The 64179-nt window shown below is 39.3% G+C and overlaps 3 protein-coding genes across 4 annotated transcripts; all 3 read left to right on the top strand.

Moving 5' to 3' along the window:
* The first annotated feature begins 3605 nt into the window (after window positions 1-3605).
* On the top strand, window positions 3606-7100 carry LOC143862410 (adenosylhomocysteinase 1). Its single transcript, XM_077373455.1, has 3 exons — window positions 3606-4412; window positions 5624-6160; window positions 6578-7100. The coding sequence occupies exons 1-3, from the start codon at window positions 3702-3704 to the stop codon at window positions 6785-6787; spliced, it is 1458 nt and encodes a 485-aa protein (XP_077229570.1). The 5' UTR covers window positions 3606-3701; the 3' UTR covers window positions 6788-7100.
* Window positions 7101-11304: 4204 nt separating this feature from the next.
* On the top strand, window positions 11305-22911 carry LOC143862390 (UV-B-induced protein At3g17800, chloroplastic-like). Its single transcript, XM_077373432.1, has 3 exons — window positions 11305-11552; window positions 15798-16099; window positions 21884-22911. Exons 1-3 carry the CDS (start codon window positions 11427-11429, stop codon window positions 22701-22703), a joined length of 1248 nt encoding a protein of 415 aa, XP_077229547.1. The 5' UTR covers window positions 11305-11426; the 3' UTR covers window positions 22704-22911.
* Window positions 22912-24103: 1192 nt separating this feature from the next.
* MHK (Protein kinase superfamily protein) lies at window positions 24104-39127 on the top strand. 2 transcript variants are annotated; one of them, XM_077373431.1, is made up of 18 exons: window positions 24104-24304; window positions 28648-29098; window positions 29202-29280; window positions 29517-29585; window positions 29733-29822; window positions 32712-32850; window positions 33076-33178; window positions 33314-33366; window positions 34052-34118; window positions 35254-35362; window positions 35662-35727; window positions 35847-35915; window positions 36007-36067; window positions 36184-36288; window positions 36712-36746; window positions 38239-38287; window positions 38450-38561; window positions 38808-39127. In XM_077373431.1, exons 2-18 carry the CDS (start codon window positions 29091-29093, stop codon window positions 38950-38952), a joined length of 1359 nt encoding a protein of 452 aa, XP_077229546.1. In that variant the 5' UTR covers window positions 24104-24304; window positions 28648-29090; the 3' UTR covers window positions 38953-39127. The 2 variants fall into 2 exon arrangements, with proteins under 2 accessions (XP_077229546.1, XP_077229545.1); XM_077373430.1 differs by having other exon boundaries at window positions 36181-36288.
* The last annotated feature ends 25052 nt before the right edge of the window (window positions 39128-64179 follow it).

Raw genomic sequence — 64179 nt, 5'->3', positions numbered from 1 at the left:
AAAAAGATATTAGTCAATGAAAAATATGTCTCATTTAACTGTCCAAAGGACATGCATCTTACAAAAGTGAATAATAATTACAAAATATGTCTCATTTGGATGGATGCACGGCATAGACTCGGAGAATAGTTGAAAAAGCAATCAAAAGGGATGGGACAAGCATTCGATTTGCCTGGAATTACCTCGGAGAATATTGGTAAGCAGTGTTTGGTTGCTGGCGATTGTCTCTGAGAGTAGGAGGGTGTCATTACCGGTAGAAAGAGAGAGAATTCCACCTTTCTAGGGGAATTCAATTAAAATTAAGATTATTCAATTAAAATTCCACCTTTCCGGGGGAATTTGGTTTGAAACCTATCAGGTGGGGACAAGAATTCCACCTTAGCAGACTTAGAATAATTACCTATACATGATTCTCTCGGTTAGGCAACTTGTATTCCTTTTTTTTTTTTTTTTGGAAATGGTGAGATTTCACTAATAAAAAAAAACACCTGTATTCCGAGCAACACTCTAATTAAAATGAACTTTTACTTATAGATCCCTAATTTATAAATTATATTCCAAATAATCACATAGAACTATGAAAATGTATCTTTCTAAAAATATTTTCAACAAGTCGCTAAATATTGCTTACGTAATCTGCATTAGACAGTAAACTTTTTTGAATATAAATGAACTTCATGTAAATTTTAAGCCATGATGTTATGTACATGGTTTTAAATTTCGACTGAAATCTAAAATTTCGTATTTCGGTGGAGACCGACACCGAAACCACCAAAAACCGAAACGGTCAAAACCGGTACCGAAACCGAAATTTTAAACCTTGGTTATGTACATAATTTTTTATATTATAAATTAATTAAATTTACAATTGTTTTTAATATGAAAAGTACCAAGCCTTACAATCTTTGAAGGCCTTTAATATGGTCCCGAGGGAAATGAAATACTCGCCATCTTTTCTTCTCAATACCACCCGCTTGAAGTGTAAAAGTAGTCAGATATATTAAATACACTCAAGCGGGGTGGCCCGAGGAAGAAAAAGGGACGAATATATCACTTCCCTTCTATTAGTCCTATTAGTCTCAATCACTAATTGAAAAGTAATTAGCAAATTAGGGGATTTAGAAGACAAAAATCCATTTTTAAAATAATTTATATGATTCCACCTCTGATCGATCCAAATCGTCCACTTACTAAGCCTTACTCTGGATCTCATATGGCCCAAAAATCATGATCAAAGGTTGATTCATCACAAGGACCAGATCAGTTGTATGATCAAACAATCCGAACCATCCACGTGTTCTTTCATCTATCAGTTTCTTTATTTGGAAACATACCCCAAATATCTTATTTGATTTCTCATATTGTAGAAAAGTGAACAATATATACCCTCCCTTTCTCCTATAATGACACTCCTCTCTTTATTATTAATTTAATAAGACGTAAACCTCGACTATAATACGGAAGAGATATTAGCAGCTAATTAAAAAAAGTGTTTAGTGGAGTGTCATTATCAAAACAAGGAGTGTGGATTTCACTTCCTTTTAAACATTGCAACCCAATTACCAATGAGTGTGTCGGTTGCCCCGTGGAGAAAGCGATTGATTGGCATTCAATAACAACTATGGCGCCTTCAATCAAAAGACGAAGGTGCTAGGCCCTATCTATATCGGACATTTATTTGGTGCGAAATGATATTTCCACCCGTTTTAGGATAGTTTATGAGTATATAGAGGTTAGGAAATAAGAGCTGGGTTTCAGAATGAATCATGGATGATTTCTTAGTAGAAAATGTTGTGACACCCCTATTTATGAATCTTACGGCACCTTCAATCAAAAGATATAGGTTCTCACAATCATGGTTGATTTCTTACTGAGTAGAAAATGTTGTGACACCCCCTAGGCCCCTACCAATGTTGTTTAGGGATATGGGGGATTTTGGATTATACCTTTCTCAAGATGAATATGATATATAGCAAAACTTAATCTGAAAATGGTGCAACGAATTTGATCTGTACAATAAAATTGTAATCAAAAGATGGTTAGAGGAACTTATCAGTGAGTTGAAGTACGAATTTTAATTCGATGTCCTTGAGACAAGTATCGCCCCCGCATACGACGAATCGCGATGCATATTGGGTCTTTTGGCGTATGTCTCCATGATACAATAACTTCACTACAGAGAGTGTGCACTCACGCTACCAGATGCGAAACGAATATGCTTATGCAGCCTTGATCTCTTACCAGATGTTGTCTTATTTCATTTAATTCATCTGATGGGGTTGTTCTCTCTTGCAAAAGTGAGACACAGAGTCTAATAAATCCATTTCTCACGATATTGGAAACTAATTAGGTTTTGATCATAGTTAATGATAATTCCACCTCTTTTTAGTGTTTTATGACTAATATTTAGCTAGAAGGTGGCGTGCCTAGTAAATAAGGAGGCAGATTTTTTTATGTTTCCATTTTATTTTAATTAAGGAAATGATATATTTGCCACTTTTCTTCATTCGGACAGCCCCCTTTTAGTGTAAAAGGGTAGTCATAAATATATTAGAGAGGGGACGTTGCCAAGAAAAGGAGGCAAATATATCACTTCGTTTTAATGAAGGTTTTAAATTTCGGTTTGGAAGGTAGTTTCGGGAACGAAATTTTAGCCGAAATCCCAAAATTTCCACCGAGATTCGGTAGAAGCGCTCAAAATGTCGTTTTCTTGGGCCGAAATTTTGTGAAGGAATAACAAATTAATATTTTATCAAGAAATTTGGTAAATTTCGGCAATCTCAGTTTCCGTCCTCACTGAAATCTTAAATTTTCGGCCGAAATTTAGAACCTTTGTTTTAATTAACATAATCAGCCGATCCCAACTGGTTTCGGACAAAGGCTTAGTTGAGTTGAGAGTAATTAACATAATCAATTAATGGGACTGAAAGCAACAATACCATATCGCTTAACATTTTTACACTCAACAAGAAGGGCAATTGTTTAATTTGGCTGAAAAAATAGGGACGTACCTAAAACTAGAGAGGGATTTGCTCAGCAATTTTCAGGAAAGCCATTTCTCGACCTTGAGGTCGCAGGTCTGATCCCAACTCACCAACCAAAAAATTGGCAACGGCACACCCATATTTGATACTGACACTCCTCTCTTCGTTTTGTAATTATTCGGTAAATGCTGGTACAAATTTACAATTACAAAAATAATAACGAGCGGCCAATCAGAAACCGAGGATAAAGAGTGTGGATATCATTCCCTCTGTGTTGTTCCGATTATGGGAAATGTTTTCAATGAAAACTTATTTTCATGAAAAAAAATTCAAAATAAAAAAAATCCATTTTTTTCCTAGGAAAATTGCAAACCTACAAGACCCTGGAATTATTTTTACAATGGAATCTTACTTTCCATGGAAAAACATTTCTTCATTTTTTTTCCCTAGATCCAAACACTCTCCATCGGCCATCCTATATTTTAGTATCATCCCAAAAAAAAATCTGAATGGATTCACCAAATCCAACTCCAATCGAACGGGCAGCAACCAACCTTAAAACAAGATCCCAACCGTCCATTACGCTTTTAACCTATATAAAACCTCATCCCTCCCCAACGAAACCCTCGCATTCGCATTGCAGAGGCTTCATCTGCAGGCACAAAAGAGAAGAAAATAGGTGATTTTTTTTCCGATTTTCTTCTGTAATCTTTCGTCATGGCTCTGCTCGTAGAGAAAACCTCTTCAGGGAGAGAATACAAGGTGAAAGACATGTCTCAGGCCGATTTTGGCCGACTCGAGATCGAACTCGCTGAGGTCGAGATGCCTGGACTCATGTCTTGTAGATCTGAGTTCGGACCTTCTCAACCTTTTAAAGGAGCTCGGATCTCAGGCTCTCTCCACATGACGATCCAAACCGCAGTCCTAATCGAAACCCTAACCGCTCTCGGAGCTGAAGTCCGATGGTGTTCCTGCAACATTTTCTCTACTCAAGATCACGCGGCCTCAGCCATAGCACGTGACAGTGCTGCAGTATTTGCTTGGAAAGGTGAAACCTTACAAGAGTACTGGTGGTGTACTGAGAGATGTCTCGATTGGGGGGCAGGCGGAGGGCCAGATCTGATTGTTGATGATGGTGGAGATGCTACGTTGCTTATTCATGAAGGTGTTAAGGCCGAGATCGAGTTTGAGAAGTCTGGAAAGGTGCCTGATCCGGCTTCTACTGATAATGCTGAGTTTCAGATCGTTCTCGGTTTGATTCGTGATGGATTGAAGTCAGATCCGAAAAGGTTTCATAAGATGAAGGATAGATTGGTTGGAGTTTCGGAGGAGACTACTACTGGTGTTAAGAGGCTTTATCAGATGCAGATTAATGGATCTTTGCTCTTCCCTGCTATTAATGTTAATGATTCCGTCACTAAGAGCAAGGTAATACTCTGATCTGTGTGGTTTTTACTCCAGATCTAAGCTTTTTGTACGATTATTTGCTTTTTTCCTCGGTTTTTATCCTTTTAATTGCTTGGATTCGGTGTTTGTATACTGTTTGTGATGTAGATCTAGGTTTTTTGTTTTCAATCCAGATCTAAGCCCTTTGTACGGTTGTTTGTTATTTTTTTGGTCTATATCTTATTAATTACTTAGATTCGGTGTTTGTATACTGTTTGTGATGCAGATCTAGGTTTTTTGTTTTCAATCCAGATCTAAGCCCTTTGTACGGTTGTTTGTTATTTTTTCGGTCTATATCTTATTAATTACTTAGATTCAGTGTTTGTATACTGTTTGTGATGCAGATCTAGGTTTTCTAATATTTTACCTCAGATCTTGTGTTTTGAAGGCTCTGTTTTGGTTCAAACACCTCTTTTTTTATTCAGATCTATTTCTTCCGCTCTTAAGCTCCGGTTAATCATTTATTCTCTAGTCGGATCTCATTATTCATTTCATTTTAACGTAATATCTGCATCTCGTTGTTGGATCTCTGCCGCTAAAGCTTAGTTAGGGTTTTAAATGAGAAGTAACTATTTAATTTAAGTGGTTTAGGTTTCAAATCGCCTAATCGTACACTCAATCGCCAGTATTTTAGTCTAATCGCTTGATCCGATTTCCAGGATCTGGACCTTGTTTACTACCTTTTTATATAAGCAGACCTGGATCTGGACGTTGTTTTCTTCTTATTTGTTGTATGAGCAATATCTATGTCATGGACGCGATCTTGATGGATCGGACCTTGTTTACTACCTTTTTATATAAGCAGACCTGGATCTGGACGTTGTTTTCTTCTTATTTGTATGAGCAATATTTATGTCATGGAGCGCGATCTTGATGGATCGGATCGAAACCGGTACAGGGTTCTTATGATCAGATCCTTGAATTCCCCAGCAGGTTTTTACTTTTACAGCATCTCACTGCTATTACCTTCTCTACCACCCTAGTAACCCTAGAACCCTGAGCACTTTGTTTTTTTCTTTTTAGCACCCTAAATCCCAATCCTTACTCATCCCTTCTATGCTTTTATGTTTTCAAACTAATTCAATCCTTCTCTTATTTTCTCAAATTCATTCAATCCTAGAACATTCAAAAAAGGTTTTCTTTATACCTGTGGCATTTACAATATCTGATCCATTTTTTCGTGCTTCAAACAGTTTGACAACCTGTACGGCTGCCGTCACTCTCTCCCCGATGGTCTGATGAGGGCCACCGATGTCATGATTGCCGGAAAGGTCGCTGTTGTGTGCGGCTACGGAGATGTCGGCAAGGGTTGCGCTGCTGCCCTTAAACAGGCTGGGGCTCGCGTGATTGTTACTGAAATTGACCCAATCTGTGCCCTCCAAGCCCTAATGGAAGGCCTCCAGGTCCTAACCCTAGAGGACGTGGTCTCTGAGGCGGACATCTTCGTGACGACCACTGGAAACAAGGACATCATCATGGTGGACCACATGAAGAAGATGAAGAACAATGCCATAGTTTGCAACATTGGACACTTCGACAATGAGATTGACATGATCGGCCTGGAAACATTGCCGGGAGTAAAGCGTATCACCATCAAGCCTCAGACAGATCGCTGGGTCTTCCCCGACACCAAAGTGGGCATCATTATCCTCGCCGAGGGCCGCCTAATGAACCTCGGGTGTGCCACTGGGCACCCCAGCTTTGTCATGTCTTGCTCCTTCACCAACCAGGTAAAAATGAACGACACTTTGTGCACTCTTCTGGGTTTAACCTCGTAGTTCATTGCTGCACTCTTCTGGGTTCATCTGAGTCCTTTTGCTTGCATACTTGAATGTAATAACTTTCATTTCAACTTCTTTTTCATGATCATGGGGAAGAATTTGAAGATTTTATTGAATTGGGAGATGAAATCTTAACTGGGTTTGACCTATCAATTCAAGAAAATCTGCAACTGGGTTTTACCATTCAACTGGGTTTGACCAGTTCACAACCTGGGAGGTGAAATCTTAACTGGGTTTGACGTCCTGATTCGATAAAATCTGCAACTGGGTTTTGCCTCCCAATTCAATCTTAACTGGGTTTTACCATTAAAAATAAAAAATAAAAAAATCTTAACTGGGTTTGTTGAATTGCTTGGTAATTTGCAGGTCATTGCTCAGTTGGAATTGTGGAAGGAGAAGGGGAGTGGCAAGTATGAGAAGAAGGTGTACGTTTTGCCCAAGCATTTGGACGAGAAGGTGGCTGCTCTTCACTTGGGAAAGCTCGGAGCCAGGCTAACCAAACTCTCGCCGGAACAGGCGGAGTACATCAGTGTTTCGGTCGAGGGTCCTTACAAGCCGGCTCAATACAGGTACTGAGGAGAGAGATACTGGGGAAGAGAGGGAACCCCGATCATTAATTTTTTGCTTTTTGCTTCTTGTTTTCTTGAGTTTTTCATGTGTGGGTAGACTGGTAGTAGGTTTTGAATTTGATAAAGAGGGAGTGGGAAAAAGATCGGGCTCTCTTTGAATAAGATATGCTATTGAGGGAGAAGAGAGGAGGGGTCGATATATTGCAAGTCGATGCTTTAGAACTCCGAGCTGCAATCATATTGTATCATCAAATGTAGTATCTTATGATTGGGATATTTAAATCTCTCTCTCCATATTTGAATTTGCACTTATTTCTTTATTTGATGAAACTTTATTAAATTTAATACTACACAGTTTTATAGATTAAAACTTAGGTTTGATTAATCTGTCCAACATTTGAATTTACGACTGTGCATTGGCTTTCAGCAATTTGAAAAAAATTCAATTGATTTGAAGGGAATTGACTTGCGCCATCATGCTCACTGTTCATGTTATTGGTTTCAATTGAGATTAGTGATAGCCCAAAAATTGCAGATTTCCCTCGATCTGGAATGTCTGCATAGTGGAAGAAAAGATCAATCGGTCTAAATCCAACTTGCTGAAATCCTAGAATCACAACATCATGAGTCAACTCTTTATTATTGAATATTGGAGGTGGTTGCATTTTATGTAAGGTATTATTTGAGAGTATTAGCCATCTGTTAGGGCTCCCTCTCTTTCAACTCTTTGCCTTGGCCTTGCCTATATTTGTAGTGCATCAGGTTTTATACCTACCTCTCTGTCAAGAGAAGACCCCGATAACCTCCTATTGATACTGTTAGTTAGAATCTGGTGGTATCAATTAGGGCTAGGCTGGACCGGCCCTAATTGACCCTAGTGCAAATACCTGTTGAGAATGCCAAAAATAAAGCAACCACTTATCATATAGAACAAAATGATCAATAAACAGAGAGATGGAACAAAATAAGACAATATGAATTCAACAACATGACGGGCAAGAGAGACAATTAATAATAATAATCTAAAGAAATACCAATCCAAGATAATAGAAAATATTAGCAAAAAAAACATGCATAGATGGTTCAATTCTATAATAGAAAACTTAGGGTCGGGCCGGTTCAGGGTACCCAAGGCATTAGCTTAGAACCCGACTCGACCTGAGTCAGGGTCTAAAAAAATGAACCTTGACCCGCTCTCAGGGTTTGAAAATCCAGCCCTGACCCTGTTCAGGCTCAGGGCTGACAGGGCCAAACTTGCACTCCTAATTGATACACTGGCGTTGGGTGTCCCTAGTAATCAAAAGGAGTGCAAATATCACTTCTGTAATGACCCTTTTCTTCAACCTCTATAAAGAACATTAAACACTCAAGAAAAAGACTGCATTGCATTCATATAGCACTAATGGCAGCACTCCATTTAATATACCATATGCAAAAACACAATATAAAGATAGGTGGAAGATGGACAATCTGAAGTTAATCTCTTCATGTATCAATTCAGTCACATACAAAAGATTGTGGGGAATATGTAGGGAAGGAGAAGAGTAGATGGGGAAGGATAGATGGTTGTCGCATCCAAGGGCGCACTGCTCATGGATGGGGTGTTCTCTAGAATGATTGTGGAAGATGGGCGATCTCCAAGTGCACACTGCTGCGAGGAGGAAGGAGGATGGAGGATAGATGGGGTGCTCACTGCACCGTCCAATTAGAAAACCTACTGCCTTCTAAGTTGGTTGCTTCACTAGCATAGGAGATGAGTTCTTTGAATGTCTTGATTGCATGCCCTTTTATCCTTCACCATTTGTTACTTATAGCCTAATTACTCCTACCCCAAACCATATGGGTGTCTTTATCAATTCAGCACCTTTCTTTTGAGCACAACCAAGAGAGTGTTGCCCATGAATGGAAACACATGGGGGGTGCCACTATCATTTCAGCACCATGAAGAGATTGCCCAAAGGGGCCCTTGCATAATCGTGTATTTCTTGGCCCAAACCCACCAAAAGTTCCACTCACCCGTACATGGGTGCCAATATCATTTAATCCCCCAGGCAGAAATAGTGCAAAATAGTACAAAATATAGCCACCTCTCATACCCTTTGGACTCTAGATGGCTCTCCGACCAATGCTCCAAAGACTCCCACTCCAATGGCCTCACAAGTGGACCATCTCCACCCGATCTAGCCCCACAGATGATGCCAAAACACACAGAAAGCGGTCACACACGGCCCAATCCTTGCACTTCCATCCGATCCGTAATACTCGTTCAATGTTCCTAAAAAGGAATATTACAACTTCCCATTTGAAAAATGTTTCTTAAAAAGGGTAATGATATCAGCACAACCATGGTTTGATAATTGCACTGACATATCCTGTTTTTTATCATTTAAGGAGCTGTCAAGGGTTATTGCAGTTCCCAAAAAGCTAAAGGGAAATGATATATCCACCCCTTTTGATTACTAGGAACACCCCCTGTCAGTGTATCAGTGCCTAAAGAGGGGCTGTTGTACTTATGTCAGAAGAATTCAATGCCTCTGATTGCCCCAAACACTGACATGGGGTGTTCCTAGTGATCAAAAGGGGCAGTTATATCACTTCCCAAAGCTAAAACCAACCAATTAAAAAAAGAAGGAAAAGACAAGCTGCATTTGTGCAATTATTAATGCGTGGTTGTGGTGATATCATTTCCCTTCTTAAAAAGGACTCTTACACTACGGATTTTTATATTACATATTATAAATGAGAAAATGGTTTTTACACACAAGTGTAGATAAGTTATCTACAGACTAGCTTAAAATACAGTGGAGGTCTATATTGTTTGGGTGATCCAAACCATTGATTTGATTGGCCCTCACATAGATAGGGTGTCCACTAAAAATCAGTTCCATAGGATCATCCTAACCCTTCGAACCGTGGAGTCAAAAAATGGACAGACTTGTGAAGGTTTATACACGTTTTTTTTGCCTCCACGGTCCGAAGGGTTAGGATGATCCTATGGAGTTGATTTTTTGTGGACACCCTATCTATGTGAGGGACAATCAAATAAATGGTTTGGATCACCTAAACAATGTGGGCCTCCACTGTATTTTAAGCTAGTGTGTAGATAACTTTTCTACACTTGTGTGTAGAAACCGTTTTCTCATTATAAATAGGGATTTGCTAGGGAATATTGCATAAGGCATTTTGTGGTTGAGTTTTTGAATGTGAGAGTTGCCACCTCCTATGAATTAAATGAAGAAGACAAAATCTGAGCCTGTGTGGCTGCTCTCACATGCTACAACCCAACCGCGAAATGCCTACTACAATGTTCCCTAGCAAATCCCTTGTAAATAAGAGAGTACAAATTATGGGCATTGGAACATTAGAGCAATAAGATATAAGATTATAAAATTATGAAGCATTAATTGTTAGATCCTCACAGTATATATATCACACCGCGTTGTGATAGGAAATTGGGCTCCACATCCTCCGTGTTTAGATCCATCTATATGAACGTCAACCATAGGTGAGAACACTTTGATCAGATGAGCTTAGGCCCTCAATCTATTAACACTTAATTTGGCCTTGTTCAGGTTAGACCGATGTTTTATGTAGTCCTTTATCTAATGCCTGTTCGGGATGGGACCAAGACCATGTCATTTGTCTTATGATGTTCGAAGCGATCAACAGAGTTGATCTAGCTTAATGGTTGAAGCTTTGTATCTCAATCTTGAAGTCACAGGTTTGATCCCCAGCTTACCTACCAAAATAAACACGGATGGGTGTATATTCGAGATTGGACCAAAACCATGTCAGTTGGCTTATGATGTTTGGTCTGGATGCCGTGTTCCTCCCTATTTTTGTTGCCACGAGAAGGATACTGTAAAGGGAAAACACTGAAAAACTAGCTTGCAACTATAGAGAAAGAGAATGTGAAGATGGTAAAGAGAGTGAAGAATTTGGGTTACTTCGAGGGAACCCACCCTCCAGATAACACAATGTTTAATGAGAAAACAGTTTCTACACACAAGTGTAGATACGTTATCTACACACTAGCTTAAAATACAGTCGAGGGCATATTGTTTAGGTAATCCAAACCATTCATTTGATCGGCTCTACTAAAAACCAGCTCCATAGGATCATACCAACCCTATGATTTGTGGAGATAAAATTGACGTGTATAAACCTTCACAAATTCGTGACTTCTGAGGCTCAAGTTATCAAGATATTTTATAGTTGAGTGAGGCATGAAGTCTAGTATTTTTCAGAAAGTACACTGGGTCCACTTCACAGGATGATCTATACCGTTCATTTCTTAGGCCACAACGTAAATACCCTGTGCTCCATAGGATGATCCCAAGCTTCTGATCCGTAGAGGGACTTCACAATATAGAAACCTCCACAGAACGGAAGGTCAGGATCTCTCGGATCATTGAATCTGGTTACATACACGTGGCATAAACGGTCCAAAAGTGTCTTTCAGGAAAAAAGAGTCCTAATCCTTTTTAATAGTGAATATTTCGTTTGACCGACTCTGGGATCCCTATCCCACACGTTTCTCCCCCCCTCTTTTTTATAAATACACCCCATATCTTTGTGTTCTCCATCTGAGTTCTTGGTTTTTTGTCTGTTTCTTCTTCTTCTTACTTGTGAGCGTTTGGGTGTTAATGGAAAGTCGTGGTTGCTTTAGAACAGCCCAACCTTTGCCGGGTTCGGTGAAGTGTAAAGGGGGTGGTGGTGTTTTCTCTAAGCTCGGATCTCACAAGCCCAATAATCTTCCCCTCTCTTCTCAGGTTTGTAAGTTTCTCTTGTTTTTTTTTGGCTTTACTGGTATCGGATTCGTGTTTATTTTTTCTTTTTCTGTTTTATAAATTTGGAAGGGAGAATGTTTTGATTGGTTCGAATAATTAGTACCCTGTTCATGCTACTTGCCTAGATGAGTCCCACTTAGGATCGAATAAATTAATTTGTATTTTTTTTTAATAAATTGTGGAATTTTGTCTCTAATTGTTTTTTATATATAAGGGTTATCTTGTGTTAAATCCCTTGATTTTTGGGATTTCTTTAATCGGATATTGCTGGTAGCTACGTTAGATTAGGGATGTCAATAACCAACGTAGCTAGTTAGTTTTAGCTATCTTTTATATTTATCTTTAAGTTTTCTTTTATTTATCCTTTATTCTGATTGGTTGTGTTGAGAGAAGAAGAGATTAGAGAGAAAATGAAGAAGTTAGGGTTTACTCCCCCTTACTTTAGTATTTAGAACATACAAAGACCACTATGCCCTTAGGCTATGCAATACACCTTCTAACACTCCCCCTCAAGCTGGAATGTATATATTGTACATTCCAAGCTTGTTACATATGTCACTCAATTTTGTATAGCTTAAGGGCTTTATGAACACATCTGCTAACTGATCAGCAGATCTCGTGAAAGAAACATGAATCTCGCCTCTTTGTATCCTTTGGTGAATGAAGTGGCAATCAACCTCTATATGCTTGGTTCTCTCATGAAAGACTGAATTGGTAGCTATATGAATTGCAGCTTGATTGTCACAATACAGCTGAGCTGGAGCAGATGAAGAGAAACCAATCTCTGAAAGGAGAGAACGTAACCAAATAAGCTCCCCGCTGGTATGAGACATAGCACGATACTCTAATTCGGCACTCGACTTGGAGACTATGTCCTGCTTCTTACTTTTCCACGACACTAGATTGCCACCAACAAAGGTGCAATATCCAGTGGTGGATCTCCTATCTGCTGGAGATCCTGCCCAGTCTGCATCACAGAAGCCTTCTACCCGGGTATGACCATGCTTCTTGAATACGAGTCATTTCCCTGGTGCTTCTTTTAAGTAGCGAAGAATCTGAATCACTGCTGCCCAGTGAGAAGTACGGGGTGAGCTCATATGTTGGTTGACTGAGCCAACAGCAAATGATATATCTGGACGAGTGACTGTAAGATATATGAGCTTACCCACCAGCCTCCTATATCTGCCAGGGTCATCTAATAAATCTCCTTCTTCTGGAAGAAGTTTCCCATTTGGGTCCATGGGAGCAGACGCAGGTTTCACTCCAAGGTGACCTGTCTCCTCAAGAAGATCTAGTACATATTTCCTCTGTGAGAGGGAGAGATCTCTAGTAGAATATGCAACCTCAATGCCAAGAAAGTATCTGAGACGACCCAAATCTTTGGTTGAAAACTCGTTCTGCAAGAAGGTTTTCAACCTGCGTATCCCCTCTGAATCACTGCCTGTAATGATGATGTCATCGACATATACTATCAATAGCACACAACCAGTAGTGGAATGAGAACTGAAGACGGAGTGATCAACTGCACATTGCTTCATGCCATAGTGCATGATAGCATCACTGATGGAGGGAGGGAGGAGAGAAGGAGAAGAGGATCTTCTCCAATGGTCCCTAGGGCACAAAAACCCCTAGGGCTCTGATACCATGTTGAGAGGAGAAGAGATTAGAGAGAAAAGGAAGAAGTTAGGGTTTACTCCCCCTTACTTTAGTATTTATATATAAAGAGAACATACAAAGACCACTATACCCTTAGGCTATGCAATACACCTTCTAACAGGTTGTAGAGTCCTTTTTTTTTTTGAAATGGCAAGATGAATTCATTAAAAAGGAAGGGGACCGAGGTGGGCCTCAACCAAAATTACAAGAAAATAAAACAACAATAACAAGAAAGACAAATCTCAGGGAGGGAGGAAGTCAAACCACTCCAACTCCAACCTCCTAACCCCACTTCTAGCCAAGGAGTCCGCCTCCCCATTAGCAGATCGCCGAACATGATTGAAAACAATAGATGAGCCTGCAATTAAATCATCTATTTCATCAAAAATAGAAGAAAATCTCCAAGGAGGCGACACCAACCCCTTCAACCATTTAATCACATTCAAAGAATCTCCCTCCACAATAGTGGTATCCATGCTATCTCTCTCAAGCCTTTTTATGCCATGATAAACCGCCCTCACCTCGGCCTCCGAGGCATCACAAACTCCAAGAGGGCCGGCAAAAGCCCATATAACTTCACCACAAGCATCCCGACACAACCCACCAACACCGGCCGGGCCCGGGTTCCCAATACTCGACCCATCAAAGTTAAATTTGAACATTTCAATAGGCGGAGCCTCCCATCTCTGAACAATCGGATGTCGGCTCTTCCTACTAAAGCAAACAATCCTCCAACCCTCCCATAAGTCAAAGGCTGATACAAAACGGAAAGCCGGTAAACTTCTCGCCCATGAAATAGTGAGCGCAATAATTTTCATATATAACCAATACGGAGATTTTGCAACTCCTTCAAAGACACGGGAGTTTCTCTCTTTCCATATCACCCACCATGTTGCAAGAAGACACAAATTCCACAATACTTTGCCCTTCTTCTTCCATGGCACAAAGGTCCAAAGAAGAATCAACTCTGGAATAGAAAATGGAAAAATCCAACATATGCCAAATCTCAGAAATATCAAACTCCATACCTGACGCGTAAAGGAGCAATGCATGAAGAGATGATCCACAGATTCACCATCTTTCAAGCAGAGGGGGCAATGGTCAACAAGCATCATACCGCGCTTCCGAAGGAAGTTAATCGTTTGAATCCGATCACGACATACCGCCCATCCGAAGAAACCAACTCTAGGCGGGCAATGAAATTTCCATACCTCGGCTGAAATGGAGGATACACTGCAAGGCAACAAGCTGAAATAGAAAGATTTGACAGAGAAAAAACCAGACGATTCCGCAGTCCATACTCTTTTATCCATACCGCTTCTCTTAATGTAGCAACCATCTAAAAGCTTAAGAAATTGGGCAACCGACTCTAGCTCCCGATCAAAGAAGTTCCTTCTAAACCTAGGGGACCAAACTAAACTACCCCCTTCTCGAGCAAAGCATTCAGCAGGTTGTAGAGTCCTAGTGTCTTGAAACTTGAGATCATTGTAGGCGTTTATATTTTCTTATCTCTTAATGGAAAAGGTAGAGAAGATTTCTACTTAATTTCGTGCTATTGTACGAGGGACTGGTTTCCCAAACGAACCATTGTTTCACCTTCTTCTTGTCTACTTTTGGGTACCTATCATCTTGATTGGGTTGGGTTGGGTAGGAGTTTTCGAGGAAGTGTGTTACGATCTTGAGTGGGGGGCCTGCCTAGGTATAGGAATGGGTGAGACCCACCTAGTATGGGACAAGTTTAAAGGGCCTTGCCTAATGCTGGATCTGTGGAGAGGAATACCTGAAAAGGTAGTAAAATGCAAGAGTGAAAGCCACCAGAGTGAAGTTGCCACAGAGTGGGGCGCCACAAAAGGAGTGACTTGTGGAAAGGACTACGTCACAGAGTGGGCTGCCGAGGATGGCGGATTTGGAAGTGTGGTGGTATGTTACGGTCCTGAGTGGAGGACCACCTACGTATGGGACTGGGTGTGACCCGGACAGGTATGGGATAGGTTTAAAGGGCCTTGCCTAACGCGTTCCATCAGCTCTGGAGCTTTTGGCGTATTGATAAGGCACCTAACAAAGTGGTCAAGTGGGTTTTCTTTAAATAACACGTAAACAATCTTTTTCAATTGAATGAAGAATTTCAATCTCAAAATTGTGTTTCTGTACACAAGGGGACTGACCCTTCCCTCTTGACACAAGCGTGTCAAGAGGCTGATCTTCCGTCTAAGAAGATCAATCACATTACAAACCGATTCACGTTCGTAGCAGTTCGGGTCTTCGGATTGAAGAAGTTTCATATCGCTGGTTTATTTTTTTGATTTTAATGTGAATATTAGGTCATTTTGATTTTGTATTTCTCCTTAAATTGTATGATTCAATACTTCTCTGAAAGTAAAATGCACACTTTCATGATAACTGAACTACCCTTTTCGATGAATTCAAAAATTGGTGGCTGAGATACAGGCTTGCATCATTCGATTCTTTGTAGAATCTCCGAAAATTCTGATAGGGTTCATGGTTTTCCTTCGATCAGTGATCTGAAAGGAGACTGATTTCTTTTATTGGTTTATCTTTATGCATTCATAGGATATCTTCGAGAGCTGCGGAAGCTTTCATTTTGCTGGGGGAGTTAAGTGTGGTAAACTGAGAGTGCGAACGCTTGTTACCAATGCAAGTGCAAAGTCTAGCAAATGCGACTTTAGAAGTGTGATTACGCCCCTTGAGCCATGGTCATCGGCTGGAAAATTCTTGAAGAGTATTTTGAAGAATCAGTGCCATCTTTTCAATATCGCTGTCATACAACAACTAGAGGAATTGGTTGCTGATAGGGATGATGCCATTGCTCGCCAGAAACATAGCCTGGGTTCTACTGAATCGTGTCTTCACAGGTTAGTGCTTCTCAACTTGGTCATACCAATCATTGATTTCTGTAGTTTTAGTCTAGCTTGTTAAAGTATAAAAGATTAAATAACTTCTTCTCCAACAGCTTAAGCTTTTGGAGTAATTGGTTGTTTCACATGCCAACAGAGAGAAGGTCCCGAGTTCAAAACTCCTTGATATTAAAAATCCACATCCGATGGCCATCCCAAAAGAGAGGCCACATGTTCCACGTGTAGGCCAACCCTAAAAAGGAGGGGCTGCACGTGAGGGGGAGTGTTAAAGTATAGAAGATTAAATAGCACCTTCTCCAATTGCTTTAGTTTTTGGAGTAATTGGCTGAATCACATAGGTAACTTATTTTTTGTTCTTCTACACAAAAACCCAATCACCTCAGGACATTGAAAATGAATTTGAGAGTTGCTTGCTTTTGCTTTAATAATTTCCTTTGTGAATTTCTATCTCGTCTGTCGGTTGAGTAGCTATGTTGCATGAGTACAGGTACGAGTGTTGGAATCTGACACAGGTATTGAGTGTCAAATTCGGCTAGCCTCAGAAAAATGAATCGTGGATTCACTATTATATTTTAATCTATGATTTGGCTGACGCTCTGAATTTATTGCTGACACACGTATCATGTCATGCTCGACAAGACACACGTGTCGACATTCCTTTCGACACTTTTAAATGTACTGCTAGAAGTGTCAAGACTTAATATGGTCATGTCGACACATTTTTGTACCGTTTCATGTGTCACATTTTGTTCTATTACTGAATGTTGTCTTTACCTCTTTTATTATTAACTTTTCTTTCATTATAAACTTTTCTTCTAACTAATATTTGCTATTATATTCTCTCCCTTAAACCAAAAACCCTAAACAAACTCTTATTCTAAGGTTATATTCATTGTATCCTATTGGTTTCCCTTTCTCGATGCATATTGAAGACCGAAGAGAACTAGATAAAATTGATGAAAGCGTTGTTATTTGATTATTTCATGTTTCTTTTAGATTATAGTTGATTAATATTAGTTTGTTAAATGAATATTGTATTTATATTATTGCAAATTATCATAGTAATTAGTAATTTTATATGTATTTATGCATATGAAAGTGTCCCCATTTCTAGATTATTAGGGGCTGTCATGTCAGAATCAGACATCTTGTATCCGTGTTGAAACTCGACACATGAATATGTGTCCACAAATCATGATTCTTTATATTTGTTCTTGTTTCCAAATTTTGGGGGTTTGCTGTATCTAACACTCTGTGTCCGTGTCGACACGCGACACTCGTCCACAAATCATAGATTTTAATCAATTATAATTTTAATTGTTTTACATTATAATATGAAAATTTAATAAGTTAAGCAAATATAATATTTAAATTTCATGTGGAGCGCTCCTCCATAGCTTTTCGACATGTAGGAAGATTAGCAAATGGTAAAGCTAAAGGATTAGCCAGGGACGGATTCACTAGAGGCGAGCTACAGATATTTGGCTTTCTTCCCCATTGAGGGGCTCTTCCTTTGCTCTCCCAATTCTTGCCCTCATTTTATTTTATTTTTCTTTTGTGCTGACCATCTCGGTCGCGGGTTCTCCCGTTTTTTCTCATTAATATATTCTTTGCCATTTCAAAATATATATTTTTATTTTCATATTAAAAAACTTACTATTGGAATAGATAAAACTCAAAACATATATGATATTGTAAATTTTTTTGTATTAGTTTAGAAAAAAAAATAGCTATAAGAAATCTAGAAGTGCCGCAGTGAAATCCTGAAGTATTGAAATCCAACACGGGTACATCATCCATTTAGAGGAATCCATGTAACCTAGTTGAGTGGCATTCCTTTTACCCAGTGTTTAAAAACACGTATGCGGCTGAAGAAAAATCCCTGTCGACTCGGCGCGGACAAGGCCGAGAACGTGGTTGACGCTGTTGAGTACTCGGTTGACGCGGTCAAAGGAGATTTTATTGACTCTGTAGCACAAAACGCTGAATGCGCCCAAGGGAAAAAGGGAGTCGACTCGGGGGAGTTTAAAACTATGCTTTTATTATCATTGTTTTGATCATCAAGACATGGCATTCTAACTTTCCAAGTTATTTGGAATGAACTATTCAAGTAATTTTCATGACCACTACAAACCTTGGTAAACTCCAATTATATGCATGGATATGAATAAACACAAACATACATGCAAGGGTAAAAGATTTCTATTCAAGTTTCATCTCTTCTGAATTTGAAACATCTAGTTTGTATGGGCACCGTGTGTACATACATGTTGGACTGATGTGTCAATACGACTATTAGAAGAAAACCTTATTTTACATATAGAAACTTAGATACTGGTGGCTAATTTCCATATTGAACAATGAAAAAGAGAACATCTTAAATATGACGTCCCTTGAGAAAAAACGATCTGCTGAATGTGCAACTTCTTTTCACCTTCTCAGGTAAGAAACTCTTATGACCTTTCCAACTTTGTAAGCAAGTCTCACTATGATTTCAGAGTCAGAAAAATCTATCTCGACCCTGTGTGGCATTCAGGCAGTACTCCAACACTGCTGAGGCAACCTTCACATAAATGATTCTGAGTTGGTGTTTGCTCACTCAAGCCTTGTGTTAGCATCGCCTTTAAGGTGACATATGTGCAGCTGAGCTCACCCGGAATTGAGATGGGATAACACATTATCTATTTAAAACAGAGGGTTTACAGTGGCTAGCAATATGGGATTGATTTCGAGTTGAGGGAGTCTCTCCCAAGTCCCAATTTAAGGTTTTCACAATATGGTTTGGGACTGGACCCTAGTTGCAAGTTCTTTGTGCTGTGTAGCAGTGTTAACTTGGAGCAGTTAATCACCAGATAAGATCATTTCAACATCATTCCCATGCACCCTTCTTGAAGATTGTAATATTCTTACCTTTCCGAACAGGTTTTTTTTTTCTTCCACATAGTGAGGGCTTTTAACCTTTGGATCCACAAAGCTGCAAATCTTATATCATTCCCTGCTGCAAAAGCATTAGTCTAATTGTCTGTCATTTATGGAATAGGAAATAGCTATTCCCATCTGATTGGACACCCCCAACCAAACAAACAAACAATCTGAGGGATAATTTATGGCTTAGATTTGGAACACTTAATCTTGTTCACACACACACACACACACAAACAAACAATCTGAGGGATAATTTATGGCTTAGATTTAGAACACTTAATCTTGTTCACACACACACAAAATCTGAGGGATAATTTATGGCTTAGATTTGGAACACTTAATCTTGTTCATTGTATTGGGCATTTCTCCTCCATTGTGAGTATCTTCATGTCTAGTGCAACCCCTCAGTGTTATCTTGTTTAAAGCAATAATATTCAGTTTAATAGAAGTGTATGGATTCAGTTTAAGAGAAGTGTATTTTGGGTGTGTCGTTAGATTTTCATAAGAGCATTAGATTCAGGCAGAGTGGAGATCGGGTGAGATTTTGGCTGGATTTGTGGTGTGGTAAGGTCCTTTTGAAAGATGAATTTCCGAATTTTTTGGTGGCGGTTGAAAACGATGTTTTGGTTAGGGTGGATAGTAGGATCATTTGGGCGCTTGCTTTCAGGCGGAACTTCTTTGACGGAGAGCTTATTTTAGTTTCTAGGCTTTTTTATGCTCTTGAAAGGTGTTATATTAAGAGGGATGGGGCGAAATCCAGGATTTGGATTTGGAATGTGGGGGGTGAGTTTTCTTCTAAATCATTTTACAATCAGTTATTGCTTTCTCCGACTTCTCCTGTGACTGCCAAAGTTTGGGATATTCCTGCCCCACCTTCGATTGTTTTGTTTGGCTGGGCGGTCTTATTGGGGAGGATTCAAACGATTGATTTTTTGAGAGATAGAAAGATGATCATTGTTAATTTTTGTACTCTTTGCAAAGAAGATGGAGAATCTGCGATCATTTGTTTAATCATTGTTCTTTCGCGAGGAAAGTGTGGGGTAGGGTTTTGGGTAGGTTTGGGGTTCAGTGGGTTTTTCTGAGGGATTTGGCTCTGGCTTTTGAGAATTGGCAATATGCCCCGTGGGGTTTGCAGGGGAAAACTTTGTGGAAGCTATCTTTTCTTGCTGTTATTTGGTCGATATGGAGAGAAAGAAATGCTAGAACTTTCAGAGGTATTTTTTAATAGTGTGCTTCATTCATTGCTTCTAAAGTAACGGTGTAAACAATTTTTTGGGCGAAATCTTTACAATTATTTTAGTTTGTTTCGGCTTTTGATCCATGGTATGGATGGTTTGAGGTTTGCTCGAGTAGTGACGGAGGGAACAATATTGTCCAAGAGTGGGAACCTCTGGGGTATGGCTTGCGTAAGCTTAACTTTGATGGATCTAGTATTGCTAATCCCGGTCCTGCGGGTATTGGTGGGCTTTTAAGGGATGATTTGGGTGCAGTGATTTGGTCTTATGCCGGGCCGATTGGGACTGCTGACTCGAATGAGGTGGAAGTTAGGGCTGCTCATCAAGGTATCAAGCTGCTTGAAGGGGAGAATTTTAATAATATTATTGTGCAAGGTGATTCTTTAAATGTCATCCGTTGGTTGTCCGGTTCTCATAAATTTCCGTAGAGATTTGCGGATTTTTTTTAATGAAATCCTTGATATTGTTGGAGACTCTCATGTGAGGTTTAATCATGTTTGGAGATCGGCTAATGGAGAGGCGCATTCACAAGCTAGGAGGGGGGTTGATTTGGAGTCCTTGGAGAAGTTTGATTTTCTTCCCCGCTTGAGGGTGTATTGCATTTTCTTGTATTGTTTATTTTCTTTTTGTACATATTGACCGTCTTGGTTTTTTTTAATGAATTCCACCATACAAAAAAAAAGAGAGAAGTGTATGGAAATAGTGTTGATAATTGGTAATTTGAGCTCTGGCTTCATATGTGTCATACACGGAATATAAATGGCTTCTTATTTGTCATACATGCAGAGATCATGCCTTCATCATATTCCTTTCTCGACCTGATAATCCAAATTCTATATTTCCTGATTTAACCTATTGTTTCAAAACTGGCAAATTGCTTCGGACCATAATCCTTAAAATTGTCAAGGCTCGTAATTCAATCCAAATGAGTATTTTCTCAAGTATCTTTCTCTTGGAGTCATTCCCTCGGTTTTTGAATTAATTCTAAGTTCTTTAGGGATTGGCAAAAGTGTGTCCTGGACTCTAGGACTAGAAGACTACCCGCACCTTTATTTTTCGTGTACCTTTTTTCATAGTACAGCTACAGAGTGAGTTCTTCGGCCGCATGTGTTGGCTGTTCTGCACATCATGTTCTGAAAATCTTAGTGACATTATGCCCACCATGCATTACATGGTTAATTATCATTTAAATTTAGCTCCCTGTTGCTTTATTTAGGTCCACGAGTGTAGGGAATAAGCTCTAGCTTCCTGGATGGGATCAACTTAGCTTTATTTTTCTTGCCTTATTTATATCTTCTGTTACCATTCAGGTAATAGGTTTGGTGTTTGATTTGCATGTCAAACCGCTTTTATATTCAGATTAATCTCTTCTCGCATCTGTATTTGAACATGTTGGTGTTTTAATACCCACCATGAATCTGATAATTGGTAAATTGTGATTGAAAATTTTGTTTTCAAATGCTCTGAAAGTATTGCAAAGTGAACTTACTTACAAATTGACTTCAGTTTTCATTAGTCTCAGCTGTTGTCCAGATGTGATTTCGATGTTTTTTTCTTACTGTTTATCAACATCGATGGATATCTAGACTTATTATTGTGAATTCTATGGCACTGCACACAGGAGGATTGCAGAAATGAAAGATCTAGAATGTCGATTTGCCCTTGAAGAGGTCATGTACATGCTAATTGTTCACAAGTTCTCCCAGCTTGGAGTCCCTATGGTTCCAAGATTGTCCAAATGCATCAGTAATGGGAGATTAGCAATATGGGAATCAAAAGACCGAGAGTTGGAATCAATCCACTGTTTAGAGGTGCAAGAGATGATAAAGGAACATCTCTTCACCATCCTCAGCCTAAGAAGTGAATCTGATGCCACAGACAATTGGACAACGACTAAGATTCGAAGGCTGCATCTCGGTCTAGTCTACGGTGCTTCCATCATGTACGGTTACTTTCTGAAGTCCGCGAGTCTGAGGCATTACTTGGAGCTAAATTTCACTCTTACCCAACTAGACCTTCCTCTTGGTCATGGGATTAGCCTCCCAAGTGCTGAATTTCGGCCTTATCGGTCAGAGAACCTTGTCATGCATGGAGATGTCCCTGACCCATTATTTTCCTTCTATCAAGGTTTAAGGAGCTGCCTAAAGAACGAAAGGCTGCGGGGGTACATAATGGGATTTGATCCCCAGACCTTACAGATATGTTCAAAGCTGAAATCAAGAGAGGCAATTAATTTGATTGAGAATCACAGTTGGGCGCTGTTGTACGGGGGTGAAACGAGCGTCATCAAGAATGATGAGATGGTGGTGGTTACATTTTCAAGCCTTAAGAGGTTGGTATTGGAGGCTGTTGCATTTGGGACTTTTCTTTGGGATGTGGAAGAGTATGTTGATTCCTTCTACAAGTTGAAGGAAAACGTAGAACCTGGAACTGAAAAATGAAACACTTCTGATGAAGTGTTTGTAAATGAGATACATAGCTGTGATTTGGGCTGGAACTCTCTCTATATTCTAAGGAGGGGTTTAGTCGCGCACGGGATTTTTAACCCCCTGGAGATTTCCTGGGTTGTGCGGCGCTCTTGGAAAGTCCAGAGGACTGTGGGTCACTCTGGGATTCCCTGGGACTTTTCAAGCAGATACTTCAGTAGGGATCAAGCTTTAGATTCTAATTCTTCACCATTACAGTAGGAAGTTTGTGGGGCCCTAATTGTGGGTCCAAATAAATAAATATTGTGGTTCCTTGTACCCAGTCATCGATCGTGACTATTGGAATTATCACTTTTGCAATTGAGTTTTCTGAATTCTTATATGATGAATGCACAAATTTTCTCAAGTAAACATATGAGGACATTAGAAGTACAAATGGGGCCTACTTGTTCAATTATCTGTTGCTATAGATAGCCCAAGGATTCAAAATCCACACTCATAGGGCGAATCTGACCGTCCATTTTGTGGCCACAAATTAGAGGATTAGATAGTATATGAGTGTGGATAAATTATTTGGATCATTGAGAAAGTGGAGCCCATTGTAGCTAACAGATTAAATAAATGGCTTGGATCATTGAGAAAGTGGACCCCACTTGTATCCTATCCTTTAATTGAACTAGTAGGCCCCACTTGGAAATATATAGTAGTTTTATAAGGGAGGCCTTATTTTCTACATGGGGCCCAAATAGATAAAGAGGAATATACCTAACTTGTCCGTATATGCGTTTTCCTCTTTTTACCGATCACAACGTAAAAAATCGCCACGTGGTGGTCTTGCTTTCAAACTCGGACCACTAAAGAGACCTAGAAGGATTATACTTCCCTTAGAAAATGACTGTAACACCCTTAAAGTTTCTTCAATTTGACCATAACTTTTCATCTAAAATAATGTTCATTGGGGGCTAGTATTGTCATTATACGATATCCTCTTTAGCGATCAGAACGAAAAAGTCGTGACGCGGAGGGCATGCATTCAAACTGGACCACTCATACCACTCCTAGTAAATGACCATAACACCCTCGAGGATTCTTCGACTCGACCATTAACTTTTCATCTAAAAAACGTAATTACTTCCGTTCTTTAGGGCTAGTCTTGTCATTCCACGTGATCTTTTCGTTATTAAGAAGTGATTTAGGGACTTTTATTTTCAATTAAAATAGGCTAGCGATAAATTCGCACTCCCTGTAGTATAATTCGCACCCTTATTAACATGATTTGAGGTCAAAAAGCGTTAAAGTCTGCCACAATTCAGTTTAACAGTGGTGTGGATTATCCTACAGTGGGTGCGAATTTACCATCTCCCTTAAAATAATATTTTTATTTGTGGGGGACCATTTCCGTCTCCACCTCGTCTTTCTTATTTCCCTTTGCTTTCTTCTTCTTCTCTTCTCTGAAATTTTGTTCAGAAAATCGAATTCGTGCACTTTTTTTTCTTGCGAAAACTTTCTTGCATTGCTAATCGTAAGGTCTTATCTTCTCGTCTCGATCGTTCTTTTCCATCGGCAAACTTCTCAAATCAATCGATCGTTTCCCGTGCGTTCGTGTGTATTGGAAAGTGAGTTGCATTACATCTCTTTAATCTTTTTCCTTTTTTTATCGATTTGTTAGGGTTCTGATTAGTTTTATTGCGATCTATTGAGAATCGAGTGGGCATTCAATTAAACATGATTTTTTTAACCTTTTTGTAGCATGTTTAACGAAAGTTTTGATTTTTATTCAATTGTTTATGATATGTGATCCTTTTCCTTAATCTGTTTTTATCGAATTGTTAGGGTTTTGATTCGTTCTATTGCGATCTATTGAGAACCGAGTGGTATTCAATTAAACGTGATTTTTTTTTTTTGACCTTTTTGTAGGATGTTTAACGAAAGTTTTGATTTTTATTCAATTGTTCATGATATTTGATCCTTTTCCTTAATCTGTATCGAATTGTTAGGGTTTTGATTAGTTCTATGGCGATCTATTGAGAATCGAGTGGCATTCAATTAAAAGTGATTTTTTTTACCTTTATGTAGCATTTTTAACGAAAGTTTTGATTTTTATTCAATTGTTCATGATATGTGCCTGTTATGTAATGTTTTTTCGTTGTTGAATCTTGAAGGCCGAGAAAGGGGGAAAATATGGAAGAATCGGAATTAGGTTTAATTTGTTTGGAAAGATTTCCATTAACTATATCTTGGAGTCATTGTTTAAATTTTTTTCCATTGAATATCGAATAATTGATTGATAATTAGTTTCACAATGATCGTGGGATACTTGTTAGGATTTTTAGATCACAAATTAACACTTTTATTGTCCATGATTAGTCTCGTATTCCAGTTTCAATACTTCTAATCTTGGTTGGAATTTCTTGATGAGCTTTCTGTCTTGGTTTGGGAAGAGTTTGAAAACTAGGGTTTGAAAATCATTCCCTGAGGACTTTTGGGGGGAATAATAGGGATTGATTCAATTGGGGCTGCAAACATATGATTCCAAACAAGTTAAACAAATCATAATTTGAAAATCAATCCCTGAGGACTTTTAGTAGGAATAAAAGGATTGATTCAATTGGAGCTTCAAACCTATGATTCCAAACAAGGTAAACAAATCATAATTTGAAAATCACAGTTAGAGCAATTATTGAATTGATAACCTTTGAGTTTAAACATCATTCGGGAATTAATCTAAGTGCAAAACAGATCCATGGTAACCAAAGTAATCCATAATAGAAAATCAGTTCAATCATATGCAAAATATCTAAAAAAAATAGCAGGTCTGAAATGTCTTAGATCCGCCATTAAAATGGGCACCAATGGATGAAGAGGGGTGACTGGTCTGGGGTTCAAATAAGGGTAAAGTTGGTGGGATTTGATGGGGGAGGGGGTGTAGGAGATGGATTCAAGGAAGGATGGTTGTGGAGTTAGGGGAAGGTCGGGGCTGTGAGACAGGGGGCTGGGATGATGGGGAAGAAACAAGCAGAAAAAAGAAAAGCAAAAGAATGAACGGGAAAAGTTGGTGGAGATGAGGGGAAAAGTGGAAGGAGGAGCCGTGCACAATCGATGGCCTCCGGTTGTGCGATGTCCAACAAGGGGAGAGAGAGAGAGAGAGGGAGAGGGAGAGGGAGAGGGAGAGGGAGAGGGAGAGGCGGCTGGAAGTCCATCCTCTTTTTTTTTTCTCTCTAAATCTATTGTGTTGGAAAGAGGAGTGTAACTGTAAATAGGTTTAGGGTGTGGCTGTTCTCTTTGCTTTTTCTTTTTCTCTTTCTCTAAATCTCCTATTAGTGTTAGAAAGAGGGACTTAGTAGGTTAAAGAGATAGGGTTTGGATATCAAGTGGTGGGCCATGGGAGATGAGTAATGGGGTAATGGGTGAGTGATGTGGACATCCCCCATATCTAGGCCCAACAAAAGATAAAATATAAAAGGTTATTGTTTACAACTAAAAAATGTATAGATAATGTAAAGCAAGTAAACTGGAACTAAATCACATCATTATTGGATCATGATATAGTGATATACATTCCATTTTGGCTTGGATATAGTTTCTTGTTTGTGGCTTGAGGATGTTGCTTGAGTTCGGGTGAGGTTTTACTTAAAATATAATTTACGATTCATGGATTTTGGTTACAGTTTGGTTATCCAAGGGCAAAATATATATACTTGTGTTAATAGTCAGACAGGGATTGGATGTTAGACTCTTATTATCTAAACTAAATGCGAAATGGTTTTAGGCATTCAAAGTTACATAAAAATGAATTTATCTACATTTTCAGCGTATCTAAAACCGTGATGATTGTCGGTGATCACTGAAGCTTTTCTAAGTTTTATCCATGCCGTCCAATCACTTGAAAATCATAGGAAGCATTGCCTACCCCACTCCCTCTCTCTAGTCACCTCCTCGGTGATGGATTCCATTTTTCTCACGTGAATTCGAGAGAAATATCAATGGAGTTTTGTTGCAACAGAGAGTGGGGCACCTGGGCCATTGAACTAGGGTGAGTGAAGTCAGTTGAGGTATCCATCACCCTCTTCCTTTTCAATCCGGGAGAGTATCTCTCATCTGTGTCTTTTCTTCCTTCACCGCCCGCCCAAAAAACGGTTGCTGCACAGTGAGGTGGTGCTTGGTCTAGCTTGGTCAATGGACCAGGCTCCACATACTGATCCAACAGCTACAAGGCCTGCATAGGTCTTAAGATTAATACTATATGATCATCAGTCAACTAAATTACCATCTAAATAGACTTATCACCGTGAAATATTCCATTCAATGGTTTTATTTTTATTTTTTGAATTGGATCATTGTATCCTATATTCAACCCAATAACTTCCCCGTGATCGCAGAGTTAGCAATATTCATCAACAGGAATAGAAACGTGATTGTCTACTTAATATCAATCATTGATAGTTGATACTCTACCTTTTTACATATATTCATGTGAACTAAACGATAATGGAGCAGTAGATAAACATAAATATCAAAATTGATAAAGCCATAATGTGATCACAACTCAAATGTCTAAACCGCATTCAAACTCCCACTATACAACGCATGATGCTCATCCACCAATCCCATGCAAGCAACGTGCTCTCTAAGGAGCTTAGGTCATAAGCCATTAGTCATGAGGTCTGCCCAACATAAGTGTTTTGCTTATGTGCTAGATAGACACTGAATGATTCTGAACCATTTCCCCCCCAACAAGAAACTTAATGTCAATTTACTCGGACTTTATACTGGATTTGTTGCTCTTGGAAAAGAAAACCCCAACTGAACTGTCATAATAAATTTGCAGTAGTTTGTAAACAAAGTCAATAATGTGAAGCGCTGCGATGAAATTCCTCAACCATAATGAGTGAGCTAAAGCCTCGCAACATGCTATGAACTCCACTTCCATGTTGGAAGAAGCTATCATTTTTTGTTTGACACTCTTCCACAATATAGGTGATGGGGACCATCGTAGGCCTAGAATACCCATAAAAAAAATATCCTCCATATGATTAGTCCCGTTCTCTTTTCTTTTCCACACCTCCCTCATAGGTTGTCATGCGTCACTTGTTCTTGCTAAACCTCTGCAACACGTGGAAATTTCCTATCATCCTTTGATCGAGCCTCAACCCATTCTTCAAAAGGATCCTTCACCATTACTCATTCCACCTTTCTGCTCGGACACCTGCTTGTTCCTTGAGATGAACTAAAACCTGGTATCTTTGAAGGGGAAACTGGTCTCCTCCGGATTGGAGCCAAACCGAGACACATAGCTCATCTGTTTCCTAATTATGCCATACCATGTTTCCCTTTTTTATGAACTCATCAGTTTCTGCATATTTTGTATTTATGGTTTACCAACACTCTGGCTTACGACCGTGGTTCTTAATGTGGGCCAAAACCAACACAAAACGGCTAATATCTTACTGTTTCAATCCCCACCATGGTTCTAGATGACTGGGAAATCATCTTTATCTCTCTCCTATATTTGTTTCATAATTATAACCTGCTTCTTGATTTATGATGTAGCTTTTGTTTATCATGTGCATGTGCTTCTGGAGCCGTTGTTCATAGTTTATTGGACCATCTTGGTGATGATATAAGGGATTTTATTGATACCTACCTATGTTTTGTCTTTGGATATGATGAGATACTATTAGTAAAGCAAAATTTACATGTCCTTGGTTATTTTTAGGTACAGATTGCCAATGCACAACTGGGTTTTTTTGTTTCAGTCACCAAAGGTGACATGTTATGCATGCTTTCAATTATTAAGTACATGCATTTACTGACCCAGGTCTGTTATAGGTTATTAGCAATTATGAATGGTAGCGCTATTTTTTATCCTACTGTTTCTCATTAAACTAGTCTTTTATAGTTTTCGATTATCGTGTCTTTCTACTATTAACTGTCTACTAATACTTTTGCTCATTTGCAGTTCATTTACCCAGTTTTGAAAGCTGTGAAATACCTGAGTAAATGGAGGAGATGTTATTCATTGTTTGGGATTTCTTCAAAATAAGTTGAATACTTCTCCCCAGCTGGAGTTGTGCCAAAGTTGCTGTAGACACTACTGTTTTTTTATAGATGATAATAGTTGACTGCAACTTGTAGTGGCTGCACTTTTTTTTTGAAATGGATTGTAGTGGCTGCACTTAAGCATGAGAAATGGGCTTTCACAACTTTTTGTATTTGCTACTTCCATTTAGCGGTAATCTCTATTTACAAGCAAGTGAAAGACACTGTATTGCCAGTGTAGAGGGTCATGTACAAAGTTCATTAGAAGTCCATTGAGACAAGCAAGTGAAAGACACTGTATTGCCAGTGTAGAGGGTCATGTACAAAGTTCATTAGAAGTCCATTGACACATTGTTAATAACTATGGAAAGGTGAGTTGCACATTGGGGGAGAGACCCATATTGAATTCTTTCTGTTTATTGTCCTGGCGGGGCGGGGCCTAAACTGTGTTCTTGTTGCACAATTGGTTTGCAGATATAGGATTATAAAAGAGCTTGGAGATGGAACTTGTGGGACTGTGTATAAGGCACTCAAACTAGATACCAATGAAATTGTAAGATTTATGCTTTATATGCTAGTTTGCACATAAAACTAACTTAATCTTGTGTTGCTTCCTGATAAGGATTATAAATGTAGAGGCTCTTGGTTAAACCTCTCTTTACATGCCCCAAACATGACACCAATCAAACTCTCTTTTTTTTCAATAAATTGGATATATGTAACTGGCATTGTTTTATATTCTTAGCAATCACAAAGGTTTGAAGTTGACTTTGTGCATACTGGTCATAGGTTGCTATCAAGAAAATGAAGAGAAAATTTTACTCCTGGGGAGAGTGCATGAATCTGCGTGAAGTTAAGGTATTCTACATTGTTACGCCTTGATGGAAAGTATGAACATTTTCTTATGTTTTTGTAGTAACATAATGCATACTGTAACAATAGATATGCAGGCCTCGGTGTCGCTTCTGTAGTGATTAATGCAAATTCACTCTTCTCCTTTTGCAGTCCCTCCGTAAACTGAACCACCCCAACATTGTCAAGTTGAATGAGATGGTTAGGGAGAACCATGAGCTTTTCTTCATCTTTGAATATATGGTGAGAAATTGGATTTCGTACCTAATTTTCAATTTTTATTGGATTGATTGTGTAGATGTTATCCTTGCTTATAGGGGTTGAGCCCATGTCACAATTTGAAGGTTCTCAATGCCTCAAAATTAAGGCCACAGTTTCAGTCCCAGTTTTTTTTTCCCTATCACAATGGATAAAAAGAAAAATTAAAAAACCCATCATATACTTCTGGCTAACCTGCTTTGTATTGACTGTAGAAGAAGCTGGAAAATGTAGGAGTTTTCGGGACCAAATTAGATTTGCGTTAGTGGTAACATTTTCTAAAGATATCATTTTTATGTTTCTCTCATAAAGATCTTATGTTTTAAATTTCGTTTTATTCCGTAAAATGGAACAGAATTAGTTCTGTTCCTTTTTCGTGCGGCGAGCGATTTGTTCTGTTTTGGCTGAAATACGCATTTTGATCCCGTTTCATTCAGGATTACATCCTGTTTCATTCTGGATTTCATTCCATTCCAGTCTTCTTGCCTCTTCTGAGTTCTCTTTTCTTCTTATTGCCTCTTCTTAGAATTGAGTATTTGCACATTTACTTAAGATGGGAATGCACCAATTTGTATTTATTAAAAATAGTTTCAAGAGTCAATTATGAAAAGATAAAAAGTCAACTTTCTAGGTTCTAGTACAAAAATCGACCTTTTCGGTCATTTGGGACCGGGCCAAAATATAAATTTCCAAATGATGGGTTATTTTTCCAATATTTAGAATTCATAAATTCTATCATGTCCAAACATTATTAATCCCAAAAGTCCAGTACAAAAAATCTCATAATTTGGTCTCTAAAATTTTTCATCTAGTCAGCACTCATCAATACAGGCATTTCAGTTGACAGTGATTTTCTTTAGGCTCCATTTCTTTAAATGTAAAAATGGACGTAAAATTTGTCTTATGTTCATTTTTACAACATGAAACAAATTTTACGTCCATTTTTACGTCGAAAGAAAAGGAGCCTTAAGTAAATGTTGGATCTTTACAACCGTGATGTTATGATGGACTGGGTTGCAGAGGATGATGTTGCTGTTCCAATTATTAGCTTCTTTTATGAAACGAAACACCTAAACGTTCTGTTCCATTGGCCAAAACGAAATGACAAACGAAACGGAATCAACAAAAGTCTTAACAAAAGCTTAAACTGCTAGAGTTGTGGCCTTGTTGACATGGAACTAGGTTGAGTTTACTCAGTTTAACAAGGTTTTCATGTCAAGGCTAAAATAAGCCTATTGATCTTGGCACTACCTTGTTTTAATAAATGCGCAAACTCAGTTTGTCTTTTCCTTTTTAATTGGCTTCTGAGATCATTTTGGGAACTGTAATACCTTTAATAGCTGTTTTAGTAATAAAAGACAAGCTGAATAAATGCAATTATCAAAACATTCTAGTGCCAACATCACTAATGTAAAATAATATTCTAAAATAATATTATGTTGTTATGTTAGCGGGTGTGGGTTCCTCACGGCAATTATTTTCATACAGTAACATATAGTTCCCATCTATATAAAAGGTTTGTCTTTTTGTTTAACATCTCAAGTCACGCAAGATGGAGCCTTTTGTGCACCTAAGAGTGAGCTCGATCGAGTTGTTTCCTTAGTCTTCCATAACTCCGTTCCTCAACCATCTATTAAAGAAAATACAATGAATGCAGTTCTAGATTTCTTTTGCAGCCTATTTTGTTATTCATTGAGGTCATTTCAATCTTATATTCCAGTGTTGCATGGATTCGGATTCGCGTGTCGGGATCTGACACGGATTCGAGGTGTCGGATTCGACAAACCCCCAAATGTAGGATTCGGATTCGGATTCGGTAATAAATTTTGAAAATAATTTTTTTTAATATATATATATATATATATATATATATATATATATATATATATGTGTGTGTGTGTGTGTGTGTGTGTGTGTGTGTGTGTCATGGTTTTAAATTTCGACCGAAATCCGAAATTTCCCGAAATTTGATATTTCGCGAAATACCAAATTTTGGCCGAAATTTCGAGAAAATGGCATTGTTTTTTTTTTAAAATAAATGTTACAAAATTTCAGTCCGAAATTTCGGAATTTCAGTCCCAAATTTCGAAGCTTAATACCAAATTTCAGATTTCGGTGGGGTCCGAAATAGGTACCGAAACCGAAATTTAAAACCTTGGTGTGTGTGTGTGTGTGTTCACGAAAATTTTGAGGGTAGAGGGTAGAGGCGAGTTTTGTATTAATAAAGTTAAAGGAGGAAGGGGGTCGATGTTCGAGGCTCGAGGCGCTAGGGTTTTATTGAAAGAGTATGGGTTGTGCTGTCATATAAAAAAAAGAAAGAAGAAAACACGTTTAAAGGGAAAATATTCAGGATTCGCATTTCAAAAGAGACAACGATGAATCGGATTCGCCCGAAAAAAACAAGATTCGTGCGGGACACGGCTACAGCAAGAATCTAAGTGTGTCCCACGTGAATCTATGTCCGATTCGGATGCGGAGACATGTCGACACGGATTCGGCATAGGGGGGCAAAGAATCCATGCAACATAGTTATATTCCCTTTTCCATTTTCTACGCACTCATTCTTGGTATTGATTTGTGAATGTAGTAGCTAATCATAACTTGGTTTAAGGATTGTATGGAAATCGTCATTAATATCACTGCCAAGATGTACAATTACTGGTTTATATCTTGATAAATTTGTGTACAACCCTGATACACTACCATGTTACATATCCCGCTATAAAATTTAGTAGCCAAAAGTATATTATTGTCGTATCTCTGTTAATGGTGAATGCATATTTCATCAAACTTTTGATCTTAAAAAATAATTATTCAACTTGTATCCTGATTTTGAGTAAAACACTCCTTATTGCTTCTGTGATATATTTCCAGGAATATAATCTATACGAGATCATGAGAGACCGACAAAGCTCCTTTTCAGAGGCAGAGATACGGAGCCTCATGTCTCAATTGTTGCAAGGGCTTGCATATATGCATAGAAATGGATATTTTCATCGAGACTTGAAACCTGGTACTGTGATTGACCTCTCCTACCGATTTTTATGTGCTAATACTATTCTGCAAAAACCTTGTCTTTTCTATCCATTCACCATATACAAATCTCTCTCTCTCTCTCTCTCTCTCTCTATATATATATATATATATATATAGACACTCTTATTGTATATATCTAGATGTAGATATATAGACAAATTAGACTAAGTGCTCATGACTGAACTTCGCTTTTCCTATTAAGAGAATTTGCTGGTGACTGGAGATGTCATAAAAATTGCTGATTTTGGATTGGTGAGAGAAGTAATGTCCAAGCCTCCTTATACGGATTATGTTTCTACACGTTGGTGAGTTAACTTTGGCTGCTTCACTATACTCACCTTTTCTTTTGTATCATTCTTCACTCTCTGAAAACAACTGTGCAGTTTCCAAGGCATAAATTAATAGCATTTTTTAAAGTTGTAATATGTTTTGTGTACAAGGTACCGAGCGCCCGAAGTTGTGTTGCAATCTTCGTCATACACCCCTGCAATTGGTATGATATATTCTATTCCTGGTAATTGCTTATTTTCCTTAGATTTAAAATTCTGGACTGTTCTGATAAGCAAACTCTACTAAGTGTCCATTGCCAAGAGAGAAGGGATATTTAAGCATTTTTTTGAGAGATATGCTTAAGCTCAAATGATTTCTCATTGCCAAAAAGGAAGTGCACGCTGTCAAAGAAAAAGAAATATTTAAGCAAGAATTGTTGTAATTTTTCTTTGTTATTACATTTTCTCTCAATTTAATATGTGATGTCTTGTAATGTCCTGATTTCCTGCTTGAATACATAACGATCATCTTCATATTTGGACTTCAAACCTTGTAGTGTCCTAATTTCTTACTTGAATACATAATGTGATCATTTGTATATTTACGTCATCCCATCGTCAAAAAATATTCATTGAAATTGCAAGCGGAAAGACTGAAGACTCTGAGCATGATCAAAGAACTTGGTTTGATCAACTATTTAATTTATTTAGTGTTAACTATCAGAATGACTGAAGACTGAGCATTAATGGTCAATTAAGTAAACTGTACACGGTGTTTAAGAAAAAAATTTACCTGGTTATTGAAAGAAAGCAAGACAGTTACTTTGTACCACTTTGTGTATAAATCTATGAAATATAAGTTTTTTATTTTTTCATGGATTGGTCATTAATAATTGAAACTTGTTGCAGACATGTGGGCAGTTGGCGCAATACTTGCTGAACTTTTCACTTTGTCTCCTCTTTTCCCAGGTGAAAGGTAATATTTCATAATCAAACCCTAAGTTTTGAATGCTAGCAGAGGAAAATAATACCTTCTATTTCACCTTGTCCACGCTCATTGCATGTATGCATGTGACCCTCTGGAATATGGAAATAATTAAAATATCTGATAAATAGATCTGTATCCAGATTGCCCCAAAGCTGATTGGTCGATAAGTACCTGGTGTATTTGTTTTGTACGTTTGTAAAGGAATTTGTCTCACACAGCTATTGGATTGGAAGACCAGAAAACGAAACACAGTTGTATCTAAGCAGAATTCCAGTAGCATGGGGATAATATAAGGCACTTTTTTGTATTTTTGAAAAACCCACCATTATTCTCTTACACTGGGCCTTCATATTTGATGAATCAGGCAACAATTGTGATATGAACATTAGACTTATCTTAGGGGAACGTATGAAAAATTACTCCCCCACGCCTCTGCTCTTGAGGGATTCGGAGTAATGTTCGTTTTTTTGTCTATCATGTATTGACCACCTTGGTCGCTAGGCATTCCTCTTTTCTTTTTTCTTCTTAATATATCCTTCACCGTTAGGAAAAAGCAGAAGAAATAACTGCAGGAAAATAGAAGAAGAAAGAACATATATGGAGAGAACATAGGAGGCAAATCACAAAACGAAACTGTTTGTTCCATAGGATAGATTTTGGTTGACAAGCTTGCCTAGGTCCAGATTTTTCACATTGGTTTATCTTCCATAGGAAGAAAGCAAAGCAAGTTTTGGTTGACAAGCTGGCCAAGCTTAACAATTCCCAGCTGAGCATAGTATGGGTTTTTTTAATCTTTCCCAGTTGTTTTTTAATCTACTCTGTAACAACACAGAAAATTTTGTGGCAAAAAAGAAATAAAAAAAAAGATAAAATCCTTCTTTCCCACTTTTTCATTTTTTTTATCATTCTGTCAGACAACTCTGATGCAGCCTCATTGGTGAGTAGTCATCCGATTGTATCTGTCAGCTTCCATGAGAGAGAGAGAGAGAGAGAGAGAGAGAGAGAGGGTGGGTATTTTAACCAGCTTTTCTGAAGTGTGATACGCTGGTACTATTTAATTCTAAAGTTAAAATTCTGCAACTCCTTTTTAACAAGATTTTCTTACTACTTTTCCTTGGCTCAGTGAAACAGATCAACTATACAAAATTTGTTGTATTCTTGGGTCCCCTAATTCCACTACATGGCCTGAAGGGATAAATCTTTCGCGATTAGCTAGTTTTTCTTTTTTGAAGGTAAACTACTTTCTGCCACAGTTAAAGAGTGGATCTCACCTCCGCGCAACTAAGTGTGTCGCTCGAAATCAGCCCATTCACTTTTCCATAAATGGCTGAGGTTAGTATAACTGAAAAACTGGGTATTTAATCTCAGCCATTCTTGGAGAAGTGAATGGGCTGATTTCGGCTGACGCGCTTAGTCGTGACTGAGTTGAACCTGCCTCCACAGTTAATGCATATTTGTCTCTTTTTTCGGATATGCATTTTTTTATCCGTGTTTTATTATACTAAGCTTTTCCTTTTATTTTCCTTTCCAGATCAATCCGGTCAATCTTTCATATATTATACCAAATGCTAGCTTGGAAGCAATTGATTTGATCGTGGTATATGTTGTTATGATCTTTTTATCTTTGTTACAGCTTAATTTCCTATTTATGGTGAATTTAATTCTGACTGCATGTTGTATATATCTTAAATGCCTGTGATTTGGAATTTCTGATAGCAACTATGCTCATGGGACCCACTGAAGAGACCGACTGCAGAGCAATCGCTGCAACATCCCTTCTTCCATGTAATATGCTCCTCTAGGTTAATTCTCGGTTTCCTTGGAGATATATTGCTCTAAGAGATAACTTTATCTAACTTATGTCCTGGAAAAACAGGTGGGATCTTGGGTTCCTTGCCCACTTCGGGATCCTTTCCAGACTGAGTCAACTCAATCCGGTGAGTTACTGAACATGATTAATACCTGTTGTTCTAAATATTTTTCAACCTTATTAGTTTCTGATCTGCTCATGAGGATTCTTTTGGACTTACCGGGCAATTTCTGTCTTTAGCAGGAACGATGCCAAAGCTTGAGTTGAAGCTATGGGATTTTGGTACTGAACAGGATGACTGCTTTCTTGGCTTAACCCTGGCTTTAAATCCCAGTGTTTCTGACTTAGGTAATAATGAGGGTGTCCCTTGGGTTTTTTTTTTGGGTGTGGGTGGTTTTGGACCGGGGGAGGGGGGGGGGGGGGGGTTGTTAATATCATTCTGCACTTGGTTGAAGGGCTTAATAAATAAATGAAAGAATTCTCATTATGTTCTGCAAGAAATTTGGATTATTTTGCTTTGATGGGTTTCATATTTCCTTCGTATTTGCAACATCTGAAACAGCTTTTGGTCTTCTTTTCTGGTTTTCGTAAAATGAGCTTGACCACGGTGTTTCATAGTTAAATACTTTTTAGAAATCCTGGGTAAAAGGGCTACCTTGCCTGGGTGCAATGCCTCACAGGGGCCAGCTCAGGCACATTTCTCATTGTTTCTTGTACTTTCCAATTTCATTTTATTTAAATGCCTCAAAATTTCGTGTTTCTTCTTTGCAGAGGTTCTCCCTCAGGTCTCCCAAAATGCAAGAGAGGTGAGTAATTGGAGTTTCTGCTTGCATTTGTACATGGGTTAAGGCCCGTATGCTTATTTATATGCATGCAAGTTGTATGTAGCATTACCGATCTAATGTTTAGGATTGTCCTGATTACAATATTTCAGCCTATAACATCTATATGGTGGCCCACCCTGGATGAAAATTATGCTGGTGTTGTGTGGTTGGGCCTCAGATGAAGCTTCTCCCATGTGCTTTCACATGGCATTCCATGCATATATACATGCAACATATGTTTGAAATCTTTACCTAATAAACAAAGGGGTCACATCTATTAAATCCATGTCATCTCTACTGAAAAACTGATGTGTGGACACGGATTAGCGTGCCAAGTGTTGAAGTGGAAATACATGATGTCCAGCGTGGTAACCCCCAGAAATCCAGAAACGGGGACACACTTGTAAATACACATACATATAAAATTGCTAATTATTAAGCATAATTTGCAACAAGATAAATGTGCTATTCATTCAACAAACTAGAAGTCTAAAACAAACATGAGATAATCAAATACAAGTACATTCACCGATCTAAGCCATAATCATAAGGACTCTTGTTCTCCAATTTGATGCCTTATGATAGCTTGTCTATTTCTCTCCATTCTTCAATATGAACAGGGAAAGAGAGATCAATAGACATGCAATGACTTTAATATTAGAAGAGTTTGTTTAGGGTTATGGGTTAGAGCGAGGGGGGGGGTGGCTGTAACAACGAAAATTAATTAAAGAAGAGTAATAATGAATGAGAAGTAAAAAACATTATTAATCAATAAGATTGACAGTAAATATTTCTCAAGTGTTGGAAGGTGTGTCAGCAGTAAATTCAAAATGTCTGGTAGATCATAGCTTATCCACAAAAGGTTCATCTCTACCTAGGTTTTGTTACTCTAGAAGGGAGCGGGGATTGATCTTTTTAAGCATTTATTAGTATGAAATTCTCTCGTCTTCAATTTCTTTTTGGTTTGGTAACTTAATTAGGGATTGGCATTGCCACTCATAATTTAGGCACTTTCATCCATGTCACTTTGTCCTATATGATGTACTGTTTTACACTGGACAGACTGTTTTTGTTTCTCGAGGATATGTTTCACTTGTATCATAGACTTCTTTCGTTCCTTTATATATTTTTTTATGATGCACATTTTTTTATTTTGATTTTTATATTGGAAATATTTAAACATTTGTGTCCTCATTCAATGATTAGACCCCACTGTTAATTTTGGTATGCATCTATTTTACGCAATGTATCGTGCACGAAGCATACCTTTTTATATTGCGAAATGATAATATGTGAAGCTTCTCATGTGAAAAATGCATACTTTATTGTCTACAAATGTTTACTTACCACGCTGTAATCTAAAATTAGTATTCGTATGCTACGAAAATATGCAAACTTATAATTGCAGGCAGTAATACTATTTTCAGAAATTAGTAGTTGTACATATGAAAATGTTATAATTTATTACATGCAGGAAAAGCTATTTTGTTCAGGATTTGAGAACCATTCATCAAGGCAGTCAAGTAACTTCCTCTCCTAGCTCCAGTGTTTTCCTCTTCCTCTTTTCAAGAATTAGCATCTTGCGCTTCCAATTTCTACCGTATTTACAAATAAAAAAGTTACTAGCCCTTGCATTTATATGTTCATCCTTCTGCAAATTCTCAATGAATCTTTTTGTGTAACAGTATTTTGGCCCCTGCTATCTCCCCATCACAGTGCCAATGATGTACAAATCAAGTCTTCTTTGCAACCATCATATATGACTTTTTTGAATGAATCGTCATATATGACGAACAGGTGAGAATTTGATCTCCAATTATGTTTATATTTTTTGATTAGTTGTGAGCTTTTGCTAAAAATGAAGTGGAACCAACCCAAAACCCGACCCGATTTTATGGTAAAAGCTCAACCCGAATTCCCAAAAACCGACCCGAGTTGCAACCTTAAGTTTGATTTCTGATGCCTTAGTGATTTGATTATGGCAAATGCTGACGAAAACTCTAAAACAATTATAATATCTCGGAGTTTCTCTCTTTGTTACAGTCAAGTTTCTCAACCCAGCACTGGGATTCCGCAGTCCCCGGGATTCAACACTTCTACTCTGCAACCTATAACTTTTCTAGACGGCTGTTCCTTCGATCCAGTGATGGCTGTTTCGTCGTCCTTCCAGCAGGGTCACTGTCTTTGAGCTCGTCTTCAAGCTCTGTTTCAAATGCATGTATGGTTGGTTAACTTTTGATATGATCTAATAAGGGAAGGGAGGAGGGGAGATTTTTTGTAAAGTGATTTTTCTTCTTTTCCTTCTCTCTGTAGAATCCTATTCCATGAATTAATAAAATCATGCTTAATGCCTTTTCTTTCTTTTTTTGTACTGGAAATCAGAATCAAAGTTCTCTGTTTTTTCTTTCATATTGTGCATTTCTTAGGATTCACTTGTGGCATATGTTTGCTTGACTAAAAACCATCAAGAAAGATGGATCACATTGTGGATGGCTTGTGCTGTAAGGATCTTGTGGATCAGATGATTCTAGCCTTCTGATTAATCACCTTGAAAATCAATGGTTGAAACTAGGTCAAAATTTCATGTTCAAGGCCGTTGAATAGAGAAGAATAAGTAAGAATTAGAGACAGTATGTCATTGCACCGACAAAGTTTTCAAAAGGAACAAAACAGAAAAGCAAAAAGAAGAGTAAGCAAATGGAATTTAAGGAAGCATGGGGCTTTAGAATTTAAGAGAAGATGTTGTACACATTTATTTTGAAATTCACTTTCTGCATTCAACAAGTTTATAAATTTCAAAAATTGGTTTTTACAAAAGTACACATTGTGATAAATTCTTAAATAACCACCTCTCATTTGAGGAAATATAGAAGTTAGTAGACTGTCTTTCCTTGCAGAACCAAACAATGGAAAGTAGCAAAAAGTTGGCAAAGTCTTTCTTTTCCACAACTTTCTTGCCACACAAATGCACTTCTTACTAGGACTGTCAATCGGGATGGGCAAGCTCGAAGCCCACCCGTTCGGCCCTCTAAAAGCCCGCCCATAATTAAAATGAGAACAAGCCAAACTAAGCTTGGTCAAAAGTTGAAGCCCGAACTCTAATATGGACTGAGCTTGATCAAGGGTCGTCCAGCCCGTTATAGGCCCTGTTCGATAATATATTTACTATATAATTTTTCAAGATTTTTTATACCCTTAAAAATCAGTAGATATTAATTAAATAGGTTACTTAAACATTAATATCCTATAAGCTATAGTTCGACATTAAATAGGTTTTTTTTCTTTCTTTATTTTGCCCCTCTTCAGCCCACTCCATATGAACGGTTTGGATCATCATATCCTATAGGCTATAGTTCGACCTCAGATTTATTACATGAATAAGACAAAATTTGGCAAAAAATCAATCGGTGTGGCTTTTCTCACATGCCAAAGCCAACAAGTTTAATGGCTTTCTATGAAATTGGCTTTTCTGTGCTTAGCTTAGTCTTTTCTCGTGCAGAAAATAAGAGGTGATGGGCAAGCCCGAACTCAGCCCGAAGCCCGTTGTGGAGTTTGGGGAAGCAAATTTTCTAATTTAGTCAGGCCCGAACTCCGCCCGAAGCCCGTTGTATAGACATGGGCTGAGCTTGACCACCTCAGGCCCACCCAAGCTCGGCCCGATTGACAGTCCTACTTCTTACCATACAAACGTGCCCTATGGGTATAAAAAATATTGAGTTTTTAAGTAGAAAACTCTATCAAGGCAAAAGATTCTAACACTACTTAAGTAAAAAAAATGTATTGGTGTAAGAATCTATTGATGTAAAAATATAAATTTTTAATCCGTGTAAAAATGGGAAGTTTATACCATTGTAATAAAAACCAGAACAAAAATTATTCTTCTTCGTTTTGTTTCCCGTATTTCTCTCCTCTTTATGAAACTAAATCGTTTTATCTTTTTGGAGAACAAAAATGAGTGAGCTTCATGACAATTATTCATAGAAAGAATATTCCATGGAAAAGAGAATTCCAGGGTCTGGAAGGGTTATAAATTTATAATTTCCATAGGAAAGCAGGAAGGGTTTTTAGAAAAAATCATGAAAAATGAGTTACCAAACGCTAGAAAAATTATTTCTGAGTGAGGCTGCAAACTCTGTGTCCCTCTTAATTGTGTTCCAAGATAACACTAGGATTGATACCTGAAAACCAATCTCTTAGAAAAAAGTTCTCCTGGAAACCTCTTTTCCTGTATTTTGATGGAGATCCTCTATTTCAAAGAATCATAAATTCTGTTCTCTGATTGATAATTCTATGCAAATTATCTAGAGACTAGAGCCTTGTACATGGACTTCCAAATGTGTGACGCAATCTTTGCTTGGGTGCACCTGAACCCCACCCGCTCGGCACTAATTGTGCTCAGTTGGGCAATGGTCAATTAGAGAATCCAAAGTAATTTGAATTTCAAGGGCATGAGAATCCCATGGTTTAATATATAAAAAGAATAAGATAGATAGATGAACACAAAACATAAGATCCAAGAGTTGAAACATGTTGCTTCAACTTGATGATATTTCCAAACAATGGCGAGAAAATTGACCAAGTGCTACACAATCACATATAAAGTGGTGGACTTTATGCTAAGAGACTCACATGGTGGACCCCACCTAGTGAGAGGTCCACATTATGCTGACGATTTGTGGTGTGTCTGAAATTCTTCTCAGGGTATCAAAGATATGTAATATGTACTTTTCAATTTTACCCAACCCCTTTGTTTTGGATTTTGAGAGTTAATTTAGGCCACGTTTGGATACCTCATGCTTTTGTATTTGGATTTGGATACAAGATACAGCAATCATCCTCATGCTCATGTTGTGTTTGAGTGAGAGAGAGAGAGAGGGAATTTTAACAGGGTAGAACTCACCCCTAAAAGCTAGCTGTTAAGGGGAGGGTGCCCATTCCCTTATAACCCATCCACATACACATGTTTTTACCGATGTGGGATAATTGCTTCAGCGTGGAACCGCAACAAAGGAGGGACATGTTGTTGCTGTTGCTGCTGCTGCAAGGTCGAGGAGCAGTGAGGGTTAAGCTAGGTAATTGCCACAAATATTGGTTTCCAAATAATGTCTTGCAGAACAGATTTGAAAATCGGATTTTTTATTTCGCACTGTTGTAGCTGATTTGGAAATCTAAGGATCTGATCCAGTTCCAAATCACAACTGCAAATGTGAGAAATCCAAATCCAAATCTTGTGGGTATCCAAACGTGGTCTTAGTTAATTTTACATCAGAAATGCAATTTGAATCCAATAATCAGTTTTTGACTTAAAATTAGTTCTCAAAATCCAAAACGAACTGGGCCTAAGAATGCTAGGCCCCCAGACAGGCCCTCCCGTTATGCTACTACCTAATTAATTAGCTAGGGTAATTAGGATACGTTTAAAGACTGCATTACTAAAACGAATGAGCACACATACTCAATATTGATATAGTATACTCAAGGGCAATCACGATCATAGACTGGCACTTACAGAGCAAACCCATACACATTCGTAGTTTTTTCATACTTCAAACCATTTTTTTCAAATGCGAATGCAGGCGATAGAATTGACTACTCGGTTGACACGATTGAGTACTCGAAAAATGTTGTGTTAGTCGGAAAAAAAGGGTTTTGATTGACTTTCTAGGGCAAACCGCAGATTCGGACAAGAATGCTGTCAAGGTAACAGGAAGTCGACACGAGTGAGACAACAATGGTGTAGGAAAGGTTTGAAACTAATGCTCTAAACTCTAGCTGTAGGTAATGGTTAAAAATAATTTGATCCTTCATGAAATGGTTTTTTACCCTTACTTTTAGCCTTTTCTCATTCAGTTCCTGGTCTCTCTCTCTCTCTCTCTCTCTCTCTCTCTCTCTCTCTCTCCACTTGATTTTGTTTCTTAACAAGAGTGAAGCCCACGTTAGGGAATCATACGACCCTTTTGAATGCTCCACTAAATACAGCATTTTCCATCAAATCCAAGCTGTAAAAGCCCACTTTCCATGCACCTTCTCTTCCATTTCTTCCTCTCATCTTCATTTCCCATTGAAACCTTTCCAAATGTCTCAAACCCTTAGGGCCCCACTAGCCGCTGATATCCCATCACACGGTCCTAATCAACCCTTGAAGAGTATCTACAAAGGTGGGCCCTACTCTTTAATACCAAAGTCATGTCGAACACATCTGTTGTCCTCAATCCACAGTCCGCACCATTTGTTTCGGTTTATAAAATCTTCTCCCCCAAAACCTCATCGTTTCACTCCAAATTCATAGACTATGATAAAATCATGGTTTTAAATTTTGACCGATTTCGGATTTCGGTGGAGACCGACACCTAAATCACCCAAAACCGAAACGGTCATATATTTCGGTTGAATTTTCAGTTTTTCCGAAAATTTCCCCAAAAACTCTGTTTTTTTTTAAATATTAATTTAATATTTCACCGAAATTTAATATTGAATAAAATATTAATTTCGGGTTTTGTACCAGATTTCGACCGAAATTTCAAGGTCCGAAACCGGTACCGAAACCGAAATTTTAAACCTTGGATAAAATTAGGGAAAGGACATAAGCACAACCATGTTTTGATATTTGCTCTAACCTATCTTGTCTTTTAGTATTTAAAGAGCTGTCAAAAGGTTATTACAATTCCCAAGCCAATTAAAAAAGAAAAGACAAGCTAGAATGGTACAAATAACAAATGGTTGTTGTGCTGATATCATTTCCCTAAAATTATGACATGAGATATCCACATTTCCTTGCTTTGATAATGGCACTGCACTCTTTACTTAACATATTTTTTGTTAGATTGTGAACCTTTTTTATTTTAATTGGCCACTAACGCTAAGACCTGTTTGTTTTAGATTATGACAACCGATTGTAGAGTCCCCAACTGATTATTGGACTGAAAATTGCACTAAATTTGAGTCCAATAAACGATTGGGAACTCGAGAATCGGTTGTTATAATCTAAAACAAACATGCAGTAATTGGGAAAGTAAAAAAATAAAGAGTAGTGTGTCCTTATGAAAAAACAACTGGGAGTGTGGATATCATTTCCTAAAACAAAGAGGAAGCTAGAAAATTACATAAGTACCGACAACCGTAGAGTGGGGGAAAGGTCATTTTCGGCTAATAACGCCGATGCATGAAATGAATCTTGAATGGAATTAAAAGGTTGGAGTGAGTGGCAATCCATGTGCTAATAATATCAACTCATTCTATAGATTGACATACTCACACACATGTAGATATACAGTAGCATTCATGGCCCAGATGGTGGCCCCACCTCATCAAAACATGAGGTGTAACATGGTGGGCCCATCCCAAGTCTGGGTTTAGTGGAGATGGTGGGCCGCACCCCGACCCTATGTATTTGGGTGCAGATGATGGTTGGGGGTGGGGGGCGTTCCTCACCAAAATATAAGAGGAATGATATATCCGTCCCCTTTTCTTCCCCGAGCCACACATGTAAAAAGAGTAATCATAAATACACTAGAAAAGGGGGCAATGATATCCCTCCTTTGACGGATAAAGTCCCCCCCCCCCCCCCTTCCCTTTTAACATTATCCGTTAACTTTCAAAGGTAAGTAAAAACGTTAAATGGGGTGAATTTATCCTCAAGCAATATGAACCATTCTCACGGAAAACGTTAAAGGGGGGATTTTATCCGTCAAGAGGAGGGGGAACCGTCAGCGGGGGGTATATCATTCGCCTAGAAATGGGTAGCGCAGGGAAGAAAAGACTGAATATATCACTTGCCAATATAAGGTGTGAAATGGCGGCCCCACCCTATCAAAACATGATGTGTAACATGGTGGGGATCACCAAAGCATGCATGAGGTGTAAAAAAAAAAAAACTTCTCATCCCGTTTCGATGTGCATAAAATATAGGTAGAAGGAAATAAAAACATATAGGGTCTGTTCAGTTGCGCTAGGGAAATGGAAACGGAAAGGAGAATGGGTACATTTTCCACGGAAAAGCACTAAAAATGTTGTTCTGTTACTCGGATAGGGAAAGCGCAAAGAAAGCGCGAAGTTGACGTGGAATCCTTTTTATCCTACGTGTTGACCTCATTTCCGCGGTTGTAAATCCGAGCTTTTAGCACGGAATCGATTTATTTTCTGAGGAGAAGGTGCAAGTCGCGTGTCTAAAAAACCTACGGAAACGATTTATTTTAGGAAGGTTGCACCGCGGTTGTAAATCCCTCAAACGTATTGCACAACTCAAATATTAGAACGGATTTTGAGAGTTATCATAACTCCCATTCTTTATCTCTTATTCCTTCGAGTTTATCTTGAATAAAGCTTTCTTACGCATGAAGTGATGGCCCCACATAATCAGAATTTGAAGGGAAGATGGTGGTCCCTTCCTCCTCTCCAAATTGGCTATAAATTATGGTATCTCAAAATCATGATGTGTAAAAAGATGGCCCCACCTGTTAAATATATAAAAGGGTAAAATGATGGACCTTATCTCATTACAAAACAAGGGCTACCACTCATCAAAACATGATGGTCGGCCCCAACTTGCTACACAAAATAATGGGCCCTACCAGCAAAGCATATGGTGTAAAAGTTATGTCCAGGCATGGGATACATAAAATGGTGGACTCCACCTAAGCATGAGTTCAGGTGGAGATTGTCAATGACGCATACCCATCTTACGCCATCTTATGCATGAGTCTGTGTAGACACCCCATTTTGACAAGGCCCTAAAGTCCACAAAATTGAATATCCAATAAAATTCCCAAATTTCGAGTCCCAAGACATCCCAAAATTAATCTCCGCAAATTCCTGGGGACTGAGCCCAAAATGAGAAGAAGGTTTGAGTCTTGGAGCATCTTATTGTGCGTATTTGTGAGTACAAACTCCCCAAGAGGTTGTTAGTATTCTCGAGAGTCCCCCGGCAAAATTTCAGGGCAATCGGGCGAAAAATGAAGAAAAAGACAGGCAAAGTATGTGCGATAATCAAAGAAACAGCGAAGATGCCAAAGCCATCATCATCACTGTCCCCACCTCTCCTCATTTTTCTTCGTTTCCTCCTCATTTTCTTTACATATATAAATATATATATATATATAATATAAAAAAAACGAAGACAGACGAGAGACAGAGAAGATGCCAAAATCGTCATCATCACTGTCCCCACCTCTCCTCGTTTTTCTTCATTTCCTCCGCATTTGTCTTCGTCGGCCAGGCCTTCTTTCATAAAGTCCAACCACGAAACAATAAAAAAATAAAAAAATCAACCCAAAACCCCCCAATAAAAAAAACCATTCAAGCACCTTCTTCTGGTGGCCAACCCTCTGGAGACAAAAAAAAGAAAGAAAGAAGAAACGACAGTAGAAGAAAAACCAGAGGGGAGAGAGAGATCTGCAGAGAAAGAGAGAGAAAGGGAGAGAGAGAGAGAGAGATCTGTAGAGAGAGAGGTAGAGAGATAGAGAGGGAGAGAGAGAGGGAGATCTGCAGAGAGAGGGAGAGAGAGACAGAGATCTGTAGAGAGAGAGAGGAAGGGTCTTCTCCTCCGGCAACCCAACCGGATTCCGGCCACCTTCTCCGGCATCCTCCCAACCAACCACCGGAGCTCCACCGGCATCCCCATCTCCTCCACCCCACCTCCAGCGGGCCCCACATCAGCGGGCCCCACACAAGCACGACTCTGTCAACACCTTCCTGGATCTTTTGTGGCGTAAGTTCATTTTTTTTATTTTTTAATTATTCATTCTTTGCACTACACGGGTCCCACAGCGGGTCCCACATCAGTAGGACCTACAGCGGGTCCCATATCAGTGGGTCCCACAGCGGGTCCCACATCAGCGGGTCCCACATCAGCGGGTCCCACAGCGGGTCCCACATCAGCGGGTCCCACAGCGGGTCCCACATCAGTAGGTCCCACAGCGGGTCCCACAACAGCGGGTCCCACATCAGTGGGTCCCACAGCGGGTCCCACATCAATGGGTCCCACATCGGCGGGTCCCACAGCGGCGGGTCCCACAGCAGGTCCCACATCAGCGGGTCCCACAACAGCGGGTCCCACATCAGCGGGTCCTACTATGAATAGTAGTTTTTGAATAGTACTTATAAATAGTAATTATGAATAGTAGTTTTGAATAGTACTTATAAATAGTAATTATGAATAGTAGTTTTGAATAGTACCTATAAATAGTAATTATGAATAGTATTTTTGAATAGTAATCTTGTATAGTAATTATAAATAGTAATTATAACAGTCTTCAGCACAGGAGTCAGTCCTTCAGTCAGTCCAGGAATTTTTCCTGTCATCATAGGGGTTAGGATTCTGTCCATCCTCCCATCAAGTTGTGATCTTTACCCGCTCCTGCAAGGTATAGGATGCTGTCCAACCCTTGCCGAGTTATTTTCCTGTTCGTTCCCCCGCAAAGTATAGGATGATGTCCAACCTTTGCGGGATTCCAGAAGTCTCCCTACCCTTATGATGATAGGATTTTATTCTCTGGTGTCAAAAAACAATAAAAACATTTCAAAAATACTTGAAAACAACAAAAACATTCCAAAAAACACTTGAAAATTCAAAAACATCTCAAAAACAATTCAAAATCCAAAAACATTTTAAAAATCAAAATTTCAAAAAATCTTGAGTCATGTGCAGAGTAGTTAGGAATTCTGGTCCGAACTACGTTGGCTTGATCCCTTTCAACAGGGTACGTAGTGCAGTTTGGGGTTCACATCCCAGGTCCAGCCAAACCTTTAAAAATAAACATTTCAAATATTCCCAAAAATACAAAAAACTTCAAAACTTCCATAAGCTTTCAAACCTTTAAAAATAAACATTTCAAATATTCCCAAAAATACAAAAAACTTCAAAACTTCCATAAGCTTTCAAACCTTTAAAAATAAACATTTTCAAAAATCCAGAAAAATACAAAAATCTCCAAACCTTTAAAAAATAAACATTTCAAATATTTCCAAAAATACAAAAAACTTCAAAACCTTTTCAAAAAGATCTTCCCCTAGAGTTAGGAGTCTGTCCAAGATATTTAGGGTGTTTTAGAGTTAGGAGTCGGTCCTGATTTGTATTGATATGGTGTGTCCTGTCGTGTGAGTGTCCCTAGAGTTAGGAGGCCTCAAGTCGATCGGTTAGACATTTAGTCGAACCGATGGCTAGACTAGGAAGCATATAGTCAACCCATGGTTTTCCTTAGAATGCACAGCCTAGATACACATAGGATATAGGGCCCACTTGCATTAGTTAGGGCATATAGAGTCCTAAAAATTACAATCCACTTGAATTTAAGCAATCGCACAAAAAGCTTTAAACATCAGTCGAGTCTAGTGGATCGAGTCTAGGATAGCGGTCCTAGAGGTTTAGGCATTGTAGTTTAGCATAGGACACCGAACTACGTTGGCTCTGATTCTTCCCGAGGCCGGGATACGTAGTGCAGCTAGGATGGATGGCCATCCTGGTCCGAGTCAAGTATTGCATTAGAGTCTAGGGTTTGTCGTGTCGGGTCGTGTGTCGAGTCGTGTTGTGTTGTGTGTTTTGCTGTGTTTTCTTATTTTTATGTACAGATCCTATACCTTTAGCTGTAACATGCATGTGCTTGTCCACCAGAACTTAGACACCAATTAGGCATGTCACTCATAACCTAGCTATTCTTAGGCGACATATCTTTCATTTCTTTTGTGTGTGCTTCTTATTCATCTCCGAGACATGCATGATTAGCTAGACGTTATCTCGGAGATATTCGTTCTCATTTCGCATGATTTTCGCCCAAAACTCTTCAAAATTAATAATAAATGGCATAAGAGACCAGGTGCTAGCACTTGGGCGAATTGGGGGCGCCTAATCCCTTCCCCATTCGTCATCAGGCACGAACCCTATTTTATATCTCTGGTTATCCGTTGCAACAGAGCACAGCATGGGATCCAGGGCCCACTTCCTTGGATGGCGACTCTTCTTTGTTTAAGGTACGCCTCGAATCTGGGCTAGTCCCCGAATCGAGAGGTATCTCACTTTACATCGCCGCTCATGCTGTGAGGGGCACTCTTTCGAGAGTTCCTTGGTGGGGCTCTCCTTCACGTGGACGATCTAGAGAGACTCGCGCGGGGGCCCGTCCCCACGCCGCCCGTCTCGGATCTGGTTCCACAGACTGGCGACTCTGCTGGGGATTCTTGAAACATTGCCTAACTCTGTAAAAATGCCATTGTTACTAATTTTGAGGAAATTTGGGCCAAAATCGAGTTAAATGGGAACTTTATCGTTAGAAATCCAGGGGCACCAAGTAGGCGCGTAAATAAAACAAGGGATTCACACATCGCACATCATACATTGTCATATTCTTTATTTCTTTCATCATTTTCATTATTGGCCTCAGGGAATAGATATGACGCGTACCAGATGGGAACCGTTGTATCTATTTCCGAGCTATGCGCCGGAGCTGCAGCCGTAGACACTGGGTGTGCTGGTGTTCTACAGCAGCCGATGAGCAATGAACATACTCTGTATAATGCTGGGTGTGCTGGCGTTATACATCAAGGGTATGGTCATAGGCATAGTACCCTGCAGAAATGCCTGGGCCCTACTTTTATTTCATTATATTATGTATATATATTAGTTTCTCCCTTTAGAACCAAAATTAGGGAACCCTTGCTAGGACACTATATATATGTACTCATATAGGACGAACATGTGCGACCAGCATATGTAAGCCTAGGATAGAAGTCAGCCTACCCATGTAGTGTAGAAGGGTAAGTCACACCGTGGTTACCCGCCGCGTTATCTAGTACACTCACAGACACTTCTGGGTCAAGATTTTCTTGGCTGCGCTAGATTAGACTAGGGTTGGTGCCCCTGGTTAGGATGTATATATATATATATATATATATGTATATATTTATTATTAGATTAGGGCTTGCTTCTTAGTTAGGTTTCCTTCTAATCTAATCAATTTTTCCCCATCTATCCATTCTGTGGATTATCATCAGATTCTTGGCTCTTTTAGTCATGATCTGTCTTCCGTGAGCTTGATCATTTGATTGATCCTGATCAGACCGTGTTCCACATGTCGATTGTGAGTCTATCTTGCCATTATCATTATCGGAGTGTGTGTTCTTGCTGAGAGCCCTGCTTTATCTTGATCATGACGGCATACTCTTCATGTTTAGTTGCTGAGACCCTCCTAGTATAGCCGTCATGCTGCTGATTCTTTTCAGAACCCTTGAACGTAATCATTATCCTTTTGGGTTCATTGACAAACTATGTGCTTACCTTACCACATCTCCTGGTATAGCCGTTATGCTGTCGAATTTTCTCCAAATACCTTGAGTGTGATCATCATCCTTTTTGGCTTGTTGACAAACCATGTACTTGCCGTACCACATCTTTATGTACAGTTGTTATGCTGTCGGATTTTACCCAACGGAAGGATGTATTGGTGCTACCTTTTGTCTCAAATTGCGCATTGCATTGCCATGTGATTAATTCTCATTGAGCTTAGTGTTTGTGGTGTCCATGAAAGGAGTCTTAGTCACTCGTCTGCCATCAACCCCAAAAGAGCTTTCATTTCTAAACTCGCTTGGTCTAGCCAGTCTGCTGTACCTTTTTCCTCTCACATTGCCCAGATGGCCGAGTACACTGAAAATCTCATCTTGACAGAAATGAGAGAGACGATGATGACATTCAAGACCTGATAGACAGGGATCCCCTCATTCTTCTTGAACTCAAGTGCTTCCAAGAACCCTACACCTAACCGTGTTGCACCTCCTACACCCACCATGGGAACCATTTCACCCATTCAACCCTTCATATATCTTACCACCTTTACCTGTACCACCTCTGGGCTGGAAAATGATTGGGAAGAGAAAAGAAAAATATCATACCAGAGAAAGCCTTGCCATTGTCAGGTGCCAAAGAACAATTTGAGCTGGGTCAACAGAAACCGAAGAGGCCCTCCCTTCTGAGATTCTAACTCTAGGATTACTCTTTCCGATCATTATCGCCATTAATGAAGGCACGTTGTCCTTGAACTTTCAGCGCCAATCCGTTGCCTCCGATAAAGTGTCTCATCTTTGAAATTTGTTTTGAAGTGTGTATACCAACCCTCCTGTCAAAGTTGGTAAGTCTAACCATGTCAGTATCAATTCTAAGTATGTTGTGTTTACCGGTCTCTCTCATTGTGAGCCAATGTCCAATCTTTTGCTGAATTTGATGAAGAGCCTATCGTGGCGCATCAAAAATCATTGTATGTACTTCAAACATTCAATGAAAAGAACATTTGATTCCAGTGTCGTCAATATTCTTGTATATGTTCACTCTTGGATCTAATGTTAATAAACAAATTAAGACACCCTCCTCGAATGAGGATGCCGATGAAATTCTCCTCGAGATTTGAAAGATAATCAAACGAGAGGAAGAGCGTCGAGCAAAGCCACTTGAAGATGAAATTGATACCGTGGATAGTGGTATCGAAATCCGAAACTCGGGAAATAAGGATTGGCAAAATCTCCCGAAGAGTGCAAAGAGTCGATAAACCTATTTAGAGGGTTCAAGGAAGTGTTGCTTGGTCCTATGAGGATAAATCAGAAGCGTGCCTTGGCACTGTTCAACGTGAGTCACCCTCAGCTTCAGACATCAGGTCGAAAGAAAAAAAAATTCAAATGAAGAATACCAGACATCAAATGCAATGAATGAAAAATTGAGAGAAGACTTTCAGACAACAAAGTCATGAGCATAGAGCATGAACCCCAAAAAGAATACTTGGGCTATACATTGCGATGGAATTTCAAGTTAAAGCATTCCAGGCGTAGGGGCATTCCCCACATCCAAGCAAAAAAATAAAAATCAGAATGAACAAAGAAAAATAAGATAGAATCCAGAGAAGAAAGGAGAAGGGAGCATGCCCCACGTCAACTCCTCAAGAACGTCAGAATCGCAGGAAGCAGAGTCGATAAATGGATTGAAAATTTCAAAATCATCTTCAGCATTCATAGAAGACCCAGAGCCGTAGAATCCCGAATATCAGTGCGAGATCCCAAAGAAAAAGTGGGAATTCAATCAGTCTAGCTTGCACAGTGCAGATGAAGTCTTGCCAGGAAATGCCGCCAGACTCCTCAAAAAAAAAGAGAAAGGAAAAAAGTTCAAAGCCATTGAACCTTAGCCATTCAAGAAGCTTGTATGCCAAAACATCAGAAGGCCATCCTTGGACGCCTGAGCCTTAAACGCCAAAAATCCCAAGTTCAAAAAAAAATCCTTTTGCGAACACCTTCGAGCCTCAACAAAATCAAACATTCTTTTCAAACACCCGCAAATTAGGGGCATTTCGGCCCGAACTACGTCTGACCTGATCCCCAACTCTTCGGGGGTACGTAGGCAACCTGATCAATTCAGGTTCGGTCAACCTTTGGGATAAAAATCAAATTATTCCCTTTCAACCTTTGGGATAAAAGTCAAATTATTCCCTTTCAACCTTTGGGATAAAAGTCAAATTATTCCCTTTCAACCTTTGGGATAAAAGTCAAATTATTCCCTTTCAACCTTTGAGCTTAAAAGCCAAATCATTCTGTTCCAAACCTCAGCGAACCACTCGAACCTGATCCTCCATTGTTGGGGTACTTAGGCAACCTGGCCAATCCAAGTCTAGTCGAAACTTTGAAATCCAAAAGAAATATCCAACCGTTTTGAACCCCAGCCCACTTAGAAAGTCCTTCTGGTGAACAAGCAGAGGTTCAAAGTCAAGAACAAAAAAACGATGGAGTCTGAAGACCCGCTAGGCTGAAAACCCGAGAGGGCGGTCTAGGCAAAATTTAGGGTCATTCACCCGCTAAGTTGACAACTGAAAAGTCGGCTTAGGCAAAAGTTAGGGTAGCAGGCCCGCTGGATTGAAAACCCGAAAGGGCGATCCAGGCAAAAGTTAGGGCAAGCGGTCCGCCAGATTGAAAACCTGACAAGGCAATCTGGTCAATGGCAATGACTTCCTACAAAAAAAGCGAATCATTGAGATGGAGAAACAGTCTTCAACCAAGGTAAAACCTCGGAGTCCAAGTAGTGCCAGCAAGCTTACTTTAACATTCCTCTAAACTGGGGGCATTGAAACCAAGCAATCTGAAAGGGATAATGACCATGACATAAACACCGAAAGAGGAGAATTGTGCCTCTTGACACGGTCTTCGAAATACTCTAAGAGTGGCTAAGCCATACCCTTGAAAAATAACACATCAGATCCAAGAGTGAGTCGAAAGCGAGTCGAGTCCTCCGAACAACAAGAATCTTCTTTGACCGAGTCCTTGGAAATCTATTCCTCCTTCATATTTGTGTTCCCTTTCCTTGCAAAGTCAAAACTGTCGGATGCTGGAAGAATGGGAGCGTGTCCTCCAAAATGTGAAGAAAATTCAGAGTAAATCCTGGTTTAGGTATCAGAAAAGGTGGGAGACATCTTGTTCAAACCTACCCGAGACCTTAAGCCTCCAAAAGTGAGCCATGCGAAAGAAGAGATTTTTAGACTCAGCCATCATGGTTATTGTCCTATTCTCTCCATACAAAAAAAAAAACTCTGCATCCTCAAGCCTTCATGAAACGATGCATCTTTCTTCAACCATCATTGTCATAGAATCACAACACACTAGGGGCATCTTTTATGACTTGCGTCATAAAAGATATCAAGCACAAAAGGCAATCAGTGCCAATGTCTTCAGTAAGTTGAGATAAGAGATGTACGAGTATATCTCGAGCCAAACTTCAAACTTCTCAGACGAGTGCACTCTCTGAAAGGTCAACTTCCCCAGAAAATCAGTTTCCCAAGCAGAGTCTAGAATTTGCTCGCGCAGCCTTCTCAGCAGAGATCGCACACTCCTAACGTTCTCGGCAAGAGACAATCAATCATGTAATGGAATCGATCGAAATCTCGATTTCTTGAATCAAAATTGTTCCTCCTTGAGTTTCGTGTTCTTGATTCTTAGAGTGGTTTGATCATGATAGCTGTCTAATCATTCCGCCATGTTAATCTGTCAAGATGCTATCTTCCCAGATCCCAATTTAGGTTTGATCATGATAGCTGTCTAATCATTCCGCCATGTTGATCTGTCAAGATGCTATCTTCCCAGATCCCAATTTAGGTTTGATCATGATAGCTGTCTAATCATTCCGCCATGTTGATCTGTCAAGATGCTATCTTCCCAGATCTCAATTTAGGCTTGATCATGATAGCTGTCTAATCATTCCGCCATGTTGATCTGTCAAGATGCTATCTTCCCAGATCTCAATTTAGGCTTGATCATGATAGCTGTCTAATCATTCCGCCGTGTTGATCTGTCAAGATGCTGTCTTCCCAGATCCCAATTCAGGTTTGATCATGATAACAGTCTAATCATTCCGCCGTGTTGATCTGTCAAGATGCTGTCTTCCCAGATCCCAATTTAGGTTTGATCATGATAACTGTCTAATCATTCCGCCGTGTTGATCTGTCAAGATGCTATCTTCCCAGATCCCAATTTAGGTTTGATCATGATAGCTGTCTAATCATTCCGCCGTGTTGATCTGTCAAGATGCTGTCTTCCCAGATCCCAATTTAGGTTTGATCATGATAACTGTCTAATCATTCCGCCGTGTTGATCTGTCAAGATGCTATCTTCCCAGATCCCAATTTAGGTTTGATCATGATAGCTGTCTAATCATTCCGCCGTGTTGATCTGTCAAGATGCTATCTTCCCAGATCCCAATTTAGGTTTGATCATGATAACTGTCTAATCATTCCGCCATGGTGATCTGTCAAGATGCTATCTTCCCAGATCCAAATTTAGGTTTGATCATGATAGCTGTCTAATCATTCCGCCGTGTTGATCTGTCAAGATGCTATCTTCCCAGATCCCAATTTAGGTTTGATCATGATAGCTGTCTAATCATTCCGCTGTGTTGATCTGTCAAGATGCTGTCTTCCCAGATCCCAATTTAGGTTTGATCATGATAACTGTCTAATCATTCCGCCGTGTTGATCTGTCAAGATGCTATCTTCCCAGATCCCAATTTAGGTTTGATCATGATAGCTGTCTAATCATTCCGCCGTGTTGATCTGTCAAGATGCTATCTTCCCAGATCCCAATTTAGGTTTGATCATGATAGCTGTCTAATCATTCCGCCGTGTTGATCTGTCAAGATGCTATCTTCCCAGATCCCAATTTAGGTTTGGTCATGATAACTGTCTAATCATTCCGCCCTGTTGATCTGTCAAGATGCTATCTTCCCAGATCCCAATTTAGGTTTGATCATGATAACTGTCTAATCATTCCGCCCTGATCATCTGCCAAGATGCTATCTTCTCAGATCCCAATTCAGGTTTGCATATCTTCGACCTTTCGGTTCATTCGCACCCAGGTCAATCCTTTGAGTTTTGACTCATTCGCAGTCTCGCTCATATCCTCGACCTTTCGGTTCATTCGCAACCAGGTCATAGGTTTGATCATGATAACTGTCTAATCATTCCGCCTTGTTCATCTGCCAAGATGCTATCTTCTCAGATCCCAATTCAGGTTTGCTTATCTTCGACCTTTCGGTTCATTCGCAGCCAGGTCAATCCTTTGAGTCTTGACTCATTCGCAGTCTCGCTCATATCCTCGACCTTTCGGTTCATTCGCAACCAGGTCATAGGTTTGATCATGATAACTGTCTAATCATTCCGCCCTGTTCATCTGCCAAGATGCTATCTTCTCAGATCCCAATTCAGGTTTGCATATCTTCGACCTTTCGGTTCATTCGCAACCAGGTCAATCCTTTGAGTTTTGACTCATTCGCAGTCTAGCTCGTATTTTCGACCTTTTGGTTCATTCGCAACCAAGTCAAAATCTTAGGCTTCCAACTCATTCGCAGTCAGGTCTATTTTCTAAACTCTTGACTCATTCGCAGTCAAATTAATCTCTTTGACTTCAGTTCGTTCGCAACCAAGTCATCATTCCGGCCTTTTGGTTCATTCGCAATCGGGTCCAAATCTTAGACTCTTCGGCACGTTCGCTGCCAAAGTTCTCGCTGATTTCTTGATTCATTTGCAATCAAGATAATCTCCCGGACTTCGACTCCTTCGCAGTCGAGTCAATCTTTCAATTCTTAACTCATTCACAGCTAAAACCAAATTCCAGCCTTTTGGTTCATTCGCAACCAAGCTAAAATCTTAGACTCTTCGGCTCATTCGCTGCCGAGTTTCTTGCTGATTTCTTGATTCATTCGCAATCAAGCTAATCTCCCTGACTCTGACTCATTCGCAGTCGAGTCAATCCCTCACTTTATAGTTCATTCGCAACTAGGCCAGTATCCCTGATTTTGGCTCCTTTGCAGTCAAGTCAACCCTTCGCTTTTCGGTTCGCTCGCAACCAAGCAAATTTTGACCTTCCGACTCATTCGCAGTCAAGTCAATTCTCGGCTTCTGGTTCAATCGCTACCAAACCAATATCTTTCCCGGCTCTCTCGCAGCCAAATCAATCCTTTAAAGTTTTGCAAGAGAGGCTATCTCATCCATATATCCATTTTTGAGTTACGAGTTCAAGAGAGGCTATCTCACCCGCGTTTGTGGAGTCAGAGTCCGGTGAAAGGCTATTTCACCATGTTATCTTTGTGAGTATCATTTTCAAAAATCCAAAAAAAAAAAAAAAACAAAAAACAAAAAATCCAAAAAAAAAAAAAAAAAAAAAAACCCTCTGATTTTGGGCCAGTCAAAATGTGTTGTCTGTTCAGCTTTGACATTCGCGCGACAAGCACGCTCTGCCAAAGAGGGGCATCTGTAGACACCCCATTTTGACAAGGCCCTAAAGTCCACAAAATTGAATATCCAATAAAATTCCCAAATTTCGAGTCCCAAGACATCCCAAAATTAATCTCCGCAAATTCCTGGGGACTGAGCCCAAAATGAGAAGAAGGTTTGAGTCTTGGAGCATCTTATTGTGCGTATTTGTGAGTACAAACTCCCCAAGAGGTTGTTAGTATTCTCGAGAGTCCCCCGGCAAAATTTCAGGGCAATCGGGCGAAAAATGAAGAAAAAGACAGGCAAAGTATGTGCGATAATCAAAGAAACAGCGAAGATGCCAAAGCCATCATCATCACTGTCCCCACCTCTCCTCATTTTTCTTCGTTTCCTCCTCATTTTCTTTACATATATAAATATATATATATATATAATATAAAAAAAACGAAGACAGACGAGAGACAGAGAAGATGCCAAAATCGTCATCATCACTGTCCCCACCTCTCCTCGTTTTTCTTCATTTCCTCCGCATTTGTCTTCGTCGGCCAGGCCTTCTTTCATAAAGTCCAACCACGAAACAATAAAAAAATAAAAAAATCAACCCAAAACCCCCCAATAAAAAAAACCATTCAAGCACCTTCTTCTGGTGGCCAACCCTCTGGAGACAAAAAAAAAAAAGAAAGAAGAAACGACAGTAGAAGAAAAACCAGAGGGGAGAGAGAGATCTGCAGAGAAAGAGAGAGAAAGGGAGAGAGAGAGAGAGAGATCTGTAGAGAGAGAGGTAGAGAGATAGAGAGGGAGAGAGAGAGGGAGATCTGCAGAGAGAGGGAGAGAGAGACAGAGATCTGTAGAGAGAGAGAGGAAGGGTCTTCTCCTCCGGCAACCCAACCGGATTCCGGCCACCTTCTCCGGCATCCTCCCAACCAACCACCGGAGCTCCACCGGCATCCCCATCTCCTCCACCCCACCTCCAGCGGGCCCCACATCAGCGGGCCCCACACAAGCACGACTCTGTCAACACCTTCCTGGATCTTTTGTGGCGTAAGTTCATTTTTTTTATTTTTTAATTATTCATTCTTTGCACTACACGGGTCCCACAGCGGGTCCCACATCAGTAGGACCTACAGCGGGTCCCATATCAGTGGGTCCCACAGCGGGTCCCACATCAGCGGGTCCCACATCAGCGGGTCCCACAGCGGGTCCCACATCAGCGGGTCCCACAGCGGGTCCCACATCAGTAGGTCCCACAGCGGGTCCCACAACAGCGGGTCCCACATCAGTGGGTCCCACAGCGGGTCCCACATCAATGGGTCCCACATCGGCGGGTCCCACAGCGGCGGGTCCCACAGCAGGTCCCACATCAGCGGGTCCCACAACAGCGGGTCCCACATCAGCGGGTCCTACTATGAATAGTAGTTTTTGAATAGTACTTATAAATAGTAATTATGAATAGTAGTTTTGAATAGTACTTATAAATAGTAATTATGAATAGTAGTTTTGAATAGTACCTATAAATAGTAATTATGAATAGTATTTTTGAATAGTAATCTTGTATAGTAATTATAAATAGTAATTATAACAGTCTTCAGCACAGGAGTCAGTCCTTCAGTCAGTCCAGGAATTTTTCCTGTCATCATAGGGGTTAGGATTCTGTCCATCCTCCCATCAAGTTGTGATCTTTACCCGCTCCTGCAAGGTATAGGATGCTGTCCAACCCTTGCCGAGTTATTTTCCTGTTCGTTCCCCCGCAAAGTATAGGATGATGTCCAACCTTTGCGGGATTCCAGAAGTCTCCCTACCCTTATGATGATAGGATTTTATTCTCTGGTGTCAAAAAACAATAAAAACATTTCAAAAATACTTGAAAACAACAAAAACATTCCAAAAAACACTTGAAAATTCAAAAACATCTCAAAAACAATTCAAAATCCAAAAACATTTTAAAAATCAAAATTTCAAAAAATCTTGAGTCATGTGCAGAGTAGTTAGGAATTCTGGTCCGAACTACGTTGGCTTGATCCCTTTCAACAGGGTACGTAGTGCAGTTTGGGGTTCACATCCCAGGTCCAGCCAAACCTTTAAAAATAAACATTTCAAATATTCCCAAAAATACAAAAAACTTCAAAACTTCCATAAGCTTTCAAACCTTTAAAAATAAACATTTCAAATATTCCCAAAAATACAAAAAACTTCAAAACTTCCATAAGCTTTCAAACCTTTAAAAATAAACATTTTCAAAAATCCAGAAAAATACAAAAATCTCCAAACCTTTAAAAAATAAACATTTCAAATATTTCCAAAAATACAAAAAACTTCAAAACCTTTTCAAAAAGATCTTCCCCTAGAGTTAGGAGTCTGTCCAAGATATTTAGGGTGTTTTAGAGTTAGGAGTCGGTCCTGATTTGTATTGATATGGTGTGTCCTGTCGTGTGAGTGTCCCTAGAGTTAGGAGGCCTCAAGTCGATCGGTTAGACATTTAGTCGAACCGATGGCTAGACTAGGAAGCATATAGTCAACCCATGGTTTTCCTTAGAATGCACAGCCTAGATACACATAGGATATAGGGCCCACTTGCATTAGTTAGGGCATATAGAGTCCTAAAAATTACAATCCACTTGAATTTAAGCAATCGCACAAAAAGCTTTAAACATCAGTCGAGTCTAGTGGATCGAGTCTAGGATAGCGGTCCTAGAGGTTTAGGCATTGTAGTTTAGCATAGGACACCGAACTACGTTGGCTCTGATTCTTCCCGAGGCCGGGATACGTAGTGCAGCTAGGATGGATGGCCATCCTGGTCCGAGTCAAGTATTGCATTAGAGTCTAGGGTTTGTCGTGTCGGGTCGTGTGTCGAGTCGTGTTGTGTTGTGTGTTTTGCTGTGTTTTCTTATTTTTATGTACAGATCCTATACCTTTAGCTGTAACATGCATGTGCTTGTCCACCAGAACTTAGACACCAATTAGGCATGTCACTCATAACCTAGCTATTCTTAGGCGACATATCTTTCATTTCTTTTGTGTGTGCTTCTTATTCATCTCCGAGACATGCATGATTAGCTAGACGTTATCTCGGAGATATTCGTTCTCATTTCGCATGATTTTCGCCCAAAACTCTTCAAAATTAATAATAAATGGCATAAGAGACCAGGTGCTAGCACTTGGGCGAATTGGGGGCGCCTAATCCCTTCCCCATTCGTCATCAGGCACGAACCCTATTTTATATCTCTGGTTATCCGTTGCAACAGAGCACAGCATGGGATCCAGGGCCCACTTCCTTGGATGGCGACTCTTCTTTGTTTAAGGTACGCCTCGAATCTGGGCTAGTCCCCGAATCGAGAGGTATCTCACTTTACATCGCCGCTCATGCTGTGAGGGGCACTCTTTCGAGAGTTCCTTGGTGGGGCTCTCCTTCACGTGGATGATCTAGAGACTCGCGCGGGGGCCCGTCCCCACGCCGCCCGTCTCGGATCTGGTTCCACAGTCTGATGGCGGGCCTCACTCATCAAAACATAGGTTAAAATAGTGTGTCCACCACAGCCAAGCCTGAAGTGTAAAATAAATCGATTCCGTGCACGTTCTCCTCAGAAAAAACATGGCAACTGAATGCACATTTCTGAGTAACATCTGAATGCACGTTCTCCTCGGAAAAAAACGTCGGTTGTAAATCCGGGCTTTTAGCACGGTAAAGAACATGTTCTGTGTTGTTTATTTTTCGTTTCCTGGCAACTGAATGCACATTGCTGCTGTTTCTTTGTTGCTTCTTTTCCGTTTTCTGGCAACTGAATGTGCACTCTTGCTGCTTTCTTAGCAGTTTCTTTTTCTTTTCATTTCCTTCCGCCACGTCACTTCCTTTTCTTTTCCGTTTCCTTCGTGTAACTGAACAGACCCATACTCATTTCTTTACTTTCCTTTTCCTCATTCCTTGGGTCCGTTTGGATGTCGGAAAACAGGAGAAGAGGGAAAATAAAACATCATTTTTTTTGTCAAAGGAATTTATTTGAGAGGAAAGTCAAACAGTGAAAAGGGGATTGAATTTGGAAAATTTATAGCATAGATTATCTTTTAAATAGTAAATGACAGGCAAACAATAATAGGAAAAGGAAAATAGGTCCTTTTAATTTGATTTTCCTTATTTTTGGTGCAACCAAATGGAACCTTAGGGTCCGTGTCATAATTTAGAAGTAGAAGGGAAGGAAAATGGATTCCCATTTCTTTACTTTCCTTTTTCTCTTCGTTTTAGAGAAAAGTCAAACAGTGTTTGCATTTGGAAAATTTGGATTTTTATGTGGATGGTAAATTGGAACCAAACAATTATTGGAAAAGGAAATGATGTCCACTCATGTTGGTTTTTTTCATGGAAAAAATTCCAAAAAAATCACTACATCCAAACAGCCCCTAGAGTTGTCCATAGACTACTAAAGTCAGTACTATACTTAAATCCCCACCGTACAAATCAATGATCGGAATCGATCATCAACTACGCCCACCGTTAGATTGTCTTCTTCCAAAATATACCAAGTGAATCTAATCTTAATGGTGAATTAGCAATTTTTTTTTCTTTTTTTCATGGGTAAGCTGGGGTTAGGCAAGACCCCTACCAGATATATTAGATAGAAAAGAAAGATTCACATGAAGCTTAAAAAACAAGCCCACAAACAACAACAGAGGAAAGAAACAAAAGCAAAGACCTAACAAGCACAGAACCACCAAAATACAAAAGAGGTACAAGGGTAGAGGACCTCGCCACACTAACTTTTCCCAAAGGAGGTTTTAGAAAAGTGCAGTCCATAGTTTGGAGAAGGGCAGTCCATAGTTTGAATTACTGATTTTTATTTTAGTTTTTCATTTCGTGGCTATTAATGGATGGCTATGATTAATCGAATTGGGAGATTTTTGGGTGGCCCCACTACGATTTGTACCACCTTCCATCACCTTATAAGGGGCCCACTTAAAGCATCTTCCCACTGCTGCAACATCGTAACGATGAAACGAGCCCGCATTATAAAGGCTTTTTTCCGTGTTAGTTATGTTTTTTAATAGTCAGAGTGAAAATTCGTCCTTTTCTTTGATAATTCCACCTCAAACTGACAACATTTCCTAACCCTTTTATTTGGCCATTATTGACATTGAATTCATTTTAGTATAAAACAAATAAATGCGGGTGGGGTGGAAACACTCAAAAAGGGGTGGAATTATCATTCACGTTTTCTTATATGGAGGCAAAGTTCTTAATTATTAAGATGGATAAATTACATGGCAAAAAAAAAAATTTAATATTAAGCACCATAATTAGGTACACGTGTCAACTTTAAAGTGATTATAACCATTCATTTAGTTGGTTAACCATTAAATTTTATTTTCAAAATTCGGGTGAAATGAGAAAAAAAGTGTAACTAATTTTGGATTTTTTTTTCAAAAAAATATTAACAAAACATGCAAATTTCGCAATTTTGTTCCGAAAAAGTTTCAATTATTGCAAATAATTTACTGAAGAAAAGATAAATTCAATTGTATAAAGGAAAAATTATTAAAAAAATGCAAAGTTTTGTCTAAATTGTGAATAAAGGGTAGTGAATTGAAATTTATAAAAAATGTGTTGTCAGGTGAGAGAAGATGACTTTTAGAACAAATATACCCCTCCAACCTCTTTTTTCTCTCTACCTTTTTGCATCTATCCCTATGCACTTATTACCTTCTCACCTACCACCTTCTTCTTCCTCAAGACTTTTCTAACGTGGAAAACTCCATCGAAGGGTTTTGAAGGTTGCCATTTACAACATGTTTGGTATTCATGACGGTTTATTCATGATTAAACTTATCAAAGCAGTGTTACAAAATGCAAAGAAAATGAATTTTAAGCCTAAAACTGAATTTTGTTGTTTTTCCCCATTTTCAAGATAAATCTATTTTCTTTGCATTTTTTAGATTCCAAAACATCAAAACCAAGCTTCAATTTATGGTTATCTGCATGACACTAAGATCACAATGTATATCCCTATTATCCTTGGAATTAGTACTCAATTGAAAATAAAAATCTTTAGAATTATCCATATTCTACTGGCTTCCGTCGGAAGTCCGAACAAAACTTCGAACTTCCGAATGGAAGCCAGTATACGTAACCAAAATATTGGTTCCATTCGGAAGTCCGAAGGTTTGTTCGGACTTCCGACGGAAGACAGTCGGACTTTGTAGTTCGATAATTGTCATATGTTAGTGCATCATTTTGGTATTTTTTTTATAATTTTACCACTTTGCTTCCATTTTTTTCATAATTTTTCATTTAAAACTTAGACTTCAGCTACAAATCCATAATGATTACTATTTTTTGCAATTATGCTTTTGCTAGCCACCTTTGCACCCCCAATCTTTGCATCAAAGGATGGGCCACAAGCCGAGAAGTTGCCTCAGCGAAGGTGGCTAGCAAATTCCTAAACAAAAAAAGGGAAATGTTATCCACACTACTGTATTTCGATGAGGGCACTCCTCACTTAATTAAAAGTACGGTATGGCCCGCCCATAGGATGATCCAAATCTTCCATTAGATGGGCCACAGCCTAAATAGGTTGTGTCCCAAAAATCATTTCCATAGGTTGATCCTAACCCTCCGATCTATAGAGGGTTAGGACCAACCCTCTAACATTCTGATCTATGGGTTAGGATCAACCTACGGAAATGCTTTTTGGGGCACAACCTATTTAGGCTGTGGCCCATCTAATGGACGGTTTAGATCACCCTATGGTGCAGGCCATATCGTACTTTTAATAAAGTGAGGAGTCTCCTCATCAAAATATGGTAGTGCGGATAACATTTTCCAAAAATATCTTAAAAAATACGGCAAAAATCCGGGTGACCCGCGGGTCGACCCGGCCCGTACGGGCCCGGTGTGGGAACCACATTTTCTACCCCGGAACCACTAGGGAGCCACATTTTATACCTCGGAACGACTAGGGAACCACATTTTATACCCCGGAACCACTACGGAACCACATTTTATATGCTGGAACCACTAAGGAACCACATTTAATACCCCGAAACCATTACGGAACCACATTTAATACCTCAGAACCACTAGGGAACCACATTTTCTACCTCAGAACCACTAGTGAACCACATTCTATACTCCGGAACCACTAGGGAACCACATTTTATACCTCAGAAGCACTAGGGAACCACATTTTATACATCGGAACCACAAGGGAACTACATTTTATACCCCGGAACCACTAGGGAACCACATTTTATACCCTGAAACTACTAGGAAACCACATTTTCTACCCCGGAACCACTACGGAACCACATTTTATACCTCGGAATCACTAGGGAACCACATTTTCTACTCCGGAACCACTAGGGAACCACATTTTCTACCCCGGAACCACTACGGAATCACATTTAATACCTCAGAACCACTAGGGAACCACATTTTATACCTCGGAACCACTACGGAACCACATTCTATACTCCGGAACCACTAGAGAACCACATTTTATACCCCGAAACCACTAGGGAACCACATTTTCTACCCTGGAACCACTACCGAACCACATTTTATGCTTTGGAAGCACTAGGGAACCACATTTTCTACCCTAGAACCACTAGGGAACCACATTTTATACCTCAAAACCACTAGGGAACCACATTTAATACCACGGAACCACTAGGGAACCACATATTATACCCCGGAACCACTACAGAACCAC

This window comes from Tasmannia lanceolata, unplaced genomic scaffold (assembly GCF_043159265.1).
Source record: "Tasmannia lanceolata isolate RefF3 unplaced genomic scaffold, GAP_Taslan_0.1 ptg000037l, whole genome shotgun sequence".
In the NCBI taxonomy this organism is placed as follows: domain Eukaryota; kingdom Viridiplantae; phylum Streptophyta; class Magnoliopsida; order Canellales; family Winteraceae; genus Tasmannia; species Tasmannia lanceolata.
The sequence above is the reverse complement of the archived record's forward strand: the minus strand, read 5'-3'. Positions and strand labels throughout refer to the sequence as shown.

What these genes read in the sequence shown, in the direction of transcription:
- LOC143862410 (XM_077373455.1), top strand. Translation starts at nt 3,702, where the DNA reads ATGGCTCTGCTCGTAGAGAAAACCTCTTCAGGGAGAGAATACAAGGTG. An exon ending in ATTCCGTCACTAAGAGCAAG is followed by an intron (nt 4,413 to 5,623) that starts GTAATACTCTGA and finishes TGCTTCAAACAG; the next exon opens with TTTGACAACCTGTACGGCTG. An exon ending in CTTGCTCCTTCACCAACCAG is followed by an intron (nt 6,161 to 6,577) that starts GTAAAAATGAAC and finishes GGTAATTTGCAG; the next exon opens with GTCATTGCTCAGTTGGAATT.
- LOC143862390 (XM_077373432.1), top strand. Translation starts at nt 11,427, where the DNA reads ATGGAAAGTCGTGGTTGCTTTAGAACAGCCCAACCTTTGCCGGGTTCG. An exon ending in ATCTTCCCCTCTCTTCTCAG is followed by an intron (nt 11,553 to 15,797) that starts GTTTGTAAGTTT and finishes ATGCATTCATAG; the next exon opens with GATATCTTCGAGAGCTGCGG. An exon ending in ACTGAATCGTGTCTTCACAG is followed by an intron (nt 16,100 to 21,883) that starts GTTAGTGCTTCT and finishes CACTGCACACAG; the next exon opens with GAGGATTGCAGAAATGAAAG.
- MHK (XM_077373430.1), top strand. An exon ending in TGCAACATCCCTTCTTCCAT is followed by an intron (nt 35,916 to 36,006) that starts GTAATATGCTCC and finishes CTGGAAAAACAG; the next exon opens with GTGGGATCTTGGGTTCCTTG. An exon ending in CCATTCATCAAGGCAGTCAA is followed by an intron (nt 38,288 to 38,449) that starts GTAACTTCCTCT and finishes TTTGTGTAACAG; the next exon opens with TATTTTGGCCCCTGCTATCT.